The following is a 72,089-nucleotide window of genomic DNA, read 5'->3' as shown; positions in this document are numbered from 1 at the left end:
CCATTGCTAGGAGTCTTAGCTAGATTCACCTTCATAGATTCCTAGGAGTTTCCAGTGCACTAGGTTTCTAGTTTATTTTGGCAGGTTATCTGCCCACATGAGTCTTTGTTCATTCTTTGAAAATGAGAGTAATGGCCACTTGTGGTAATATTGGATGGAATTACAAAAGTCTTCTGTTGATTTTTTTTAAATGCAACAAGAATATTGTGTCATTGTGGTTTCACAATTTTATATCAGATTCTTCAACCAGAACTTACAACATTTGGACCCCCATCAGTATGTATCTTTCCAAGTCTGTTATACATAAAGGTAATATCTTTCTTTATCCATTGATGGATGTATTTTATATGACTTTCTGGAAATTATACAACATTATATCTCGTGAAGTAATTATTTCTTTCATAAATGGCTAGAGCCCAAAACAAATAACTTTACTGACTTTTTGATATAATTCTTTCTAAAAGGCTATTGTTGATTTTCTGAGAGATATCTTTCTATTCATAAAGACCAAAGAAAGAACTACAAGTTGGCTCCTGAATTCCACTCCTCCATATATCACATCAAAGATTACTTGTCTCTCTAGTATAATAAACTGTATCCAGATTTAGAAGACCAGCCAATCCTTAGTGAAAAAAGGCAGAGCAATGTACATATCTCTAAAATCTGTATTCTTCAATCTTGTCTTTCTGTCTTAGTAGACCAATTTTTGAAACCCAGCATTATTTTTCCTAAGACATCGTTGGAATCAAAGATAACTATAAAGAGCAGTGGTTCTCAAACTTCCTAATGCTGTGACCCTTTAATACAGTTCCTCATGTTGTGATGACCCCCAACCATAAAACTATTTCATTGCTACTTAATAAATGTAATTTTGTTACCATTATGAATCATAATGTAAATATTTGATATGCAGGATATCTGATGTACAATGCTAGTGAAAAGGTCATTAAAGACCCTCAAATTGGTTGTGACCCACAGGATGATATGGAGGAATAGTGCTATAAATATACATGTACTGATTATAATCTCCAGCGTGATATTTTGTGTCAGCATCTGATATGATTTCATGTCTCCCACCCTCATTTATCATGTTTTTTTTCCTTAGGAAAGAGACAATTTAACTGAAAGATTTAAGCCCATCATTGTTTCTCTGCTCTTTTGTCTGTGGTATATAAACAGCTTAATATTATAAAACTAGTTTTTTACTTGATGACTTTATTCTATCCAGAATTCTGACGGCTCAACTGACTACTGCATTTGGGAATGCTGTGATATGGCCTCCAATTGTATCCATATTTTTGAGATGAGCAGTGCATTCATGTGCATGTTATTTATCCTAAAGCAATTTCCTTATAAACAAGAGATGAATTTTGACTTATAATAAAATAAAAGATGTTTGTGGAGACAATGTATGGAAATAGCATGAGAATATAGTAACTAAGTTATAGTTTCTATAATATAATATATCAAATGTTCTTAATCTATTCTAATACTTTTCTGTTATAATTAGTAAGAATGCTACAGTTTGGCCAGTTAGCTAGTGGATTTGCACTTTTTTCTGATTAAAGAAATGTGAAATTCATAGAACTTTAGTATCAATGTCTACCTATTATATATGTTAGTCTGTCACTGAACCATGGACACTCTTATATCATGTCTCTATTTCTAGATCACTCTATTATAACAGAATGAGTTCTTCATTCACTTTAACAGCAGTAGAGAGTAACAAAATAATTTATCTAATGATAGGGAAAAGAAAACTTCAAAATAGAAGGAACACTTTTTTATTTGTTGTATTACGTAATACCCTTTGTAAATTCTGTTCAAAGAGAGGTTGATGAGTATTCCAACGTAGTATTAACCTCCGTTTTGAGGACATCAAGACAGTCCACTTATATAGAAAACATCATGCTTTAAAAGGATCAAATGAGTAGCTGAGATCCAGTAAAACACCCCTTTTACAAGGTTCATGACTATTTTCTTTATTCTGTTTTATTCACACCACTACACCATTACCTCAAAAGAAATTACCATTAAATTACCATTAAAACAACAAATTTCCTGAAAACTATGGAAACAGAATGTTCATGAATTTTTAAAGATTATATTGATATGAGCATCCAGCACTTTTCTCCATAGAATGAGTTTGTGTATGTTCTACTCTATATTCCCATTAAAAGACCATATTATATTTTAAAGAAGCAGCACAAAAGGACAGTTTGCACTTCATTTGGTAACACTGGGAGCTGCTTATTTGACAGGTACTGTGCCTATTGAAAAATATGATCTAGAAGGTAGATAAAGATGTTATGAAAATGTTCTAGAAAGTCCTAACAATAAAGTCTCATGGAAGACCTGCCGTGTTCAGAACAAAGAGATACCTTCAGTGGTAGGCAGTAACTGTCCACTTGAACTATGGCTACTAATGTGCTTGTAGCGATTGAGCACCTGACCATGGACTACTCAATAACTGTATGACCTAAGCTATTTATCAAGACCTTGTGTTGGTCTACTAAGTCCTTACAGCGAGTGTACTCAGTAGAAGACACCTTGTTATATAGAAGTGCACTTGATATAGAATTTGAATAGGTCTGCAAGTATTTCCCATATGATCACATGCCTTAAATAGCTTCACTACTACAGTCATAATACAGTTCCTAATCAGGAAATAGCAGACCTTACAAATAAATATTCTTCAGAAGATAAAGTCATCAATGTGATGGCTTTACAGTCCACTGCTATATTTTGTTTTAGAGAATTAAAGTCATGCTTTAAATATAGGCTCTTCTTATAAAATATTTGCTCATTAATACATTGTCCCATATAACATTATCTCAAAGATGTACTGTTATTAACGATATTAACGAAAAGAATCCATGGTGAAAACATGTGCCTCATCATGCAGAAACATTGTGAGGGAAGGGTAGAACAGTCAGTTGATGGTTCACATAAGGCACAAGAAAGGCTGTATAACTCTTAGATCACTTTCCTTCAGACTGTGGTGACCCCAAAGTGCTGCCTAAAAACAAGAAGGATCCAGAACAGATGGAAAGGAGCATAAATAAATGACAATTGGAATCTTATACCATCTTGGCACAGACACTGCAGTTGTTTGCTAACCTCTCATCCTCTCAGGCCTCCAGGAAATGACAAAAAGTACAGTATTGATTGTGGTCCTGTGTGTGATTGCAACGGGGTTTTCCAAATTTGAAAGTTAAGTGAGGTATTTGTTCACTCAGACAAAAACATGTATCAGTAAAAAGATTCTCATAGTGTAGAATAGTAGCAGGAATTTTGAAGGGCATGTGATGTGGTAACTCAAAGAATCTACATTGCTCAACACGAACTTTTGCTCTTTGTCCACCTCATTTTTTCCATGCCACTACTTGTCTCCTAGTTTTCTATAACCACCTTTGTTCCTGCACCTGAAACTCAAGTATCAGGCTTTAAACTCTGAGGGAATGCTGTGGGAGTGTGGCTAGGCATCATTAATTGACCGCTGAGGATGAGAGGGCATATCTTTTAGGTTTAAAAGATTCCCACTTCCTAGAGAAAACCCTAATGAATGCAAGGCTGGAGATTAGGAGTCAGGGACCTACCCAATCCCTCTCCTTTTTCACTTCTATGGGTTTCTGTGAGAGGCAGTTTCATGTGTAGATGCACTGGATAAATTACTATGTGGGAGGAAGCATTTCTTCAAAGCAGTCTAAGATTTCCCCTTGTTACTTACAGTCAAGAATGGGAAAACCCCATTGCAATAACACACAGAAACACAATCATTGGCCAGCAGAGCAACTAGTAACTTAGTGAATACCTTTCTTGTCTAAGTTCTATTTTTATTTATGTACCTTTATGCACATTGGTTGAACTTGTGCCCTGACAAATGTCATTTAATGTGATCCTTTTCTATGTCCTTGAGCATTGCTTTTACAGACTCTAGAATAAAATCACACCTCCCTAATTTCACCATGCTTAAAGAGTGACAGTACACCCAGTGTACTCTTCAACCAACTTGAAAATGCTAAGATAAATTGATTCATTGAAATAAAATAATGAAACTCATGCCAGGTGTGTTGGCGTTTGCATACTGTTTCATACTCAGAGATGAAAGGAAGTTCTGAAAACACATTTCCTTTTCTTTACCTTGAAATCAGAGTTCTGATATCAGTTTATTCTCAAGCAGCCTGAGCTTCACACATCCCTGCATAGGTTAGGAGGCTAGAGGACTGTTCCTGAAGCTCCTGAAGTGGGAAAATCATCCATTCAGCCATGGGGCTCTAAGTCTTCTGGAAAGCTCCCTCAATACTTTTCTTTCCCCTATCTAGTCCTAAGCAGTTTCCTATCTTCCTCTAGATTAAGGATCTGGTTCAGTCATTATATTCCAAAGGTCTCATAAAGACTCACACGCCTTCATATGAGATCAGATATAATGTCTTTATCCTACCTAATTAAGGAAATGAGTGTTTGTCACCTGAGTCCACCACAAAGGAGATGTGCGAGGCAGAATCTGACAGCATGTGAGGGGGTGGAGGGTGTTGAGACGTGTTATCTCCAGTTCAACTTCTTTTTCCCTAGTCTGTCTGGCCTGCAAAGCAAAAAGTGTGTACAGGTGACATCTCCTCTCTGAAGTGAGATCTTTATCACAAATATGACACCAATTAGTTCTTCGTAATTAGTGTGAAATGCCATCATGTTTTAAACATACCACTGTAAGAATCCTACATTTTCATCACTGCTGGCATGGTCAGCTCAGTGGAAAACTGCTACATGTGCCATCTGTCCTTCGATGTTATCGTGTGTGATTTGCTAATTATTTCTCCAGGTATTTAGTAATCAGGGACCACTCATGACTGGCTAGGAAACTCACTATTTGAATTCTTTTTATCCATTTTTATTGACCTATAAAACAATTTGTAAAGTTCCCTACCAGCTTTAGTACTGTTTTTAAATATATACACATCTAGTTTCTATGTTTATGTAATGATTTTATATATGTATATAAATATACACACACACACCTATTTTCTGCTTTTCTCACACAATTTCTATCATTTATTTTCCTATCTTTTTATTGAAAATAGATTCTTTTCTCATACAATACATCCCAACCACAGTTTCCCTCCCTACATTCCTTCTACCTATCCCCATCTCCCATCAAGATCCGCCACCCCACCTTCATTCCCTTTTCTGAAAAAAGCAGGCCTCCAAGGTACAACTACCAAACAGGACAAAACAAGACACAATAAGACAAGGCAAAAGCCCTTGAATCCAGGCGAGACAAGGCAACCTGACAGGAGGAAAAGAGTTTCAACAGTAGGCAAAAGACTCAGAGATATAACTACTCCCACTGTTAGGAGTCCCACAAAAATACCAAGTTAACAGCCATAACATATACACAGAGGACCTAGTGCAGATCCATGCAGGCCCTTTGCTTGCTTGTTCAGTCTCTGTGAGCCCATGTGAGCCTTGCTTAGTTGGTTCAGTGGGTCACGTTCTCCTGGTGTCCTCTATCCCCTCTGATTCCTACAGTCTTTCCTCCCCTTCCTCCTCAGGATTCCTCAATCTCCAAGGGGAGGGCCCCATGGAGACCTCCAATTTAGACTTTCTCTCTGCATAACATCTGTCTGTGGGTCTCTGTACCCACTCAAAATTGCTGCTAGAGTATTCTTAAATTTTGTATATGATTCATTCAGAGTTCATAATAAAAATTGCGGTGGTGGCGCACACCTTTAATCCCAGCACTTGGGAGGCAGAGGCAGGCGGATCTTTGTGAATTCGAGGCCAGCCTGGTCTACAGAGCGAGATCCAGGAAAGGCACAAAGCTACACAGAGAAACCCTATCTCAAAAAAACAAAGAAAAATGTTTTCTCAGATCACAGCATAGCTGTTACTATGGCAGCCATAGACCATCTATAATTTTGAATCCTCATCCTGCCTATGGATCCTGGGCTGGAGCTCTGCTCCCCTGTTCTGTAGCCTGATACGTTATACCCTAGCCTTCACACTCTTGGTGTCTTCATTTGAGTTTTCATACATTTCACCTGCCTGCCCTACAGGCATTTTTACAGTCTTCTTAGCCTGGAGCTTCTTGTTAACCTTTTCACACATCTACATCCACTTCATTCTTCAGATACACTCACATGTTCATTTCTCAGGACTACATTCTTGTTTTCCAAAGTCAGTTGCCCTTCTAGATACTGCCCATCTCACATATATTTCTTCAACCTTATCTGGTACTATAAATAAAATAATTATTTTGCAATATCGATTGGCATTTCATAAATATGAGGCTTAATATTTTCATCAATAATATCAAGCTATTTATCTTATGTAGTTATTGGTAAAAATAATTCAAAAACATTATTTAGAATAGTTTCTCCAAGCACAGCCAGGCCATGCTGAACTTATTTAACATGTTTTCCTCTCTAGCTATGCATGAGTGGTATTCTCTTTTCTTTTGATGATAAGTTTAAGGGGAATTTCTTTATTTTGGCTAAAATGGGAAGTGAACAAAACCTTCACACCGGATGATATTCCATGTTCTCAACAAACCAGAACCTAGTGTAAGGAGGAGAATATTTGGAAGAAGATTTCCAAAGAGCATTCTTGAGGATTTGATGGGAGAAAGAGGAAGACCCAACACAGAAAATCATTGTAACTAGTCACTAATGCAGAGACTAGATAAGGATAGAGTCAATATAAGAAAATATTATTCACATAGAGGTTAGTTCCAACTAAAGTTACAAGACCCGAAGGGGTCACTGAGCTCCAACAGAGATTCTAGGGCTACACATTCATGCCTGAGGATGACAGGTGTTGCCTCCACAATGGTACAGGACCTTTGAGATATGAATCAAAAGAGTCTGAACCCTCCGAAGGGTTGAGCAATTTTCTACCAGTAGAATGGAGAGTTAAAGAAAAAAAAAAAGCAATATTTCTTAAACATCTACAGGATGAGATGTATGACTACCACAACTATTTAACATCTTTTTCTCCCACTAAGTTTATGGAAGCAGAGTCAAGAGTTAGCATGACATATTCTTCCCATTCAGCAAATACTTCTGTGTCAGTAGCTACTGTGGTTCTTACCCAAAGTAAGAATTTATATACTAACTCATTCGGTGTGTTCCACACCAAATATGAGTACTTAAGAAGAAGATTTTTTTTAAATTTTGCTTTATTCTTGGGGGTGGAGAGGAATAAAAAGATTGGCTGAATATATTTAGACTCAAACATTGTTTAATTTTAAATTCTTACTTTCTTGGAATTGAATGCAAATTTTAGCATGATAGTTGGAACCAACATCGATTTACTTTGAAAACAATGTTGTAAATGTTTTACCTAATTTCACTGACTAATTCAATGCAAATATGTCTAGAAACACCTCCATAGAACTTATGGTTAGGGTAGTAAGCACAGTCAGTGAGCAATGTCTGGGGTAAGATACTATGATCATTTGTATTGAATCAACCTATGGAATGCCTCTGGTTTCTATTCCTAAATATTAGGGCTTCGGGAGGCTTTACTGCCTCTTTGTAGAATAAACCTGAATAATATACACAAATGACATGCATTGACTGAGCAGTCACAATTGTTGTCTTTCATTACCAAAATTCTAATATAAATATATAAAAAATTCTGAAAAGATATGCATATACTGGTAGATGAGGAAAATAACAGCACAAGACAGGGGGATTCAAAATAGGAATGTGAACTGTATAATCAGATAAATCACAATTAAAGTCATGAAGCAAGCATTGCAAACATATTGAATTTTCAAAATGGTGGACCTATATTATATAGCATTCTAAAGAATATCTGAGCAATGAGGAAAATCATCCACAGTCAGCAGAAGTGTAAACTGGTATAACTATTTCATATAAAAAATGAAATTCCCATTATCCTTGCTGACACAGCAACTTCTGTCTTTATTGCATATCCTAGACAAACTTTAACATGCACTGTGGGTCAGGAGACTGTCACCAAGGAGATCCTAGGGGCAGTGGCAATATTACTAAGATTCTGGCAAAGACCTTACATAGTCAGCATAGCTGGATGAGTAGATAAAGCTTCATTCCAAAGGAGACAGGAGGATCAGTGAAGTTTGCCTACTCAGATGATCATGATCTAGATTATACTTGTTGGGGATGTGAGTTTGAATATGTATACGAGACTGGCAAGCTATGTTTAGCGGGTACAAGATGAACTTACATGAATTAGGTTAATTATTCACCCAAAGTTTAAATAATAATAATCTATACACATGATGATACTTTTTGTAAGAAAAGATTCAAAACCACATAGTACGTTCATTATCTGCCCAACTAAATGAAGTTTTAAGGACTCTAAGTATCTGCCACATTCATAACCATCCAGGCTCACACATACTTAGAAATATGTATGCGTGCACACACACAAAGCACACACATGTGCCATGTACCTCTCACACACATTATTCCAGGAAATGATTTGATCAAATTTTAAATTATCTATTGTGAGCTTTAGAAAGTTTGCTACATGGTTTGTGTGTGTGCGCGCGCGCATGTGCGCGCGCGCGCGCGCACGTGCCAGTGTGCATATTAAAAAAGAGGTATAAGACATATACAGCAGTAACTATTTCAAATTTCATAGCCCTAAGAATCTAACCCTGTGAACATCTCTTGTGCATACCCTGGTACATTTATGTCTCATTTGTTTGGGGGTGGCATAGCTCTTCTCATGGGTTAGACTATATAGCAAAGATTGCATACGATTTTCAGTTCTCTGGTTTGAATTTACTCAAGGTTCAATTTTCAGTTTGTCTTTTAAAAACCTGTGGTCTTTGTTTAGACTTCGCTAAGTTTCAGGAGTGCCCTTCTAGCTTCCATACTCTCAGCAACATGCTTGCTGCCAGCTGCTCACACCAGAGGCTTGCAAGGACTCGTATCCTGCTGCGGGGCTCCTCTCCTCTTCCGTTTGCAATACATTTTCATCTCCTAACAATAACTTCTGTGTTTTACTATTGAGAAAGAATGGCCACTTGAGACTTATATCCATTTATTTTGGCAAGAAGAAATCTAAGAGATAAGCCTGTTACAGAGACGTATGGTTCGGCCTGCATGCCTGTGAAAAACTGAGTATTTTACCTGTAAATATTTTCATAATGATACTCATAGAGTAAAAGCAAGAACAGGTCAGAGTGAGCCAACAATGTTTGTTCACAAGAAAAGAAAATATAAACAATCTGAGTCAAGTCTGTGAGCTTTTAGGTACACATCTCCCCTGTGTACACAGGGTCTGGCTTAGGGTGTATTGCGAAACTGCTAGTCAGTGAGATTTGTTTGAGTGAATCAATGAATGAAGGAAGGAATAAGCGAATAAATGAACTGGCAAGTTGGAAGTGTTAAAGGAAGTGCTTTGTTCTACATCTTGACCTGATTCTGTCTATTATTAAGAAAATGTATGTGTCCTGAGGAACAATCGTAAATATACATTTCTTAGTTAAACATTTCAGTTTAGAGTCATTTTCAATTTATGTAGAATGTGAAAAAGATAGTCCAGAGTACTCTCTACACACTCAACTTCTCTGTTGTCACAGTCTTACTTTGCTATAGTATCTTTGTCACAAGAAGTGAACCAGCATTGATCATCACTATTAACTTGTGGGAGACCAGCTCCCACTATTTTATGATAGGGAACTCTTGAGGAGAGAAGGATAGAGCATTAGGTGGAAATATTTAGATTAAAGGATAGAGGGGAGATAGATAGAAACACAGGATAGCCTCTGGAGGGCCTGGATCATTATCCACTGACCCCTTCTATCTCTTCTAAATGGCTATTTATAGGAATGCCAAGGAGTGGAACAAAGACCTCTCCCTAGCTCAGCCAAGTGTAGACCCTTCCAGTCACCTAGAAACCATGCACATGGACAAGAAGTCTAATGCAGCCCTGCTAGGTAAAACAAGGTCAAATTTCACTAGGAAACCTTTGTGGGTCTCTACATTAACTAAACTCTTAATTTGCATATCCTTAGAATATAGACCAAGTGTGACAAGATCCTGCCCAGTGGCTCCTCATTTGAGTCTTCTCTCCTAGGCAGGTCACAAAAAGCTTCATTCTCTACTTTATTGTAAAGAATCACAGCTCTACCAAACGTGTGAAGAGCAATAATCTAAAACGCATTTTGGCAATCAGCACCATCCAATTACTAAATTTGGTAATAATTACAGTAGGCAATTGTAGCTAGAGTTTTCCTGCCTGGCCCACAGTCAGGACAAATCTCTCTCACCTGCCAGTCCCACAGCCACTCAGACCCGACCAAGTAAACACAGAGACTTATATTGGTTACAAACCATATGGCCGTGGCAGACTTCTTGCTAACTGTTTTTACAGCTTAAATTAATCCATTTCCATTAATCTATACCTTGCCACATGGCTCGTGGCTTACCGGCATCTTCACATGCTGTTTGTCATCATGGTGGCTGGCAGTGTCTCTCTCCGCCTCCTTCAGCAAATCCAACCGGATCATTGTCTTTTCCTAGTCTTTATATCTGAGTTAGTCTGAGAGGAGAATTAACCTTGACAACTGCCAGTAAAAAGCATTAGCGACTATAAAGGTTTCTGCCACATTCTGACAAACACAGCAAAGATTTATTTCTTTCTATACTCTAGAAGATAAGCCATTTTATTCATGCAAATAAATTTTGTAGAAAAGAGTGACTTTTCATTCTTTGTGAGAACACAATTTGGTGAACTAATCCTGTATAAAAATACATTAAATTATCTGTACTGAAAACTGTCCTTTACATGTGGCCTGTTCTTCAGGGAATACATAGTTTGTTTGGTAAAGGGATATATACTTGGCAGACAATAGTCAAGAAAAAACACAAAATTATCAATAAAAATCAAGCATGAAAATGATTGTCTGGAATGGAGACTATGCCCCAGTATTCAGCATGTGAGTCTCACATTCATTGATGTTCCTCACAGTAGCCCTCACATGGTCTTCTGAAATAATTGAAATATTCCAAGTGGTCCTCAAAGCTTCCTAATATACTACTGAAAGAAAAATGGAACAAAAATGTGTCATAAAGCTACTGAACACATTCAGCCTCTCGATTAAGAATCAGAATTTGCATTATTAAATTTTTAGAATTGAGTCATGTGGGTAGGTGTATGTGAGTACAGCATAAATGATAATGGGAATTATACACACAATAATTCTGAACTGTCATATCTATGTGAAGGACCATATTGTATATGCATATGCATAATGCATGTTTATTTAAATTACATTTGATTTAAAAAAATAAATAAATAAAAATAAATTACATTTGATGTGGCTACATGGATTGTTATCATTACTGACTGATGAACAAACACATTTCCTTCTTCAATTTTAGTGCATGAATAATTTTTTTCTGTGTCAATCAGAGAAGACAACTACTAAAATCCACAAAGGAAATACTAAGCTTCACAAATGTTTAATTAAAAATGTTTTGCTGTGAAATAAACCCAAATACAAAAAATAAATGAAAACTACATTGAGAATAATTTTTAACTTACACCTAATGTCATAAGTTTTAATTATTTTTCTAAAATAATAGATAAAATTCAAACCACCCAATTAAATGGAAAGAAGCTATGACTGAAGACACAATCAAATTAGTAATCAAGGAAGAATTTACACTAAAAATATCGAAGCTAAGCTTGGAATGATATATTTATTGAGTAGTGCTAATCTGTTCATAGTTCAGTGTATTTGCCTCTCTTTGATTATGGGAAGGGGGAGGGGCAGTGATCAGCGTCTAAGTGATACAGTATGACAGAAGAGATGGAATGATTGTGTCACAGCATATGTAGCTTCATTTTACCAGCCAACAGCCCCTAGAGACATTACTGGGTAGCTCAGCAAATTAAAAAGTCATTCTAGAAATTTTTATATGTCAGGAAACTATGGGCAGTCTGTAGTGACTAAGATGTGCTTTAATTTACAGCCAGAAATAGGTGAGGGAAATTAGCTGCATAACAACCTGTGTGAGATTGGAGAGTAATTCTTCTCCCATCAGCCCTGCAAATGAGAATGCAGTCCAGTTGAAACCCTGGTTACAGCCTTGCAGAAAAACCAGGGAAGCTGTGCTCAGAATCCATATGATGAAACTGTGGATTGATGAATTTTTGTCATCAGTATTTTAAGTTTGTATCTGTTTGTTAGACAGAAATAGACAATTAGCACTATAATTTTTATTAAAGTAAATCAATAATAGTAATGAACTTTGTAGAGGTGATTTTTAAATTAATGTTTTCCAGTTCAATAACCAAAAGCCTGTATAACTTACCTGTGTTTTGGCCTTGTATAATGGTTTGGCAACTCAGATTCACTTTCTTGGAATATCCTTCAGCAAGAGATTCGACAGCCTTTGTTTCCACTGCCAAAAGTCTTGCATTCTGGATGATATTTCTAGGCATATGGTCTTTCTGTCAACCTAACCGCCTTTTCCTTATTGCCATAGATTTCATGCCAAAACCAAGGTTCATAAAATCACCTAAATGCTTTGATTAATTTTAATTACAATAAACCTATTGATGTGAAGCTAAATACCATTCCTAACAGCAAGCATACTGCCAAGAAATCAGCAAATCTAGAGGAAGTGGCTTCCAAAACCAAGTCCATAGACAGCTTTGTCAGTCAGCCTCTGCCCCGGGTGCCTCTTCCTGTGTCATATGTCCTGTGCATTCTTTCACACCCCGGCTCTATCCATTTTATCAGACTGGTGTTGCTCCACCATTGCATGTTTTCTCCTAGCTGTCAAGTTCTTCTGAATTTTTTAAGGAAATTGAAAGAACTTAATTGTAACATTACTACTGCATCAGAAACATGCAAATAGAAATATATAGGAAGGAAAAAAAGGAGGAACCAGTTGAAGACTGGTTATTCACAAGACTATTGGTTTGGCTCTAGAATGTCATCAAGTGCTTATCATCCAAGGGGTTGTTCTCAGGTGGTGGCACTATTTAGAAGTCGTAGAAATGTTAAGATACGAGGGGCCAGATGGAGAAAGCAAGTTACTAGGGGATCTGACAGTCAATACTAGTCTTCTCTCTCTCTCTCTCTCTCTCTCTCTCTCTCTCTCTCTCTCTCTCTCTCTCTCTCTCTCTCTCTCTCTCCCTCCCTCTCTCCATATATATGGAGAGAGCGATCTGTGTATATATGTGTCCATCTCTCTTCTCTCTCTTCCCCTCTATCTCTTTCAGGTCCCATGATGTAAGCAGCCTTCCTTCATCACACCCTTGAATCAAAAAATAATGCCTTGTTTCAGGCTCAGAAGTATGAAAAGATCGAGGAGACCTTGGACTGAAACTCCTGAAAGAATGTGGTAAAATAAACATTTCCTCTTTTAAAATGATTTTCTCAAATATTTTGTGAAAGCAGTGTTAAATCTGTCACAAAGCATTGGCAGTGGCAGAATTGATATGATTATCTGGGAATAAGGTACAGAAGCATTTGAAAATAGTTCATGGGAGTAACTTCAACAAGTATTGAAAGGTGGTCAGAAGAAAACTTGGATACCGTGAGTGGAGCAGGACATGAAGTGGGCGGGACTCTGCGGGCTTGGAGGAGGATATTCACTTGCCTCATAAAGGTGATGTTCATGAGGCTTTAGCTGGAAGTTTTTAAAAAAGCGCTGTGTAGAATAAAGGTTGTTCTGCTACATTCTGACAAAGATCCTGTGTTCATTCTGTCTCTTTCTTCAAAGTGTGAGGCTGAGACAAAAGGTGAAGGGATAACTTATCTTGCAGGTGGCACATTAGGTTGTGAAGTGAGGATTTTATCCAGATAGTCAGCAAGGAAATCAGTGACAACATCTAGAGTAGGAAGACTGAGAAACTTGCAGCTTGGCCAGAGATGTATGTGACAGTTTTATTGGTGACATATGGGGTTGCTACAGAGTGCCTGTTGTCTCAACACCCAGGAAAGAGAGGAAGGAAGCTCATGAGGACCAGGCCATCTTTGTATTATTTTTCCTGAGAAGTTCATTTTTATTCACCCAGATGTAGAGGACTCTGCAAGCTGAAGAAATCATTCCGTCCAAGTCTAGCTTTTGCAATATAGTGAGTTTGTATGGGGTTTCTTTATAGGAACTTGGGAGAGATAAGGAGATACTTACAGGAACATGGGGAAATCATAATAGTTACACCACCAAACTGCACCCTCAGTCTGCTTCAATTGTTAACTCCTAGTACACCCTTGGGAAGGGAAGGGAGCCCATGAGTCCCTTCATGTGTCACCTCATGAACTCTACGCCCTTTCCATGTGGGTAGCAGGCCCAATCTTGAGAGGGTCTCCTGTGGGTAGTCATGGCTATTCTAATTTTAAAACTGCAGTCACTCCTCATGTGACACAGAGGGGATGTCATTCCACAAGTGCCTTAATAGGCTACCTTGGGAATTCAAAGCCACCCAAGGCAACATCACAAGGCCCTGTTTCAAAGAATTAATAGGATGAACAGCAAAGGGAGAAAGGACAGGACTTTGAACTGGAGTAACAGAGACTACAGTGAGAGCACCTCAGGAATTGACTCTCTGGGATTCTAGATCAACAGAATAGAAGAAAGGAAGCCTTCAGACTTGGGTTTCATGTAGCCATCAACCCAAGATTAGTTGTATCACAGTAGCAAACAGACTACTTAAAGTTGTTTAATTGCTAGTCTTTGTAGACAGGAGGGTCCCAGCAATCTGGAGCTATTATGCTTTGTTAAGTCTGTGGCCAGCTTATTCTGGTCAAAGATAGTTATGTATTTACTTAACATTAATTTATTTCCAGTACGAGGACTGCTTAACCCCTTTCAAAGGACTATTTAAGACAAGCAGAAAATAAGTAAAATTATAATATGTTGACCTATAAGCTTCATATATCACAGTCATCTTGCGATTAAAAGTTGCAGTCACTATTTTATAGATAAGCAAATGAAGCCTTGGAAAAATTATTAGGAATGCTAAGGGAGGGAAGAACATTATATCTAGGCACATTTACCACAAACACAACATTTTCCCCACTAAGCATGCTGCTGTGTTTGCTGAGTATAATTTAAATAATTTAAATTTCATTGAGGCAGGTGCATGTCTTTTTGTTTTATTGCATAAATACTAGGATTGCTGAAAGAAAGAGTGAATGAGAGAGAGAGAGAGAGAGAGAGAGAGGGGGGGGGGGGCGGGAGGTTCCAGAGGTTCATTCTTAGTTTTCTTGTGCCATTTAGTAATTATGTTTCCTCCAACAAGGGGAAAGGGTAAAGGAAAGAAGGGAGGGAGTGAGGGAGGACAGATTGCAGAGATAAGAAAATACTGATTCAGTATTTTATTTCCAGCAGAGAAAGATGTATAAATTGAGGTTGCATTGGCTCCCATTGTTCAACATTTTCACACATAGGTTTTACGTTAGACTCTTTTCCTTTCTCTAACGGGGTCTTTGGGGGAAGACTGAGGGAAGACTGGAGATTGTATTTAATTATGTTCAAAGAAAGTCACAGAATACCCAGCAGATGTCAAGCTTGCAGCTGGGAATCCTGTAACAAACGCCGCTCCACTCACTATCTTGCCTTCCATATTATTGCACCAAAGCAGGACCCAGTAAATGCCCAGGAGACACGCTGGCTGGGGCTGAGTGAGAAAAGATAACAAATCTTAAGGAAACATGTTGCCTATTACTCCTCATAATGAGGACCGCCAGAGTGTACACTGAGCAGGCCTCTGGCTGATACGGGGACACAAAGGATCTTAATACATCCCACACCAGGATGTCATTTGCAATCGTGAGCTGCAGAAAGAGATGGAAGCCTTGGAAGGTAGACCTTGCTTCTTCATACGCTAGTTTCCAGAGAGGACAAATAACAACCACACTGTTTGCTCTCCCCCAACCCCACAAGCATTCAAAGGAAACCCATTGACTGCAATTAGGATGCCCTGGCTTTTAAAAGCCTGCCCTCTCGGGAGGCAGCAGGACTCCATCATGGCTCATGTGATCTGTGCATGTTTCAGATTTACCACGGAGGCAGGCTCACTGAAGGAGATGACAAGGAGCAAAACCCTAATGACTTAAAATTCATGGCACCTTCCAGGGGGTCTCGAGTGGTGCCTCCCAGAAAGAACAGCCTGGTTTCCATTTTCTGAGAAGAAAGATGATCCCAGTTCTATCAAATTGGCCCACCTAAGAGCTTGCTTGTACATGGTTCCCTACCCTAGCTAAATTTACTTCAGCTCTTCATCTGATGAGGCTCTGTGGAGGGCCAAGGCATAAGCTGCAAAGGGTAAAGCCTGGTACTTTCTTTCAGAGCTGAAGGTAAACTGGATGAAGAACAGAGCGTGGGCAGCAAAGCTTCAGTGCATTCCTACCTGGGGGGGTGAGACACTATCTCCTGGTGTTTCCCAAGTCGACCATGACTGATGTACCACAACGGAGTTTCTCTTTCTCTATCTCCCTTCTTCTGTCCCCTCACCTGATGCCTGATATTGAGTCCCAGGTAAATTACTTCAGTCAAAAACTTCATCTCAGGCTTCACATTTTTGATATCTAGTTTAGCAAGATGGATGTCAGATTTCAGGAGGTCTTTCCATGTTCTCATTTGTACATGTTGGAGAGTTTCCCACTTTTTATCCTCCCTATTGGAATAAGTAGAAAAATCTCGGGATGATGTTTGTGATTCCTCAGACCACAGTCTTCAGAGAGCTTCCATATCAGGCACAGAATATTCTTTGTAGATGCACTTTTTAAGCTTTCTTTCTACCTAAAAACCTTCACTTAGCAAATCCATATTTTTCCTGTATTTATATAATGTTTGGTTCCACAAAGCATTTTATGGCTCCCGTAGTAGAGTGGCATTTTCCCTTGCTAAAGCACGTAATTCTTTAAATCTGCTAAAAGCATTTACAGCTCTCAGTACTAGACAGTGAGCACCATGAGTGTGAGCCTTGCCTTTAGTTACTCTGCACTTCTAAGTCCTGGGGCAGCACCACTTAATTCAGAGATGTTCAGTGCAACTGTTCTAGCTCAGTGGACAAGGAAAGAAAATAGCCGTGCTCCATTTTCAAAGACAGGTACAGAATGGTATTTCTGTTACCCCTCCCCCAGTTCAGGTAAAGGAAAATAATACGAATTCCCTTCCCACATTATCCGCCTAGCCAATAATATTTTCCGATGATATGTGAAATCATACATAATTTACTGTATGGGAGGTTTTGGTGGAACTTTGGCTTACAACATTCTTTTAAGCATATATGTTAACTATAACATATTCTGTATTTATCAATAATATGGAAAAGGAGTGGAGGCTAAGATCTGAGCTTAGAGGAGGAGAGCTCTGGAAATATCAGGAAGGTGGAAAACACTCTGTATCTAGTACCCTGCTTGTCTGTATGTCTCCGTCAAGTCACTTTCAACTCCTCCTCTGTGTTAAAAGGGGAAGTAATGAAATGTTAGGTGCAAAGGTACAGTTTATAAAATGTATAAAGTATAAACGCAAAAATAAATGTAAAATCTGTACTCATAGCTACACATGTGTCTACATATTCAAATGTACTAATGTGTAACTCTTAATGTGGAATGTTGTATGTAAAGTGAGCTTTCAGGAGCTAGAATGGACACAGCCAAGTGCAGCCTCAAGTTCTGGGATTGTCAAGGGTCTTAAAAAGAGGATTAGGAATTCGCCTTGAGAACATATCCTGTTATTAAAGAAACCTAGTGAGTAAGCACTGCTATTTCTCATTGGTGTTCATAATTTGGGAGAGAACTACAGACAAGACCTATCTAACTGTGCAATGCAGTGCACAGATATGCTTCTTTTATCTTAAATATCGGGGAAGAAACTGCTAGGATGAAGATAACACAGAGGTGTTGGTTTTGTCTTTTCAAACAAGAGTTGTTTCCAGGGCTTATACTTGATATCCTCCTCACTTTTACAGAATAATTCGAGTGGCTTCCCAGGGTGTTGCAAAATGTAATACTTCTGCTTGTGATTATTTCCAGGAAGAAGAACCATTGCTGAAGAGAATGTGCCAGCGGTACTCTTGGCATGTGGGATTGTGCAACCACGCACGCTGACCAGAGTTCAATATCTGTCTGCATATTCAGCAGTTAGGATTTATGGGGTCCTGTGTGTGATTTGTCTGCTCAAGGTCCAGTGATGAAATAGAATGAGCTAAACAGAAAATCTCCGGGAGAGCTGGATGCAGGGAAGACATCAGGCCTAGGTGGAAGTCCATTTAGTCCAACAGAACCTCAACTGGAAAGGTTCTGACACAATGGTAGTTGAAAGTATTCCTTATGAGATGGGTGTCAGTGGACATGTCTAGAGAAAGTTAGTAAGAGCATGGAAATCTAGACCAAGAGTTAGGAATCCAAGCAGCTGGAAGATATTAAAAGGGATCTGTGATTGGGTAAAACTGCCTCAGGCATTAGGCAAAGAGCCAGGTTAGGACTTTAGTTCCCATCAACTTGTCTAAGAATTACAAAGCTAGATCTCTGTTTTAGAGGACTGGGATTCCATTAAGGTTTAGCTCTGAAGTGTCCCTTTCAAAGGTTTATCTGTTAAAAACCTTGTCCCTATCTCTTGGATCCACTTACTGAGAAAACATTGATTGTGAATATGGTTTCACCAGTGGGTCAATCCAATCAGGGATTCATAATATGAATTGTTGGGAGGTAGGGATATGAATCCCAATTAGAGGAAGCAGAACATGGGAGACATGATTTTTAAGAAAGTGCTGGAAACTTGGATATTCCTTCTGCCTCACTCTCCTTCCAGGCCACCAGAAGTTGAGCATCTTTCCTCTCCTTTACCCATAATGCATGATTTTTTGGCTCACTCTGGGTCTAGAAACAATAGAGCCACCCAGTTGTCAGACTAAAAACTGAAATCATGAGCCATTTTTTCTCCTTTTAGATGTTTTTCACAGATATTTTGTTGCAAAAAAAAATATAACTATTAAATGTGAAGAAAAATTTGAACCATAGTCTGAGAAATAGGGGAGAATTGAATTCCAGGATATTGGTTCCTTTTTTTTTTTTTTTTTTTTTTTTTTTTTTTTTTTTTTTTGGTTTTTTGAGACAGGGTTTCTCTGTGTAGCTCTTGGAGGCTATTTTTTTGAACTCACTCTGTAGACCAAGCTGGTCTTGAACTCACAGAGATCTGCCTGCCTCTGCCTCCCAAGTGCTGGGATTAAAGGCATGCACCACCACTCCCCAGCTTTGTTTTTTTGAAAGGGCTACATGTTTTGTATCTTGAGCTAAAAAAAAAAAAAAAAAACCTCTAAAGGTGGTGCCCTGGGTAAATTTAGCTAGGTTGTTCTGGTTTGGACAAACAGTGGTATTCTAAAAAGTAGATAGAGTCCAACATTGTACATATTGAAATATTAAAATAATAATTGCCTATTGATGTCTAGAGAGGCACTAACTGTGTTTCATTGATCACACCTTCATAATCCCTTTTAAGACTGCAGCATCCTATATCTTCTTTTAGCAGAAGCACTTTTCCATCTCTAAAGCTTTGGGATTAGATCTATCATATTTTGTCCTGAAGGCTACAGTGATGACTTACTCAAATTTTGTGGTGGAAATTATCCTTTCCCCAATCCAACTGCAATTCAGCTGGCAATGAGCACTGGCTGTCTCTAAGCCCAAACATCTGGAAGAAGGATTGAATTGACGATTTCCTTGCCTCTTCTATCTTGAAAACTTTCTTAGATAGAAAGTTAAAAAAATTACCTTTGGCTGTACAAGATGAATATATGTATTTATTTTTTACCTACTAAATCTCTAAACAGACTAAATAATTTATAGACAACACCAAAATATTTTAGTATGAAATTTTAATTAAAGTTCTTTAGAAATTAAAATGCTAAGACTAAAGAAGGGACAGAAGCATTGTCAGCAAATTGTATTATGATCCTCTAAAGAGCAAACTGACCACTTGTTCGTGATCAAGTGTTCTTTTGCCAGTAAAAGGCTAGTTATGCGGCATAAACAATGATCTAAACAGAGCTGCTGCTGGACATTATGCAAACCCAGGTGTTGTAAAGAGGAATTAACATATCGTGTTCATATTTAATCCTCACTCTAAGGTTTTCTTTCTAGGGTTCAACAGGAAGCACAGCTGCAAGGGAACTCATAGTGTGAGTTACTAGTCTCTAATTTTTTACTCTGGGAATAGTTTTATACTTCTTGGTCTTTATTTTGCCTTTCCATCTGCAACATATGTGTAGTACTCACTGTTTATAGGTTTGCCATGAGAACTTCATTAGATAATGTATATGAAGACATGCCAAAACGGAAGCATTCCTTTCATGGATGTTACTGCTGTTATTATTTTTTGCTATCAGCTATGAAGCAGAGACCAGAGGAGCAACATACGTACCCCGGGGGCCACTGCTTAAAAAGACCTAGCTTCACAATACACAGTCTGTCATAACTGGTGAAAAGTCTCAGTAGTGGGCAACAAGAAGAATAAAGTATGCTCCACTGGATGCATCTGGTGTCTCAGCTGTGTACACATCTCATTCTCTTTCTCTCCTTTAAGGACAGCCACATAAATATAACACAAGTATAACCACATAATTATAAGACAGGTATTATGCCTTTTCCTAGTTCTCATTTGACAGCTGATCTGTGCTTACGGTTTCTGATGGAATTTCCCAAGTCTGTTTGCCTCTTTCCTGCTTTGATAGATTTGATAATATCCCTCACTATCTGAAATTCTTTGTCTTATCCCAGGTTATCTGAGAGTTGATTTTTGAAAGACTAGAAGATTAATGATAGTTTATTTCCCCTCATATTCTCATCCTCCAATTAAATTTTATGACCCAGTATGATAATTTTCTGAAAAATCAAAGCTACTAATAATGTAAATTTATATTCCTAAATAACTATGGAAGTAATTTAGCTAATAAAACATTAAACACTGATATGATAATATTCTACATCTTTATTAGTTTTTCCATATATTTCAGAAAAGGATAAAATATTGTTTCCCATAAATCCTCTGAAATTTTAAGTTCTTTGACTCATTCAAAGAATTTTTAAGAGGAAATGATGAACCTCAGGCATAGATTTGTTTCTTTCTCTTATTAAAAAAAGCCCCAATCTTGACTTCATAAATTCTATAGCCTAACAAATTAATAAAGGCTAAACAGATAAAAAATTTAACCTATTGAATTTTTTCTATGTTAGCCAGCTACTCCTGGACGTACAGCCTTCTCTGGAGTGTTGTTGAAATACCCAGTGAGATTCCATTTTAGAAAACTGATTTTTCCTTTGTCAATGGGTCTCAATTACAAATAACTCCTTTGTTGGGGTTGAGACCTTGTGTCCATTTCTCTCTCTCAATTTTGGGACCCCTTCTGGCTTGGATCTATACAGGTCCTATGAACACTGTAACAATCTCTGTGAGTTCATATGTGTACCAGTACTATTTTATCTGCAAGACAATGCTGATGACTAATGTTATTTGTTTTATTATCATGAAAGGAATGTTGCAGTGTTGTGTATGAATTGAGGTGTATGGACTAATACATATTGATATCAAATTAGCTAAGGAAAGGTTAGCTTCTTTTGGGGGCTATGGATATAAATAATTTAATACAATTTAACTTGTATTCTTATTAATTTTTTTATTTCAATTATTTAAAAATGTGTTAAAACTGTCTTTGGGAGATGCAGTCCTGTGTGTTGAAAGTACTATGATGAATTACGACTAGCTGCTCACTTAAGTCACTTCCAGACCAAAGTGTGCACTACATAGATACAAAAAGTATTCAATTAGAAAATAAAACATGAGCCAGGCAGTGGTAGTGCATTCCTTTAATCCTGGCACTCGGGAGGCAGAGGCAGGTGGATCTCTGTGAGTTTGAGGCTAGCCTGGTCTACAGAGCAAGTTCCAGGACAGGCTCCAAACCTAAACCTACAAAGATAAACCCTGTCTTGAAAAGAAAAAAGAAAAAAAGAAAACATGGTTGAATACTTTAAGAAAACAAAAAAAAAATCAGTGAAAATTTAGAGTATGGAAAAGAAGTTTTGATTAAGCCCTGGTAAATAATAACCAGAAAAATTTAACATTTTTTTTAAAAGAATTAATATTTGGAAATGTATCCTCTATTGTTAGGTTCTGGGACCTTTTATTATGATGCTTCAAAATGAAGAAATTATTGAATCAAGATTTCCCTTTGAGAACTAAGCAACAGGCCAATTCTTGTTTCTGACTACAGCAAAAACATGACAAATCGGTTCAAAATAATGAAGTAACAGATATAAACATAGAATAAGTGGATGAGAAGATAGAACCCCACTAAGGAGGACAGAAAACAGAAGTAAGCAGAAGTAACAAACAAACAGTAGAAACAAAGGGGAACCCTGAGCCTGAGCCTTTATCTAGTTTATTTTTTAATTTTTACTTCCTAATCCTCACAATAAAGCTACTTCAGAAGATCTGGAAAAGATGGTTTACCACTGTGACATTAATCTTAAGCAAAACTCTACTATAGCATATTTGTTCTCATTGGCAAGAGTATCGTGTTGGGAGCTGTACTGTTTGACCTATGAATCACCAAATGCCCTACATCTGATTCCATGTCTATGAAGCAACCTTCTGATTAAGATTTGGCTTTGCCTGCACATTTGCCTACAGGGACACAAGGGGCTGATTTTATAGACTTTGAGTATGTCAAGTTCTCATGAAACTGTGCAGTAGCTTCTCATTATGTTTTGGCATCCTGTTTATCTTGACTACATGGAGAAAGTAAAACTGCTTACATGAACTCTTTAGTTGTGTGACAATATACTCATTGTAAATTCAGATACTGTGGTTTACAGCATTAGTCTCAGGATGTTGATTTGAATTTATCCTAAGATAGAACTGTTCTTGGTTGAGGCTAACTTTAAGTACATAAACTTGAAATACTAAGATGCTGAGACACACTACCTATAGCAGAATCTATAGTTAACTCTCACAAAAATGATGCATTTCTTCTACTGTTGTTATGATGAGACATTATCTTTCTTTTGAATGTTTTTCTTTCTTCTGTAGCTACTGTTTAGTTCTGCTTACTTGGACATATTGACCAACCACAACATACTACCCAGATACTATTTCAGAGTTGATGTACTTGTTAGAGTGACATGGAACATCCTGTGACAACTTGGCTCAAACTCTGAAGGCTTAAGTAAAATGTTAAAAATCTTCCTGTCAGAAAGACATACATGAAATTAAATGGTGGGTCAACCGTGAGACAGGTTTTCTGCTCGATAACTTGATACAAGGGTTCTGGACTCCATATATTTCTATATCCATGGAAATTGGTTCTCCAATTGACATCTCCCCACTTCCATGCAAGTGGGAAGTGAATAAAGAGGAAATTTATGGTATCAGACCAATTGCTTGTGAGATATTTGCCTAAATTCATTTATTTTAGACGCAGTGCCTTCTTTAAGATAATAGTAAATATATTCACATCATAATAATTTTGTAAACATTAAAGAGTTAATACATGTACATATTTTAGCAAATGTACTTACTCATACACTAAGGGCTAATGTGTCACTATTAAACTCATTTTTCTATCTTGAGTTGATAATTATAGTAATCTTATATAGCTATGATGTGTTTCAAATCAGAGAATGAGCATGAATCTCTGAATACAAAATAACATAGATGTCAGTATGTATTGCTATGATTTTGGGCTTAGAAATTTCATAGGATCACATTTCTATCAAAAATTACACAGGGTCATGTGTGGGTGAGAATGACTATTATCCAAGTGGTCCCCACGTTTTACATTTCAATGCTTTAATACAATGACTTCACCAGGGATTATGTCTGTTTGCTCTTTTCATGATTTCCTTTCCTTCTTTCGTATTTCCAACAAGTTAATCTCTGCTTCATAGTGATTCTCTCTCTCTCTCTCTCTCTCTCTCTCTCTCTCTCTCTCTCTCTCTCTCTCTCTCTCTCTCTTTCAGACATAAATACACACAGTTGTTTGGTAATATGTGCATAAAAATCCAGGAAAACTTACACTTGGGAATGAGCTGAAGATTGCAGTGACTCTTAAGACCATGAACGTGATACACATAGTCAGAGGCATTGTTCTGGAAACTATCAAAGGTTTTGGATATTTCCAATATGTCATTTTTCAAACGGCATGTCATTTATGACTGTTTCAATACATATTTATTGAGCATTTGTTATGAGTCAAAATTTGCATTTGGCACCAGAGTAATAAACATCTGCCTATGCCTTGCTCTACTGGAGAATAGAGTTTGGTACAAATACAACCATTGCAAAAGAAATAACATATTTAAATATTAAATGGCAAGCATGAAAAAAGGCACTAAAGATATTCTACGTGGAATCTGCTCTGTATGTTTGCATATGGAAAGAAGATATCAGATACAGATCTGAGATTTGAAGACACTTTTTTCAGTTAGGAACACTGAGCAAAAATTTCAAGAGGAAATTGCTTGCTTGCTTAAAGAATGGAAGGAAGGGCTGGAGGAAAGTTCCCTCTGGCCCTGTGAACAACTCCTATGTTGTATATCCTTCCTTAGATGTTCTATGCTTATGTGCACTTCTCTGCTATATATTTAATATCATTTCTTTCATATAGGATTATTACAAAAGGACTCTTCAGGTCTCTGTCAAATTTGAAAATCTAATTTATGGCGTTGCCAAGTCTTAGAGGTCATGGAAAAATGTCTCACAGAAACAACAAAATGGTTTACAGCAAATTCACAGTTGATGATAATAAGGGCTTTATGAGTGTTGTCACCTATCTGATTATTAAACTAAAACTGTTTTCCAAAATCATCTACTATGTCCTGTCTCATAAATGTACATATTTGCTGTGGATATCGCTCTGTATAAATAAAACACTGATTGGCCAGTGTCCAGGCAGAAAGTATAGGCGGGACAAGGAGAGAGGAGAATTCTGGGAAGTGGAAGGCTGTGTGGGAGAGACCTGCCAGTCATTGCCATGACAAGCAAGATGTAAGGTACCAGTAAGCCACGAGCCACGTGGCAAGGTATAGATTTATAGAAATGGATTAATTTAAGATGTAAGAACAGTTAGCAGAAGAAGCCTGCCATGGCCATACAGTTTATAAGTAATATAAATGTCTGAGTGATTATTTTATACATGGGTTGTGGGACTGCGGGCCTTGGTGGAATCTGGAAAGAAGCTCTCTAGCTACACATATCATGACAAAAGTACCGAGAATATAAATAGATGTTTGCTAATGTAGTCGACAGCAAAGAATTAAATATGGTTCTCAGAAATATAATTACACAATTCAAACAAATTATCTATCAAAAACACATAATACCTACAAAATTAATTCTTGAATCTCTGGTGAAACTAAAGAGAAGATAAATTATCTGTGCCAGGTTGGTAAACAATAATTTGTTGAAGGCAAATTTCATATTACCTCATTCGGTATCTGCAATTCAAGAAAGTGTGTATTATTATTCATTTTAAAGAACTAGAAACTTCCATCCTTATGGGTCTAACATGGCGATATTGATTGTCAACTAGACAAGACCTAGATCAACTTAGGAGACAAACTTCTAGATATGACTGTGAAGGATTTTCTTAATTAAGTTAATTGAGGTAGAAAGACTTACTTTAAATGTAGCATATCATTTCACTACCCAGAGTCCAGGAGTGACTAAAATGTAATTAATAAGTGAATTAATTAAGTCAGCTGAGCACCAGAATTCTCTCTCTCATTTCTTTTTTTTTTTTTTTTTTTTTTTTTTTTTTTTTTTTTTTAATTTATTTTAATTTATTTTGCAATACAATTCAGTTCTACATATCAGTCACGGATTCCCTTGTTCTCCCCCCTCCCGTCCCCCTCACCTTCCCCCCAACGCCCCCCCCCCCCATTCCCATCTCCTCCAGGGTAAAGCCTTCCCCACAGACTGAGGTCAACCTGGTAGACTCAGTCCAGGTAGGTCTAGTACCCTCCTCCCAGGCCAAGCCAAACAATCCTGCATAGGCCCCAGGTTTCAAACAGCCAACTCATGCAATGAGCACAAGATCTGGTCCCACTGCCTGGATGCCTCCCAAACAGATCAAGCCAATCAACTGTCTCACCCATTCGGAGGGCCTGATCCAGTGTGGACCCCTCAGCCATTGTTTCATAGTTCATGTGTTTCCATTCATTTGGCTATTTGTCCCTGTGCTTTATCCAACCTTGGTCTCAACAATTCTCGCTCATATAAACCCTCCTCATTCTCATTGATTGGACTCCCAGAGATCCACCCAGGGCCTAGTCATGGATCTCTGCATCCAGATCCCTCAGTAGTTGGATGAGGTTTCTAGCACAACAATTAGGGTGTTTGGCCATCCCATCACCAGAGTAGGTCAGTTCGGGCTGTCTCTCGACCATTGCCAGCAGTCTGTTGTGTGGGTATCTTTGTGGATTTCTGTGGGCCTCTCTAGCACTTTGCTTCTTCCTGTTCTCATGTGGTCTTCATTTACCATGGTCTCCTATTCCTTGTTCTCCCTCTCTGTTGTTGATCCAGCTGGGATCTCCCGCTCCCCCAAGCTCTCTTTCCCTCGACCCTCGCCTTTCATTACCCCCACTCATGTCCAGGCTGTTCATGTAGATCTCATTCCATTTCTCTGTCATTGGGCGATCCCTGTGTCTTTCTTGGGGTCCTGTTTTCCGGGTAGCCTCCCTGGTGATGTGAGTAGCAGACAATTCATCCTTGTTTCATGTCTAGTATCCTGCTATGAGTGAGTACATACCATGTTTGTCTTTCTGAGTCTGGGTTACCTCACTCAGGATGATTTTTTCTAGATCCATCCATTTGTCTGCAAACCTCATGATGCCATTGTTTTTTTCTGCTGAGTAGTATTCCATTGTGTATATGTACCACATTTTGTTTATCCATTCTTCAGTTGAAGGGCATCTGGGTTGTTTCCATGTTCTGGCTATTACAAACAATGCTGATATGAACATAGCTGAACAAGTGCTCTTATGGTGTGGTTGAGCATTTCTTGGGTATATGCCCAAGAGTGGTATAGCTGGATCTTGGGGGAGATTGATTCCCAATTTTCTAAGAAAGCGCCATATTGATTTCCAAAGTGGTTGTACAAGCTTGCATTCCCACCAGCAGTGGAGGAGAGTTCCCCTAGCTCCACATCCTCTCCAGCATAAGGTGTCTTCAGTGTTTTTGATCTTAGCCATTCTGACAGGCGTAAGGTGGTATCTCAGAGTTGTTTTGATTTGCATTTCCCTGATGATTAGGGATGATGAGCAATTCCTTAAATGTCTTTCGGCCATTTGAGTTTCCTCTGTTGAGAATTCTCTGTTTAGTTCTATAGCCCATTTCTTAATTGGACTGTTGGGCATTTTGATGTCTAATTTCTTGAGTTCCTTATATATTCTGGGTATCAGTCCTCTGTCAGATGTGGGGTTGGTGAAGATCTTTTCCCATTCTGTAGGCTGTCGCTTTGCCTTGTTGACCGTATCCTTTGCTCTACAAAAGCTTCTCAGTTTCAAAAGGTCCCATTGATTGATTGTTTCTCTCAGAGTCTGTGCTACTGGTGTTCTATTTAGGAAGTAGTCTCCAATGCCAATGCGTTCAAGACTACTTCCTACTTTCTCTTCTAGCAGGTTCAGAGTAGCTGGATTTATGTTGAGGTCCTTGATCCACTTGGACTTAAGTTTTGTGCACGGTGATAGATATGGATCTATTTGCAGCCTTCTACATGTTGATATCCAGTTTTGCCAGCACCATTTGTTGAAGATGCTTTCTTTTTTCCATTGTGCACTTTTGGCTTCTTTGTCAAAAATTATATGTTCATAGGTGTGCGGATTAATGTCAGGGTCTTCAATTCGATTCCATTGGTCCACATGTCGGTTTCTATGCCAGTACCAAGCTGTTTTTATTACTGTAGCTCTATAGTAGAGCTTGAAGTCAGGGATCGTGATGCCTCCAGAAGTTGTGTTATTGTACAGGATTCCTTTGGCTATCCTGGGTTTTTTATTTTTCCATATGAATTTGAGTATTATTCTTTCCAGGTCTGTGAAGAATTGTGTTGGTATTTTGATGGGGATTGCATTGAATCTGTAGATTGCTTTTGGTAAGATTGCCATTTTTACTATGTTAGTCCTGCCTATCCATGAGCATGGGAGATCTTTCCATTTTCTGACATCTTCTTCAATTTCTTTTTTCAGGGACTTAAAGTTCTTGTCATATAGGTCCTTCACTTGCTTGGTTAGTGTTACCCCAAGGTATTTTATGTCATTTGTGGCTATAGTAAAGGGTGATGTATCTCTGATTTCCTTCTCCACTTCTTTGTCCATTGTATATAGGAGGGCTACTGATTTTTTTGAGTTGATCTTGTATCCTGCTATGTTGCTGAAGGTGTTTATAAGCTGTATCAGTTCCTTGGTGGAATCTTTGGGGTCGCTCAAGTATACTATCATGTCATCTGCAAATAGGGAAAGCTTGACTTCTTCCTTTCCAATTTGTATCCCCTTAATCTCCTTATGTTGTCTTATTGCTCTGGCTAGAACTTCAAGTACTATATTGAATAAGTATGGGGAGAGTGGACAGCCTTGCCTCGTTCCTGATTTTAGTGGAATCGCTTTGAGTTTCTCTCCATTTAATTTGATGTTGGCTGTTGGCTTGCTGTAAATTGCCTTTATTATGTTTAGGTATGTTCCCTGTATTCCTGATCGCTCTAATACCTTTATCATGAAGGGGTGTTGGATTTTGTCAAATGCCTTTTCTGCATCCAGTGAGATGATCATATGGTTTTTTTCTTTGAGTTTGTTTATATGGTGTATTATATTGACGGACTTTCGTATGTTGAACCACCCTTGCATCCCTGGAATGAATCCTACTTGATCATGGTGGATAATTGTTTTGATGTGTTCTTGGAGTCTGTTTGCCAGTATTTTATTGAGTATTTTTGCATCAATGTTCATGAGGGAGATCGGTCTGTAGTTCTCTTTCTTTGTTGTATCCTTGTTTGGTTTAGGAATTAGGGTAATTGTAGCCTCGTAGAAGGAGTTTGGTAATGTTCCTTCTGTTTCTATTGTGTGGAACAATTTAGAGAGTATTGGTATTAACTCTTCTTTGAAGATCTGGTAGAATTCTGCGCTGAAACCATCTGGTCCTGGGCTTTTTTTGGTTGGGAGACTTTTAATGACTGTTTCTATTTCGTTAGGGGTTATTGGACTATTTAAATAGTTTATCTGGTCTTGATTTAACTTAGGTATGTGGTACCTATCCAGAAAGTTATCCATTTCTTTTAGGTTTTCCAGTTTTGTCGAATAGAGGTTTTTGAAGTATGACCTGATGATTCTCTGGATTTCCTCAATGTCTGTTGTTATGTCCCCCTTTTCATTTCTGATTTTGTTGATTTGGATGCTCTCTCTCTGTCTTTTGGTTAGTTTGGATAAGGGCTTGTCTATCTTGTTGATTTTCTCAAAGAACCAACTCTTTGTTTCATTAATTTTTTGTATTGTTCTCTTTGTTTCTATTTTATTGATTTCAGCTCTCACTTTGATAATTTCCTGGCGTCTATTTTTCCTGGGAGACTGTGCTTCTTCTTGTTCTAGAGCTTTCAGGTATGCTGTTAAGTCTCTAGTGTGAGATTTCTCCAACTTATTTATGTGGGCATTTAGTGCTATGAATTTCCCTCTTAGTACTGCTTTCATAGTGTCCCATAAATTTGGATATGTGGTGTTTTCATTTTCATTGATCTCTAGGAAGTCTTTAATTTCTTTCTTTATTTCTTCCTTAACCCATTGGTGATTCAGTTGGGTATTATTCAGTTTCCATGAGATTGCAGGTTTTCTGTAGTTTTTGTTGTTGTTGAAATCCAACTTTAGACCATGGTGGTCTGATAGAACACAGGAGGTTATTCCAATTGTTTTGTATCTGTTTAGATTTGTTTTGTGGCCAAGTATGTGGTCAATTTTAGAGAAGGTTCCATGGGGTGCTGAGAAGAAGGTATATTCTTTTTTGTTAGGATGGAATGTTCTGTAGATATCGATTAAGTCCATTTGAGTCATGACATCAGTTAAGTCCTTTATTTCTCTGTTAAGTTTCAATTTGGGAGATCTGTCCAGTGGTGAAAGTGGGGTGTTGAGGTCTCCCACTATTAATGTGTGGGGTTTTATATGTGATTTAAGCTTTAGTAATGTTTCTTTTACATATGTGGGTGCCCTTGTGTTTGGGGCATAAATATTCAGAATTGAGACTTCATCTTGGTGGATCTTTCCTGTGATGAGTATGTAATGCCCTTCTTGATCTCTTTTGATTGATTTTAGTTTGAAGTCTATTTTGCTGGATATCAGGATGGCTACACCCGCTTGTTTCTTAAGACCGTTTGATTGGAAAGTCTTTTCCCAGCCTTTTATTTTTAGGTAGTGTCTATCTTCGAATTTGAGATGTGTTTCTTGTATGCAGCAGAAAGATGGGTCCTGCTTTCGTATCCATTCTGTAAGCCTATGTCTTTTTATAGGTGAATTAAGTCCATTGATATTGAGGGAAATTAATGACCAGTGATTGTTCATTCCTGTTATTTTTTGGTGGTGATGTGTGGGTACTTCTATACGTTGGGGTTTACTGCTGTGGCTTTATCTGTTGCCTGTGTTTTCGAGGGTGTATCTGACTTCCTTAGGTTGGAATTTTCCTTCTAGTGCTTTCTGTAGGGCTGGGTTTGTGGATAAGTATTGTTTAAATCTGGCTTTGTCATGGAATGTCTTGTTCACTCCATCTATGGTGATTGAAAGTTTTGCTGGGTATATCAGTCTAGGCTGACATCCATGGTCTCTTAGTGTCTGCATTACATCTGTCCAGGTTCTTCTGGCTTTCAAAGTCTCCATTGAGAAATCGGGTGTTATTCTGATGGGTTTGCCTTTATATGTCACTTGGCCTTTTTCCTTTGCTGCTCTTAATATTCTTTCTTTATTCTGTACGTTTAGTTGTTTAACTATTATGTGGCGAGGGGACTTTTTTTGGGGGTCTAGTCTGTTTGGTGTTCTATAAGCTTCTTGTATCTTCATAGGCATTTCCTTCTTTAAGTTGGGAAAGTTTTCTTCTATGATCTTGTTGAATATATTTTCTGTGCCCTTGAGTTGGTATTCTTCTCCTTCTTCGACCCCTATTATTCTTAGGTTTGGTCTTTTCATGGTGTCCCAAATTTCTTGGACATTTTGGTTCATGACTTTGTTGGCTTTAGTGTTTTCTTTGACTGATGAATGTATTTCTTCTACTGTATCTTCAACGCTAGAGATCCTCTCTTCCATCTCTTGCATTCTGTTGATTATACTTGCATCTGAAGTTCCCAATCGTTTTCTCAGATTTTCTATTTCCAGCATTCCCTCTGTTTGTGTCTTCTTCATTTTTTCTATTTCCCTTTTCAGGTCTTGGACTGTTTCCTTCATTTGTTTCATTGATTTTTCTTGATTTTCTCTCAGTATTTTATTGTTTTCTTCCAGGACTTTATTGATTTCTTCTAATTTGTTTGCCCTTTCCTCTAGTTGTTTACAGCGTTCTTCACATTTTTTTGTCTTTTCCTCTACACAAGCCTCTAGCTTCTTCAAGATGTCATTCATAAGGCTGTTTTCTTCTGCTTCTTCCAATTTCTGATGTTCAGGTCTAGGTGTTGGAGGAGGGCTAGGGCCTGGTGATGCTGTATTGCTATTCATTTTGTTGTATATGTTTCTGCCTTGACGTCTGCCCATCTCCTTGTGCTTCGTTACTGGCCTTATCCGCACACTTGGTTCAGCCAGACCAGTATTCCAAAAGGGAAATCTGGAGCAAGATGGGAGCTGGCAGCCGGCCTCTAAGTCTCAGGAAGAGGCTTGGGGCTCAGGCGGATGGGAGTGGGGGCAGGGCGTGGAGACTGCAGGGCCTGCCAGGGGTCTTGGAGAAGGGGATCCTTCCCAGTAGGGCTAGCAGGGAACTTGCCGGGTGGCTAGAACCTGGGGCCAAGTTGGTCAGGTCTTCCCTGGAGTGGCTGGTGCCCAGGGATGGGGTCCGGGGCAAGGAAGGGCACTCACCAGTTTTCCAAAAGGGAAGTCCGGAGCAAGATGGGAGCTGGGGGCCGGCCTCTAAGTCTCAGGAAGAGGCTTGGGGCTCAGGCTGATGGGCGTGGGGGCAGGGCGTGGAGACTGCAGGGCCTGCCAGGGGTCTTGGAGAAGGGGATCCTTCCCGGTGGGGCTAGCAGGGAACCTGCCCGGTGGCCAGAACCTGGGGCCAAGTTGGGCAGGTCTTCCCTGGAGTGGCTGGTGCCCAGGGATGGGGTCCGGGGCAAGGAAGGGCACTCACCAGTTTTCCAAAAGGGAAGTCCGGAGCAAGATGGGAGCTGGGGGCCGGCCTCTAAGTCTCAGGAAGAGGCTTGGGGCTCAGGCGGATGGGCGTGGGGGCAGGGCGTGGAGACTGCAGGGCCTGCCAGGGGTCTTGGAGAAGGGGATCCTTCCCGGTGGGGCTAGCAGGGAACCTGCCGGGTGGCCAGAACCTGGGGCCAAGTTGGGTAGGTCTTCCCTGGAGTGGCTGGTGCCCAGGGATGGGGTCTGGGGCAAGGAAGGGTACTCACCAGTTTTTCAAAAGGGAAGTCCGGAGCAAGATGGGAGCTGGGGGCCGGCCTCTAAGTCTCAGAAAGAGGCTTGGGGCTCAGGCGGATGGGCGTGGGGGCAGGGCGTGGAGACTGCAGGGCCTGCCAGGGGTCTTGGAGAAGGGGATCCTTCCCGGTGGGGCTAGCAGGGAACCTGCCAGGTGGCCAGAACCTGGGGCCAAGTTGGGTAGGTCTTCCCTGGAGTGGCTGGTGCCCAGGGATGGGGTCTGGGTCAAGGAAGCCTCTCTCTCATTTCTAAATGTAGATGCAGTAGCCATCTTCTAACATGGCTTCCTTATCACGGAGAACTCCCACTGTTAGCCAAAATAAACACGTCCTACCTTACATTGCTTTTGCCAGGTGGTTTTTCTCACAGCAATGAGAAAAGTACTATATGCTCCAAGGGAATTATCATACTCAGGGATTCAAACCCTCTTAAGTTTGTGAATATGTTAAATCCCATATAATTTAAATATCTTCTTCCTGCTAAATTCTTATTTGCAGTCCAAGTTTACATTCTGAAAATTCTAACTTCTTCTTATTTCAATTTTCTCCTTTTCCACTAAGGGTTTTAATGTCTTTTCATATCAAAACTGTTTTCAGAGAAGGAACAAAGGGCCATTATGAAAATCTAATGTCTATAATCAGGAGAGATGGCTGTCTTTGAACAACACCATTCCTTAAAACTTGAAATTACATTAAAATCCTAATACCATCAGTTCAGAAGACCAGAAAACTATCTGCTAGACAGGAATTCATGTTGGTGTATGTGAAACCATCTTCCTAAGACAGATGATTTCTCTAATTGGGTACTATAGTTTGAATATCAAATGCAACCCCTTCGTTCATCATCTGGCATTTGTTTTGTCCCCAGGTAGTGGCACTAGTTTTGAAAACTTCATGTGATAGTTTCTAGCTAGTAGGAGAAAGACACTTTTCTTGTCTTTGAATAGAACTGTGGCCACTTGCTTTCTCTTTCTTTGCTTCCTAACCTATAGCAATGTGAATTCAACTGTCTACTCTATTTTCCCCATCGTGGTAGACTGGGATTTCTGAGACCGTGAGCCAAATAAGTCTTCCACATGTTGCTTTCTTTTTAATTCTTAGGTTTAAATCAAAGGTTAAGTTTAAAATTAGCCAGAACTATTCAAATGAAATTTGGAGTAAGAAATGGAAAGTACTACAAATGGGTAATATGCATCTTGGCCCCTAGGGATGAAATTTGACTAAAGATTAAAATGGAATTAACAACAAATGCATGCCAAGAAGAACCAATTTGTTTATAAAGCACACCCACATGTACTTTTTGTATTTTTTCCCTTGCCAGTAAGGTCAGGCATACAATATTTCTATTTTACAAAGGAAGAACTTTTTCACATTTTCAAATATTCTTGGTTTCTTTTCCCTTTGCTGTGATAAAATATTCTGACAAAAGCAACCGAAGGGAGAAAAGGTATATTTTAGTTCTCATTTCAAGGAACAATCCATCATGATGGGAAGGCCAAGGCAAGAGGTTGCATCACATCTACAGTCATGAAACATAGAGACATGTGTATGCACTCAGCTCCCTCTTCTCTTCCATCTTGTCCAGGGCCCAGTCCATGAAATGATGTCATGCAAAATTAAGATGGGTCTTCACATGTCAATTAATATAATCAAGATATCCCCTCCATGGGCGTGCTCAAAGGCCCACTTTCTACAGTATTACAGATTCTGTTCAATTGACTATTAATGATAACTATATATGCCTAGTATACATACATTTATTTATTTGTTTATTCATCTATTCATTTACTTACTTACCAAATAATATTTTAATAATTTCCATGTTGTAGAAATTTGTGGCTATTTTTTAAATTTATTTTACTTTTATTTATGTGTATGTGTGTATGTCTATGTGTGAATATGAGTCTGTGATGGAAGGCCAGAAGAGGTTATTAGATCCTCAGGAGCTAGAAGCTGGAGTTACTGGTGTTTTTGAGTCACATGATGTAGTTTCTAAATCTCTGCAAGAACCACAAGTGTTCTTCAGTCCTCAGTTGTCTCTCCAGCCACCATTTTAGAAATTTGAATAAAGCTTTTGTAATATTTGTTTCCAAGACTTTTTGTGAGGGTTAGCTTTCAAGTTCTTGGTGGAATACATCAACGAAGACAATTTGAGGGCCACATAGTAATAGAATGGTTGGTATTGTAAAGAAACTGGCAAACTACCTTCCAATGAAGCTGTGATCTTTATTCTATTACTGCCAGCAATGAATGAGTTCCTGTATCCCACACCCTTGATGTCATCTGCTGTCAAGTGTTCTGTATTTGGGCCATTCTAGTAGGTGTATACATAGGTAGCAGATGCTGCCTTGATTTAAATGTCTTTGATCACATACAAGGTGAGCATCTCCTTGAGTGTTTGTCACTGTTAGATCTTATTTAGTGAAACATTTTTAAAAATATTTTTGTATAATTTTAATTGTTTATTTTACTATTGTTGTGTTTTACAAATTACTTGCATATTGTGGAAACACTTTCCTTCAGACATATCCATGTCATTTCCACATATTTTCTAGAAAGAAATACTGTCTTTTTGTCTTTTTTTACAGTGCTCATTCAAAAGAAAAGAAAAGCACAATAAATTGTAATAAATCCATTAACAGTTTTTTCATGGGTAAAACATTGGTTATATCTAAAAAGTAACCATCAGCCAAGAGTAACCTCTAGCAATTCTATAGTTTTGAATTTTAGAGATAGGTTCATGATCCATTTTAGTTAATGATTAAGAATGATGTGAGGACTCTAGGTTTCTTTAAATCCATGTGAATGCATACTTATTTCATCACTTTTGGGAAGATCCTTATTTTGCCATTAATTCCCTTTGGTTATGTGATAATGCTAAATAGTGTGTGTGTGTGTGTGTGTGTGTGTGTGTGTGTGTGTGTGTGTGTGTGTCTGTGTGTGTGATCTCAGAATTCTGTCTTCTGTGATTCCTTTGACTGTTCATTAATCATTGTTACACTGCTGATTACTGTAGTTTTGCATTAAGTCATGACATGAGGTAGGTTCAGTCTTCCAACTTTATTACATTGCCATATTCTGTTGGCTACTGTGATTCTTTTTGTAACCCAAAACCCTTTATAAGAATTTTGTTAATATCTGAAAAAAGCTTATAAGCCATAATTAATTCAAAACATTATCAAATGTAACGTCACTTTGTCTGGTTCTAAGATGTTTCACAGATTATAATTGATAGAGAGTTCATGCTTTAAATAAATTTATCCAAGAAAATCTGCTGCCTCAATGAAAATTTAGTAGCAGAGGTCAATGTATCTCATTATTTCAGTAAAGAAGACAGTAAAAAAAAAGTGTAACAGTCAAAATTTTTGCAGAAGATGATTGTGGAGCACTCTCTCCTTCTTGGCATGAGCAGTTGCTGATTACCTTTGTGGGATATCAAAAGCAAGATTTCATAAACCAGATCTCTTGGAGGCCCCGAATATGAGCATCATTTTGGGCATGAAACACACAAGGGAGAAATGCTCTGGCATCATGACCACATGTGGTCACAATAACATGAGTGGGTAAAGTCCAAGAGAACTTTTTTTTATTATGCAAGATAAAATTTTGCATTGAAATGTGTGGCTTTCAGAAACAATTGTCTTATTTGAAAAATAACAGAGCTTCATTTCTCTGATTTCAATGAGAAATTTTGCCTCAGCATTCTTTCATTTTGAAGACTTTTCTTGTTCCCTCATATTTCGAAAACATAAGAATACCAAAAGAGAGATTGCTTTTCACACTAAGAAATCTCAATATGATACTGTTTATTGGATCTTCTTTATGACAGAAAAATAGAAACAGACTTTTTCTCTGCTCAGATAGTCAAAGCAGTTGGAATCACCCTTGAAGAATGACTGTCAAAGTTTCTTTTTAGTGGAACAAATAGTCTAGCATTAGAAACGGAAGTAAACAAAATATATTAAGATGATGTCAAAGAACTATAAATTATGGTAGAAATAAAATAAATGCAAGTTGAACAATGAAAGCACATCTAGGTATGTTCATGTTTTCATTTTGTCTAATGAATAATCAAAACTGAGCCACAAAGCAAAGCAGCTTATAATTACCAGCTCTCTTTTTCCAGAATCATAAGTCTGGGCATTAGTTAATTGGCTTCTGGTAAAGGTCTCACCTCTGGTAAAGAGGTTATCTGGAGCTACCCTCAGCCTGAAGAATATGCTTTTTAAAGTGTTCACTTGATTAGTTCAGGGGCAGCCAGGAAAATTGACTTAGGACTAATTCATAGTCAACTGATAATGAACCTTAATTATGATATGCAGCATATAACATAGTTTTCTATGCTATCATATCTACAACTCTGATCTGAATTCAAAAGGATGGTATCATATGTAACATTGTACATCACCTTGGAATTTTGATGCCACAGTGAATAAGCACATGACCTTTGCTGGGTGGTCACAGAAGACCTCTCTGAAAAGTAATATTCTAACTGAAATTTGAAATTTAAGAACCATCTAGTCAGTCATATGATAAGTGTAGAAAAATTATTGCAACAAGAGAAATGATCTGTATAGAAATAATTTCCAGCATTAAAGTATCAAGAACTGTGGTTAAGATGAAGCTGGGTATGCAAGAGTTTCGTGATAGAGAGTCTTCTTATGGGGTATGCAGACATTACATTTTAAAATAAGCAACAGGGTTATATTATATAATTCATGGTACGTATTAGTTCCAAGTGTAGTGGTAAGAATCAGAATGGTTTAAGCAGCAACTGGTCACAATTAGATACATTTCTTCTGAAGTGAGCTCAAGGGTCATTTCATTTTACACTTCCAGATCACAATTCATCACAATTGAGGGAAGTTGAGACAGGAACTCAAGGAATGAGATTGAAGCAGAAACCACAGAGGAATACTGCTTACTTACTCATTCCCCATCAGATAGAGTTCTTACACAGTCCAGGTCCACCTGTCCAGGAATGATACAATCTACGGTGGGCTGGGCTCTCTTTAGAAACAATAAAAAACCTTTCAGGTTATTTTCAAAATTTATAGGTAGTAGTTAAAACTTATCACAAAAGATAAATGAGTAGAGAAACTATAACTTTGAACTCATTCACCAAAAACAATTTGTTGTGAACTTTGTTTTAGAGTGTAGACTACTCTTGTTTTATGCTTATGAGATGAAGATGGAAAAGAAATGAGTAATTGCACATGTAATGCTTAAAGACAAATTAAACTTTCAATACCACATTTTCTTTAGAATTTTCTAGTGACTTTCCAGGTGATTGAACTTCCTAGTAAAAGTAGTAAGAATCGAACATTGATTTATTATAATGTACAGTATCATGTGCATGCCAATTGACTCTACTATTTCTAACTTGAAAGCAAAAAGAGGAGAAATCAGATAGTTAAACTCTTTTTGTACTAATAAAATCATAATCTTGTGACATTGCATCATTAGGTGATACCAATTGCATTTAGGAAGATGTTAAATAATTTTAACAAATATGAGCTTTGTTTCCTATTTTTTTTCTGACTACTACAAAAGTTTATTTAGCAAAATGTTCCATAAGAAAATGTACATGACCTGAGTCCATACCAAACAAGACCTTGGGGGAGCTACAAGGCCTTCTCTGCTGAACAGCCATTGTTTAGATCCTTCCTGAGGCTTCTAACATGATGATGCTCTTTCCACATATGATTACCATCCTGATGTTATTCTACTGCCCACTCTACACACTCATCAACTACAAGAATCATAAAGCAGTAAAAGCCCCTCAATAGTTTTTTGTCCTTGTCGGCTGTCATTAACTTCAATGATAACTTCTTGTCCACAAGGTCACCAGGTCACTTGGCTTCCTTTCTAATTGCCATGACAATTTTATTTTATAACCTATTCTATCATACAGTTGTAAGCTAAAAAAAAAAAAAAAAAAAAAAAAAAAAAAAAAAAAAAAAGGAAGCGCTTTGGTACTTTTCTTTTGCTTCAGATTTTCCATTTTAAGAAAACATATTAATGCTTTTTATACAACATAGAAATTGAATGTTTCATAGACTAGAATCAGAAATCCAATTAGTAGACCAAAGAATATGCACTGGTTTAGTACATGTATTTAGACTTCCCACACACAATACATACTTTTCTCTTATAGAACCCATTACCTTAGCTTCTATTGATATAGTTTAACAGAAAAGGTTTAGTAGAGAGTCAAAGAAAATTACTTAGGTAAGTGGTGATGCTGAAATTTAAATTCAAATCCTTTGCACTCAAAAAAAAATCTTTATTTGCAAGTAATGTGGTCTTAGGTACATTCCTCTGAACCTCAAAGTTCTTAATTTTAGGATAACAAGTATCAAGGCAATTGTGCTAAAATGGACTAATCAAAAACAGTTGTAGAATGCTCTGGAAAAATAGATCTTTTCTTGTATTTTGGTGTTCTACTTGGACTTTTCGTCACTATAATAAATACATAAGAGAAATTGTACAAAGTAGGGAGATTCATTTTGACTTACTGGTTGAGAACTCTCAGTCTATGGCCATCTGGCTTGTTGCTTTGGCTATGAAACAGCAGAAAACATTGTGCAGTAGAAGTGATGGAACAGAGCTGTTTCTCTCATGAGTCAAAAAACAGAGACCGAGAGAAAGGGAACAGAGAAATATATGCTCTTCATTTCCAGCCCCACAAGTGTTCCTCTTCTTCCTCCATCCTGGCCACACTTTCTAGTTCCCAGCACCTCCCAATAACAACATCAAAATGTGGATGATGGATTGTGTCTTCACTACATTGCCTGTTGCTTTTATGAAATAATCTTAACTAATACAGCTTAAGGAAAGAAGTATTTGTTGGGCTTAAAGTTCAAGGGTACAGTGCATCATGGTGGGGAAATCAAAGTGGCAAGAGCTTGAAGCCATTGATCGTACTGTGTCTCTGATCAAGAAGACAACGTAAACAGTGAGTACTGATGCTCAGCTACCTTTCTTCTTTTTAAGCTGTAGATAAAGGCCCGGGGAATGGTACTGCCCACTTTTTAGGGTTAGTCTTCCCACTTGAGTTAAACAAAATTATCAGACATGGTCAGATCATAACCTAAACAAAGTAATTGCTTACATGTGTGCTATAAAGACTTGTCTCACAGATGATTCAAGACTTTGTCAAATTGATAATCAGCGTTAAGGATAAAAACTGAATTAGTATGTTTAGTAAGTCAGATCTCTGATGATCCACCAGCCTCTCCAGAAGACTACCAGGGAACCAAGTCTTGAAGAAATGAACCTTTTAGGTGACACTTCATATTTAAGTCATAACAGTTTATACTAAAGAATGTTGGGGTAGGGAATAGTTACGGAAGACTAGCCCAGGACATGTGGCTTGAGCTCACGATTGAAGCATAGGATGAAGTCAACTATGCAATGGAGGAAACATAGACCAGTCTCCCTTGGGAGTTCTCACTAGAAGATACTGAGTGTAGATATTGATGACCAGGGGAATCATGTCCTTTGTTTGTGTTTTGTTTGTTTTCTTTTGCATTTAAAGACTTTTTACTTAAAAATAAACCTTCACCATCAACTTTCTCCACATCTTTTCTTTTTTAAAAAAATTAAGAAAAAAATAAAGGTATAGATTCTAGTTCCCAGCACCTCCCAATAAAAACATCAAAATGTGGATGATGGATGGTGTCTTTGCTACATTGCCTGTTGCTGTGATGAAATAATCTTAACATTAATGGATGTCACGTCACAACAAAAGGGGAGAGTCCGTGGCAAAATTCAACTAAACACATGTGACTGCTCTGTGGTTTAAAGGTAAGTGCGGCCAAGCAGCAGAAAGTGCTATGTCTCTATGAAGGTTTTTTTTGGAAGTTTTGATGGTTTTATATTTTAAAGACCATAGCATTTCCCCCAAACTATTCCTAAAGTCTTACTATAAAATTGTCTTTCATAGGAAGAAATTAGGGTCTAGATGAACTTCTGTTTCCACATGGTTGGAGCTGGAGATGATTCTCTAAAAGGTCTGTTTAACTCCTGGATATAAACAGGCTCCATACAGCATTAGTTAGGCAGCCCTGGCCCTATGTAATGAAACTACTCCCAGACTGAAAATTGCATCCTTTTCATTATTCCTGTTTGGAATTTTCCAAACATGTGTATATACTGGCTGAAGATAAAAGCCAAAGAATCTCATATTTAATTAAATATGGGAAAGCAGAGGTGAATTGTATCCCTGATACATAAGGCCGGTGGGTGGAGCCTGTAATGGGTTTCTGGTGGTGTGGATGCCCTTAAGAGTCCTGCAGTTGTACAGTGGATGGGGAGCAAGAGAAACCCAGAGAGAAAAACAGGGAGAGACAGAGAAAGAGGTAGAGTTTGATAGGGGGGATAGGAGAGGAATTGGAGGGTACTGAATGGAACTGGATTTGATCAAATTGTATCATATTCATGTATATATAAATATATAATGAAATATTTTTTTCAGTCCTATAGCAAAACAGAACAAATTTCAACATTGGATTCCTGTCCACCTTTTTCCTGGGTTAGATTTCTCATTGTGTCTCACTATACTTTCCCACCAAGGAGGTTGACAAGTCTTAAGGTCTACTTCCATCCATAGCAAAATTTCCTTTCTATCTGTACAGATAAGAATAATAGAAACATAAATTGAGGTTCCAAATCGATGAAGAATAGCTATGAAGACACTGTCCTGTGGTGGTTGAAGGTTTGCTGTTGTTATAAAGAGGGGTGATTCTTGTCAGCCAGACAAGAATGAACTGGGATAAGCAGCATAGACTCTTGTGGTACCCAACAGTGGAAAACAGAGCACATGGGGTGACACACGGCTCACTTGTCACTAGATGGGGCATTCATTGAATATTTAGAATCTCAAGTTCCAGATGTGTAAGATGTGTAACAACAAAGTTCTGCTTGAGTCATAAAATAAATTTGCTTTCTTCATCATTTATTTCGGAATTGAGATGGGAATCAAACTGCAGCTTAAGTGATAATAAACATGATAAGCAAGGCTTGTCTTTTGTACTTAAAATGCAAGCCCTGCCCCAAAGTCCTTGTACTGCTGATGCTGTCAGAAGCTACATATTTCCCGAGGATGAGAATTAAAAATGCAGAGACAAAAATAAAGTAACGCAAAGCCACAAAATTGCAGGGAAAAAGTTACAAACTTGGATCTAGAACCCTGCCAGTAATAAACAGTGACCTATAATCTCTGGTCCTTGATCTCTCTGAGACTATTTTCTTACGTGAAAAATAGTCTGCTCTCAAAAGGACAATTTAAAGATACTTATTAGTATCTTTATTAGGTGTTTTTTAAAGCTTTTGCCCTGTAGTTCCTTTTCACACTACCTTTCTAATGGGATTAGGAAAAGCAAAGCCTGTAGCCTAGATATGGAGGAAGAATGCTTAACCCAGGGCCCAGTGCTATAATACAACAGTATAAAAAAAGGCATTAAATTGGATTCACTACAGAATGAGAAAGTATTTAGTCAGTCTATTTGAAAGGAAGGTAGAGACACCATGGAGGAGTGTTTGTTTTGTGAGTGCTTGGGAAGAGTTTGAGTGAGGTACAACAGGGCTGACTCCTGGTGAGTGTGGACAGACACTCTGACACATCTCTACATATCTGCTTCTGTTTTTCCATCAGCTCCTCCATCCCCTATGTCTACTCTCTATTTTACCTCATTATATAGGTCCACAACCCTTTCCATTTATTTCAGTGTATTTACGTGTCTTTCCTTACCTTATGTTATTGCTGTTTCTAAGGTTTGTAAGCACCCACAGACACCATTGACCTAGTCAGTGCAGTGGATAAAAATGGAAAGGCTATTGTCAAGGTCACGGATGCTCGAATTAATTGAGAAGGTGCAATGGTAATGGTGGAATTGAGAATCACAGAACTATATCTGTGAATCTGATAAATTTACATTCCAGTTATGTATCAGAGTAGACCATCATTCATTTTCACATCAGTGCATTAACTTGCTGTATTGGTGAAATTATTGAAGTCACTCCACATAGTTAAAAGGAAGATTTATTTAGTGGGTAACTTACAAATGAAAGGATAGGTAGGTGGCGGGTTCTGGAAAAGATGCAGCGCAGTCCCGCCGGCGGTGTTCTCTGGAGAACTCCCCTTGATCTACCTCTATCGTCCAGGTACAACAAACAAAAGAGCATGGCACTTCCCAATCTAGGGTCTTCAGGGCCCTCCCTTGGCCCCGCCTTGTAGGCGTGATAGTTACCAAAGCCTCAATGGGGGTTAAAACTTCCAGACCAAAGCTAAAATAACTACCCACTACATTGCTCATTCATTCTACAAATACTAAGGATTATTTGCAATGTAATAAATAATGTACTGGGAGCTTTAAGATGGAACTTCAAGGGGAAATGAGGGGAGCTCAGACAGGATAAGTATTGCTTACATGCACCACTTCTTCTCCTCATGATTGTGTTGGCTTTCATGACTTGCTTACACTGCCCCTGATCTAAGTAACCATCTCAGTTTAATGTAACGATTTCCAGGTTTTAGACTTGGCGTGAGTCATGAGCCCTTCTGTCTAGTGTCACTACAAAAGTATGTGTGAGCATATTGCTATGTTTCTGCACTGCATTTGGCATCCATTAGACACCAGGTTTCTGCTATATAGATGGGCATATTAAGAAAGGATAACTTCTGGTATCAACATTAGACACTGCGCTTTCAGCCGAATCTGACTCTGGTACCATTTCTGACAAATCTTGTGATCTTCAAATTGAGATGTGTGTGTGTGTGTGTGTGTGTGTGTGTGTGTGTGTGTGTGTGTGTGTGTGTGTTTATGATTTTGAGAAGAGGTGGATGGTTATGAATGATTCCTTATGGGAAAAATAAAATGTCTTTTCATTCTGCATTTTATTTTAAATGAGAATTAATGGAGCTCACCTTGTATTAACCATTCTATTGGGCACTATGCTTTGGAGCAAGGAGGAATCCATTTTACTTCAGTCTACCAGATGAAATCTATATGAAACATACATGAATCACAATAAGCAACAATAGAAGACTTCATAGAATTTCAGGGGAACCCAGAGGGAATCCTGATCAGTTTACCTACAAACACACACAGAAAAAAAGATATTTAGAACAAAGAACATGGAAGGAGGCTTGTATTTCTGAGAGAAGGTGGGTGCAATAGACTTAGAGGATGAAAAACACATTCGCAGAATAGGAAGTTCAGCAATGCTGAATGCGTTGAGATTTGAAAGGATAAAACAAGGCTGCTAAAGCTTGGAGCTGGGTCATTAAAACACTTGAGTGTCAGGGTCTTGGTAGCTCTAAGTGAATGAACAAATAATCTTTCTGACTTGTTTATTGACAGTATTTCCATATTGTGTGCATTCTAGGCTAGGTAAACATCTACAAACAAAGGGGCTATTGTAGCCTGTCATTCAATGAGACAGCTCATTAACAAGGCTAGTCTTTCATGACATTCCAGAGGAAAAAAAGAAAAAAAAGAGAGAGAAAAATGGAGAAAGGGATGGAGGAAGTGACAGAAGATGGGAATGTGGTAGAGAAAGATATAGTTGAAGGATAAAAAGGAGAGAAAGTAAATGGGAAAATACAAACTAAGAAATCATTTGCATCTACTGCCAAGAAGAGTTAGGAAACCTGATTTTCTAAGATAAACTGAAGTAGAAGAAAATATACTCCATATGTTGAAACTATATACTTAGTCTCAGATAAACAAAAACATGTTTGTTGAATAGCTTCCATAATTAAAAAGAAATTAAAATAAGAAAGGAAAACCATATGGGGATAGATGCACATTTAAATACACATACATGTACACTCTTGCATGGACACACATGCACCATTTACAAAAAAGATTGTGAAGCTTGAACTTTTTAAAATCTACATTAAAAACTCACTGATTGCTAAAGAAAATTGCAATAGGCTTTGCTGAAAACATCTCACACTTTGGCTCCTTGCTGCAGCTACACAGGCTACTTGGAGTTGTTCAGAAACAAAGACCTTTCCAAACTCTCTCCATGGCTGCTACTTTATTCATGGCTACAAATATATCATCTCCCCCTACCTTCTGATGACACACACCAGCCCCCCTGTCCCTCAGCACTCAACTCAAATTTTCACGTGCTCCTAGACTCTCAGACAGCTAATAGGGGCTTCTTTCTCTTAAACATTGCATACGTGCACTGGTTATTTAAAGATGCCCAAACACAATAGCACAGAGTGGATGATCTCAAACAATAAAAGCTTGTCTCTTCCCATTCAGATAAAGTTATACTAGAGTAGCATGCTCTCAGCCATGCTTCCAACACGACTAAGACTTCACACAAAGATGTTCATCTAAGGACAGAGAGACACAAGAACATGGACGTGTGGAAATGGACAAAAAGATAAGAGCAATACATTGAGAATAAAAGAAGCTAGGAGATGGCACATATCTTTCTGTCTATATTCCAGAAGCAAGATGGCACGTATTTATCTGTCTATATACATAGCTAATATTATCTGGATTTAAAACTGAGAACAGTAAGTTTTGTGTGGTTAATGTTTTTGACAGATTTAATTGCTAATGACTTATAGAAATTGTAGACAGAGCTTTAAATTCTGAAGATTGCTAAGAGGCTCAATTTATCTCTGGACTAACTTTGAGTGTGTTGCCAAACAAGCATCTCTTCCCTTGTAGAGGAAACTGAGGCAAAAGATGACTTCTGTTGGAATAACTGAAACTAAACATCATTGGAAAATTGGAGGACCAGGTTTGTATGGAATTGTCTGTCTGCCTTTCTGTCTTTCAGTATGTCTTTTACAGATGAGAATTTGAGATGTTAGAGAAAAAGTAAAATCAGAGCAAAACAAACATCTCTTCAAGAAGAATATTGTCAAAAGTTAAAATTTATGCAATATCCATGTGAGTCTTTCAGGATCAAGTGAGGGGTGTGAGCCTAGAGTCCCGCTGGTCAACTTCCCTTGAGAAGTTCCCCAGCACAAGATCCTAAAAAATTTTGGAAACATGGATGTGACATTACTTGGCCAGAAGAAAGTTTTTCCTTAGTGTAGTCACATAGATAGGATGTTTCTTCTTCCATTCTACAACTGGTAAATATTTCAGGTCACACATCTACACAGTATTTATTTGTATTTACTAACACACCCTATGCAACTCCAGATGTTTGGCGCGCTTAGGCATATAATGCATGTTTGAGGAATTAAGGAATAAATGATGGAACACTTGAATGTGATTAACTAAGTTTTTGATATCCCTAATAAATTTTCATCTACTCAATTAAAACTGTATGCCCATCTACCTGGTGATGTGAAATATAAAAGTGGGATACAAACACATGATATGTCCAATATTCTAAAATCAATGACCAAAACCCAATCATTTCTACATTTGCTACACTGAGGTGGAATCTTGGTTTTTCGTCCTGTCTATTGTCCACTGCTGTGTTAGACTAATGTTTTTGTCTATTAATATTGATCTTGATCTTACTAATGTATTTTGACTATGGGGAACACATTCTATGTTTTCTTTAGAACTAGTATAGTCCAATAGATTCTGACATAATCATATAAGTGGAGGATTATGGTGGGTTCACATCCTGGGAAAGCTCAGATTTGATACCTGTGACAGGCAGGCAGGCCCAATCTCAGAGCCTTAACTTAAATAAAATATCTTATCTTTTTTTTTTATTAATTTCCAGAAGAAGCTGTTGGAAAAGAAATCCATGTTCTGTGTCCCACACAGTAAACCTTTCATTCAATGTGTACATTGCAACTAAGTTGAAATGTCCTTCCTGCAGGGGAACTGCGCCAGGACATTTTCAAGGTAAAGAGAAATTAAGTGAAACAAAACAACATAATAAAACCCAAAGTATTAGTCTGTCAATCATGAATTTCCCAAACAAATACAACCTTGAGAATTTTCATGTAAATTTCTCTCTAGAGAAACTGTTTAGAGATTTTTTTCATCTGTGAGAATAAAATAATCTATGACCTTTTAATAATTATGAGCCTGTTTTTTTCTTTAAATTGTCTTTGTATTTAGTGTGCCTAACATAGGAACTCAAATCCTTTATTTACTTGACACATTTTCATTGAAAACTTTCTCTGTACTACACACTAAGAATGAGTATTTTGACCAAATATAACATAGCTTAAACCTGAGGCTAAGTGGGAGAACATGAAAGTGGTGGCCTGTCCAATCCAATGAGTATGGAATATCCATTGGATTATATGAAACTTGCTCTTAGAAAAAACATACAAAGAATGCGGATGTGAGATGGAGCATCCATATCCCTGAGGAGAGAATGGATAGGCCATGTTCAAGGAACATAACAGTGGTCAATATGCTCAGACCAGACTGGCAGGCCAGGAGACAAGGTTGCAGAGAAGCAGACCAGGCCACACATAGTGTAGGTCATGGCTGGAATTTGAGATACTGTGCCACCAAAATGGCAACTCTTGGTGCTCAACAAATATTTGTATTTTACAAAGCAATAACATTATATATATATATTATATATATATGGTGGTGATATTTTATTTATGCTTTGATAAATAAAGCTTGCTTGGGAAAGGCCAGCCATTTTAAGTAAACAAAGTCAGGCAGCACATGCCCTTAATCTGATCACTTAGCAGTCAGGGTCTCTGTGTGTTTCACTCCATACTAGGGAACAGAGCCAAGCTTGGTGACACATGCCTTTAATCCCAGTATGAACCATAGAGACCTGGAGGTCTGTACAGACAGACAGTGACAAGGAAGTGAGGTAGCTGGGTTAAGAGCCAATGAGAAGGCAGACAAGCAAGGCATATAAAGGCATGGGTAGACAGGAAGTAGCTTGCATTTGGAAGCTGCAGAGTTGGTGAGGTAAGGTTGGCTGGTGGCTTTCCCTATTTCCCTAATCTCACTAAGGCTTTCACTCCTATATTTGGCCCCATGTTTTTTATTTAATAAGACCATTTATAAATTCATCTACAATATACGATATATAAATAAGTAACAATAACATGAGGATCAGAGAATCTTACATTAATAAATATTTTTCATGGTCTATGATTTCCCAGTGTTTTGCTATTAATATTTTGACATGAATAATTAGTTACAGGAGACTGCCTTATGGTCTGTAAGATGTTTAGGATCATCTCTGTTCTGTACACTCTACATCTCTGTAGCATATCTTCTCTAAGTGTAGCAATCAGAAATGTCTCAGTGTCAAAAGTCCAATAGTTCTTCTTTAGAACTGAAGACCTAGTCTAATCTTTTTTTATATAGATTCAGTAGTGGCATTTAGTGATGTCAGATCAATTTAAGGCCAAAACCAATTCTACAACTAGAAGTGGTCATCATACATTTGTAGAGGAGCATATTGCTATGGAATAATCCCTTTGTACATTGTAAAGATATGTGTATTGCTGAGATTGGTTTAATAAACAAGCTGACTGGCCAATAGCTGAACAGGATAAAGTTAGATGGGAGAGGCAGACTAGGAGAATGCTGGGAGGAAGAAGGGTCAAGTTAGGAGTGGTCAGCCAGACATGGAGGGGACAGGAGATGAACCTGCCATGCTAACAAAGGTACCACAATGTGGCAGAATGTAAATAAGGAACATGGGTTAATTTAAAATGTAAGAGCTAGTTAGTAACAAACCTGAGCTACTGGCCAAGCATTTACAATTAATATAAGCCTCTGTGTGATAATTTTGAAGCAGCTTCCAGGAAAATTCCAACTCCAGCATATACCACATTAACATATATATATATATATATATATATATATATATATATATATATATATATATATATATTCGTGTGTGTGTGTGTGTGTGTGTGTGTGTGTGTGTGTGTGTGTGTGTGTATGAGGGATGCTTTCTGGGACATAAACACTTCACCTAAGAGTTTCTTTTGAAGCAATTACTTTCATTCTCCTACACAGATGAAAAGCTTGATCTTCAGAAGGGTAATGTGATTTTAAGTCAGCTTATAAGTCAAACTCAGACTTTTATATTTGAATGTTACTAAAATTTAGGAAAGTCAGATATGCAAATACATTTGTACTAAGATGTCATTCTAGGACACATTTAAAATGACAATGACTTGGGTAGACCATCAACCCAGAAATTTACCTAAGCTCGCTAGCACAATGCTTTTAGTACCATTGCAATCCAGAGGCAAGGCACCTTGGTGTTCTGATTCCACTCTCATTCCAAGGAGGAAATAGCTGGGCAGTGGTGGTGCAAGCCTTTAGTCCCAGCACTCAGGAGATAGAGCCAGGTTGATCTCTGTGAGTTCGAGGCCAGCCTGGTCTACAGAGTGAGATCCAAGACAGGCACTAAAACTACACAGAGAAACCCTGTCTCGAAAAAACAAAACAAAACAAAAACAAAACAAAAAAAAAAAAGAGGAAATAACAGAGTTGAACATTGAAGTGAATTTTCTAATCTATCCATTTTCATAAACCATAATATAAATTGCCTTGACTGTTGATTAGGACACCCAAGTGGGCTTACAGTTTTCTAAAAAAAAAAAAAACCAAAAAACCCTTTTTATTGGTTCTTTGTGGATTTCACGTCATGCATCCTGATCCCATTCATCTCCCAGTCCCTTCATATTGGCCTTCTGCCCTTTCAATACACCCCAAAATAAAACAAAATAAAATTTAAAAGGAAAGAAAAAAATCTCATCATGGAAGCTGTAGTATGGTACACACAATGAGTCACACAGTGTGCCCTTCGGTCAATTCATCTTTACTTGTAAGTGTTCATTGCAAGGAATCATTTATCAGTTCAAGGCCTCTGGCCCTTGCTGAGCCCTTATGGGATTTCTCTTGGATATCCTGTTGTTACCCTGTGTCATGGAGATCCTGCAGCTTTGGATCTACAGCACTTGCCCCTTCAGGTGCTCCAGCAGATTATAGATGGGGTAGATGTTGGGGTGGGCCATCTCATAGCCCTGGTTCTGGGGCTGGGTGACAGTTGGGTTGGTCATCCTACTCATTCTTCCTCATCCTCATTATCAGGGTTAGCTCTCCATCGCTGCTTCAGCTAGCTCACCCAATGCAGCAAGCAGCAAGCCTGTTCTCCTGTTTTCACACCCTTAGGGGCTAGCTCATCTACAACCATGCCATCTGGGCCAACTCTACTGTGTTGCCCAGGTGAGATGCAGTGACTGCTCTCCCCAGTGCTACAGCTGGTGAAGGGCAGGGACAGCTCTTCTGCTCTCATGCCTCTGAGGACAGCTCTCCAGCATGCTTCAGTTGGATGAGGGAGAGAGGGCATCTTTCCCTTGCCCATACCATCACCTTGCAGATGAGGCAGGGTGGGGTCAGGTCTTTGATCTCATGCCCTCAAGGCTGGCTTACTAGCACTGCAGAAAACAAGGTCAGCTCTACTGTGCTGTCCAGGAGAAGTGCTGGGTCTGTGCTGTGTGTATTGCTCGATGTGCTGTGAATGTGCTGCTCTGATAGGTTAATAAATAAAGTGCTGATTGGTCAGTAGCCAGGCAGGAAGTATAGGCGGGACAAAGAGAGAGGAGAATTGTGGGAACAGGGAGGCTGAGTCAGGGGATGTTGCCAGCCGCACCCATGAAAAGTAAGATGTGAAGGAACAACTGGGAAAAGGTACCAAGTCATGTGGTTAAACATAAATAAGAATTATGGGTTAATTTCAGATGTAAGATCTAGCTAGCAAGAAGCCTGAGCCATTAGGCCATACAGTTTTATTAATATTAGCCTCTGTGATTTTACTTGGGTCTAAGTGGCTGCAGGGCCATGGGAGCTGGGCAGGACCAGGAAAACTTCAGCTCAGGTCTGTTCTCTATATTGCTACAGCTGGTCGCTTACCAACACTGTGGGCAACAGGGTCTGCTCTACTGTGCTGCCCAGGAGAGGTGCTGAGTCTGCTCCCTAGAGTGCTACAACTGATGAGGGGCAGGACCAGCTCTCTTGCCTGATGCAGGTGGTGGAGGTGGGGAGGCGGGGCTTACAGGTTTTAATCAGATTTTTTTTTAAAATAGGATTCTCACAGAATGTCATTGAAAATTAGTTCAGGGTTTCTAGTATCAGATCTTTTATTGTTTTTACCTAACCAGCTACTTTATTATTTTAATACTCATCATATATTTGAATTAGCTTGAAATAGGAAATGCATGTAACACATGCATATAAAATGAGTAAAATTATGATAAAAGAATAATGGAATAATTTCAAATTGCTATTTTTTTCACTCAAGAAAACACTTGTTTTTGTTTTTTTATGTAGAAAAGCCAAGGTAAGTGATAAAGTACCCCCTATTTGGTATTGCTGATCCTTGTTTGTACTTCCTGGATATTCTAATTAATATTTTCTTGACATGGCTCACATTATCAATACTACTTTTAACTCCATGAATAATTTGTAGATTACTCTTGATGGTCAACACATCACAAAGATAAAATTAAATAAACATGAGAAATGAAGCAGAATAAGGTCAATGGGTGATGCTGATGATCAGCTTGAAAATTTATGTTTGCTTCGTGAGGCCATGATCCTGATGAGCTAAGAATAATGAATATGAATGCAGTGAAATGTGAAAGAAGTGAAAGCTGGCATTAGAATTGGGAAAAATGCATTCATCTCCCTAAGACCTTATCTGGGGCAAATTGTAATACTCAGATTATTAAAGACATAGTAAGTGTTATGTATAGAAATATATTTGCATGTACTAGTAGCATTTGTTCATTATGAAGACAGTTAATTTTTTCAAGATTTTCATTTTTTGTAGTGTAGACATTGTTTGCAGTGGTTTATATGTATTAGTGTTCTTTTTATCAAGGAGTTACACTAACCTGTGATATATTTTGATACTATTAATTATCTGGTACTAGAAAGAAGGACCCAGAAAGACAATAGGGAGAACTGGAGAAGAAAGCCAGTAAGAACAAGTATGTACTAAGTTCCATAACAAAATTCATTGTTTTCCATGGCAATTAAAAAAAACCCTAAAACTAATTAAATAAATATACAGTCCTGCTTCTGTGAATATATTGGTGGATTTAGCTAGTTTCATGAATAGAGTATGAACAAAGAATAGCTTGTTCACTGAACAGAAAATGCTCATAATGATGCCAAGGAGCAATAGGATGGAGTTGAAAAGCAAAATAATAATAATAATAATAATAATAATAATAATAATAATAACTAATGAAAAAAACAGTGATAGACAATTCTAAAAGAACACTGCCTATATAAGGAGGAACTCAGAAAGAAGCCCAAGGAATAGACAAGGTTCAACCAGCTCTCTATTATTTCCACTGAGTTTAAACATTCAAATTTAATTAAAATATAATTATATAATTCTTCTCATTCCCCTCCTTCTTACCTCTCCCTTGTCCAACACCCCTTCCCTCCCAAATTCCAGGTCTCTTCTTCTTTAACCATTGTTGTTACAAATATATATAAATGAATCAACATATAGATACGACCTGTTGATTCCATTCTGTCTGGAATGCAAGTATATGTTTCTAGAACTGATCACTCAGTAGTGGATAACAAATTAGGGGGCTCATCTATGGGAAAGACTAATTCTACCTCTTTCATCTATTTTAAATTTAATTATAATCCTAATTCTTGAATTGAGGAAACAAAAAGCTAGTGAAGTTAAATTGCTTGTAAATAATTTCAGCAAATAAATGAACATATTTCATACAATGATACAATTAGAGTCATGTTATCTAAGAATGAATAGATCTTATTTAACTTTGTGTGTATGTTCACATGAACATGCCTCTTTATGTGTTTATGCACGTTGGGGTGTACATGCACATACATACAGAGAACAGCCTAGAATGTAATTCTTCACATGCCATCCACCTTGTTTTCTTGGGACAGGGTCTCCCACTGGCCTGGAACTTTCAAAGTAAGCTAGACTGGCAGACCAAACAACCCTATGGATCCACCTATCTATCCCTCTCCAGCAATGGGATTACAAATACAGGCCACCAAACTTACAAATTTTCACATGAATTTAGAAGATAGAACTCAATGCAAGGCAAGCATTTTGCTGACTGAGCTATCAACTTTGTCCAGCAATTCTCAAACTGTTGTTTGTGACCCCCTTGGAAAACCTTTATCTCCAAAAATATTTACATTATGATTCATAACAGTAGCAAAATTCCAATGAAACAGCAATAAAATAGTTTTTTAAAATATTTTTATTTTATAATTAATTTAATTTCACATATTAGCCATGGAATCCCCTGTCCTCCCTCCTCCCACCCCCCAGCCTTCCCCCCCAATCTACCCCCCATTCCAACCTCCTCCAAAGCAAGGTCTCCCCTGGGGAGTCAGCCCAGCCTGGTACACTCAGCTGAGTCAGGTCCAGTCCCCTCCTCCCTACACCAAGGCTGAGCAAAGTGTCCCAACATAGGCCCCAGGCTCCAAAAAGCCAGCCCATGCACCAAGGACAGGTCCCGACCCCACTGCCTGGGTGCCTCCCAAACAGTTCAAGCTAATCAACTGTCCCACTTATCCAGAGGGCCAGGTCCAGTTCCATGGGGGCTCCTCAGCCATAGGTTCACAGTTCATGCATTTCCACTAGTTTGGTTATTTGTCCCTTTGCTTTTTCCAATCATGATCTCAGTATCTCTCGCTCATACAATACCTCCTCTCTCGTGCCAATTGGACTCCTGGAGCTCCACCTGGGGTTTGGCCATGGATCTTTGCATCTGCTTCTACCAGACACTGGATGAGAGTTCTATCATGACAGACAGCCAGGGTGTTTGGCCATCCGATCACCAGAGCAGGTCAGCTCAGGCACTCTCTTGTCCATCGCCAGTAGTCTACAGTGGAGGTATCTTTGTGAATTTCTGGGGACCTCTCTAGCACTCTGCTTCTTCCTATTCCCCTGGGGTCTTCATTCATCATGCCCCCCCCAGTTCTCCCACTCTGCTCCTGATCCAGCTGGGACCTCCCTTTCCCCTAAGCTCTCTTTCCCCTGACCCTTGCCCTCCGTTACCCCCGCCCCCACTCCCAGTTTGCTCATGTAGATCTCATCCATTTCTCTGTCATTGGGTGATCCCTAGATGTAAAGCAAAGGATAACCAGACTACAACTCACAACTCCAGGGAGGCTACCTAGTAAGAAAGACACAGGGATTGCCAAAAGTAATTTTTATGGTTTGGGATTAGCAGAACATGAGGAATCATATTAAAGGCTCACAGCATTAGTAAGGTTGAGAACCACTGCCTTAGTCCCATTAATAGATCTTCTATATAAGGCTAATCTTTGAATACTTTATTAATGTTGTGTTGAACTCAGAATGTTGATTTGATAGTCAACATACAATGGATGTGCAAAGATAATTCAAGGGAACTTCTAAGCATCAAAGATCTAAAATACATTTTCAGAACAATAAGGATGCCAGCATAGAATGAGAATTACAGCTAGGGGTGGAGGGAAGGGAGATACAAGAGATAATACCAGAGAGGCAACAGAGAGCTGGTCTGTGAAGTTTCTTATGGATTTTCATAGGGATGCTAAAATTCTATTTTGTTTGAGATTTAAGAAGTCCTTGAATGAAGTGAAGCAGAGAAATGGCATGATCTGTCATACTTTAATCAATTTGACCTTCTAAGAATTCAGTGTGTGGTAGACCTTCTGAGAGTCACAACAGTTGAGGTATAAAGAGACATTTGTATTCTGGTTATATGTTGACGGTAAAGTCAATTGTATTGTATTGGATGTGAATTTCACACATACACACACACACCTCTACAGACAGTCCTGAGCAACTAATATCAATGAATGCAAATATGTAAAACTGGAACATGTGACTGGAAGAACAGGAGACCTTTTATGGAAATGATGCTCTTGAGATGTTCATTAGGTTCACACTTATCCTTTTGATGTATGCCTAGAAGTCAGCAAATAGGGTGGAATTCACACATAAATTCATAGCCAGCATCAGAGACAGTATTAAATCCACACTAGAGAATGCTGCATAAGGAACCAAGTCCAAATAAGGCAGAGATTCAAAAGTTGAATTGTGGAAAATGTAGATGATTAAGTATGGGGAGGAGCCAATAACAAACTGGTGGGAAGTACAGATATGCAAGGTAAGGCAGTACCAATTGAAATGGATCTCTGTACCCAAGCATGGAAAGAACTTAGGGGAGAGTATTTTCTGTACTACAAGATTGCAGGCTATATGCAGATCAATACCTCTACAACTTTTAAAATACTCTACAGAGTGTTGATCCTGTGATGGCTACTGAACACTGATGACCAAAATATTTTATGATGAACTATAAATACAACATTTACAATGTTCTTTAGTTAGCCCTTATATATGAGTGCTAAAAGTTTGTATTTTATGGAGTACATCATCATCTTTCTACTAATTCCAAGAAATTTCTGTTTTGTGAGCAAGTAAATTTTATGCATGCAAAATGAGAATATCATGTTGTGTCATGGTCCTGGCTAAGGCAGATTTGATAGGTCTTCTAAGCACAGATCTCATATTTAAGATAGTTCCTATAACTTAGGGTGATAAAGTAAGAAAACACTGAACATGTACAATGTCTTGGAGATCAGGTCTCCTTGATCTTGTCACCTTGAATGTCACTTTCCCCAGGTGGCTCACTTTAAGACTAAAAGGTAGAGTGATAGATATGTGATATTATTTTTTGTCACTATTGGGAGAACTCTTCAAAGGAATCCAAATGCTTACACTGACTGATATTTCTACATATGGTGTATGCTTTGTTAAAAAATATAATTCGGTATAAAGGTCAACCAAGAATTCACTGAGAATTCTATAAGTTGGCCAAGTTTTAGTTCAAGTTTGAACATGGCCTCTGCCTTTGCTTCAGTTATGTTGGCATGCACAAGCAGAGATTCCTCAACCTTTGTTTGCATAAGAAGGTGAATTTTGCCAAGCTAAAGAAGGACAGGGTTAACTGTTTGCTTGTTTCAGAACAGAAAATCACAGTGGAGATAGGGAAGAAAATTCATGGATACGTGTTGTATGAGAGGCAGGGAGATACAGGGACCTTCTGTGTTTGTAAGGTCATGGTGTAGACGTGGAACTGTGTGGATGCTAAAAGAACACAACCAGCCAGTCACTTACCTCATAGCACCCAGTGGTGCAAAGGAGCCTTTTGACTGTTGTTCGAGATGTGCTCCCTCAGGGTTATGAAAAAAAAAAAGCAGGAGAAAATGAAGACAAGACATTAATGATTAGTTTTCTTTTCCAGAAACATTGAACTGTTGGTACACCTGAAGAAACAGGTGTGTCCTATACTAAAAAAAAAAAAAAAATCATCATACAAATATCTAAGTCTTCAGAGCACTTGAGAATGATTTGTTTTATGAAATGACTCATGACAGCTGAGTCATTAAATAATCATTGGGGGAAAAGTCAAACAATGCTCATAGTTTGACAGGGACATTTCCTAAGAATTCCTTACTTATCAAAACAAAGTAAAAATGAGATAAGATTATATCCCTTTGGCATATAGAATAATCAACTAAATATTCAACTGGGTAAAGTACTATACTTTGTAGAGAGACTGTATGTTTAGTAGAAAATAAAAAAGAAATTACTTATAAAGAAGAAATTCTGGAAAAAGAATCAGTAACCCTGGTGTTTATGATTCTGTAATGTGAAACAGTCGTTCAGAATGGCATTCCTAAGCTTTTCTTTGCCTTTCCCCACTTTCCTGTTCTCGTGTCTGATTTATCCATCAGCGAAAATGCCAATATAAAACTATAAGCCCCTCTTCCCCATCTCTGAAAGAGTCATTTGAGCTGTTCCTCAGTTAAGACACGTATGCTAGAGAGTGGTAAAATACCATGAACTATCTTTCTAAGTTCGACATGCTGTCTCTCGCACCAGAGTATCTCTAATTCCCTTCTCTATTAAAAGGATGCCTGTGAATCCAACCGAATTAACCTTATTATCAGCTTTGTCCACATTGAGTAGTCTTGAAGTGTAGCAGCACATTGCTAAAAAATAGTGAATCTTCATTCTTCCTCCTTGGAATTCTACACATAGGTATGGTATATATCCACTCTCTCTTCTTTAAAACAGGTGATCAAATGTGACTAAAGCTGTCATTTCTTTTTCTAATCTCAGAACTCAAAATAGCGTTTTCCTAATAGTTCCTATCTTAAAGACCTGCTCTTTATCTTTTATTATACTGTGCATATGTTTACTATATTTATGTTTTTTCATCTCCATCAAAAAGTAAGTTCTTATAGGGCAAGAATTTTGCTATTATGTACAGCCTACTTCTCTGTTCTCATCATGATGCCTACCCCAGCCCTAGAACAGGTAGTGTGGATAGGCACTAACTCAGATAAAGTGTTAATGAATGAAGTCATGCTTGTTGTCCACTGGCTAATGAAGGAATAGTAGTGGAGTCCCAGCTCCTGGGACTCCAACTAAGCCTTTATTGACTTGTCATACTGCATTATTTAAAGAGCACTTTTCTTCTGTGAACACTGTTCAATGACACAAATCATCTCATTTGTTTTTTAAGAAAAAATATGCTTTGGATGCTTGGTTCCACATCTCTTCTTAATTAGTATCTTAACTGATAAAGTTACCATTGTATTGAATCCATACATTGTTAGAAACTTGTGGTATTTTTTTGTTTTTGTTGCTCCTTTTTTTTAATATTGGGTTTGGGAATTACAAAAAAAGTTGATGAAACACATTCCATAATTATTTTGGAAATCCCTGAATTTTCCATAGGGAAACAAAACACACAAAAAAATTAATTCTATTGTATTGGGCTCCAATAACTACTTGGTAAGTTCAGTGTCTGTAGAAAAAATTCAAAGCTAAGCAATTGGACGTTGGGTTGAGTTGAGAGATAAGCTGTTCAGAACTTCCATCACAATCACTATTTGCTAAACCTTACATACATGATTCAAAGTATGGTATTCTGATTTATAAAACTTAACAAAGTCAATACATTTTATCATAAATATCCTCAAGTGTCTAAGCCTAAATGGCAGTTCTTCCTAACCTATGAGGTAATTATTTTGTTGAACAATTATCAGTTAACAATAGTCTTTTTTCTTTCTGCTTATATCTTTAAAGTGTCTTCTGAGGTGGCCCCAACAAAGATTGAATATGAGTCAGTTGCTTTAAAAAGAGATGAACAGCATTTCTCTACAGTTGTCTAGTTTTCTGGAATCAATGATCCCACCTCCCACATATACTTGAAACCACGAGACTCTTATGCTAGCCATGATACTAACAATAAAGCATTTCTCATGAAGGAACAAACACACATTTTCACATAGCCATGTTTTCTCTTGCTTTGCCATAAAGGCTTGTGGGGGCCCACAGAGACTCCCTATTAAGGCCTTACTCAAGGTCAGAAAGTTTGAACTTGCTTTGCCCAGCAGGGCTGCATAATAGGATGATTTGGCCAAAGGTGTGGTTAACAGGTATTTTGAAGGGTCTACACTTGTGGGTACTTTATACCTCAACCTTGGAAGCAAGGAGGGGTCTTTTGCCCCTCCCCTTTCTGATGTATAAAATGCCCATCATGAATAAAGTCAAGGCGGCTAGGTATTGACCCAGGGCCTTCCCTAAGCTATCCTGTGTCTCTGTCTTTCTCATCCTCTAGGCCTATATTTCTATCTAAAATTTCTTCATTCCTCTCTCCTTCCCCCAAGAACCCTTCAACAAGTTGGAGCTGGTCTTCTACAAAGGCTGCCATGTGATTTCAAGCTGACCTTCTTCATCTTGAAAATGCTAATCTACACTGTGACTGTCTCTTGTCTTCTGAGAGCTATTTGTTAGGTTGAAAAGTAAAATTGATTATTATTTTTTAATTCAAACTGAAACTTTTAAACACATTTATGGTAATATTTGACTTCTTACAAATGTCTGTGGTAGATGGAGGTTTGTCAATGACAATGTGAAATATTAACCTTGAAAACTAACTCAATAACCTCTTATTTCAAAAAGGTAAATTTGTATGTATTTATGTGGCTTTAAATATTGAAATTTCCAAGAATTTATTTGATAAGCATGTTAGTAACTTAGTTATTAATATGTTGGAACTAATGGCTTGAGAAGATGAGGTTGAGATATAATTAAGCACATTTTTAAACTCCAGTTTGCACAATTTAAAATTTAATTACCGGTTATTAATAGTAACTCAATTTGTTACTGTTTGTAGATGGTTCGAATCAAAACAAGTTATATCTTTTTGTACCTAATTATTATTCTAAACTTGTAATTATTTATGAATTTGTGAATAATTGCAGGTGGATTTTACTAAAGTCTAGAAAATAATATTGTGAGCTGAGTTTATATGCATAAGAATTTAAATGTAGAATTTTAAGATGCTGTGTATTTTTCCCTAAATTAAAATTATTTAATATATAATTGTGGATAAAATGGAGCCTTTTGAAAATCAATTACTTCACTTCAGGAGTAAATAAATATGTTGTTCATGGTTTCTATGTTAACAATTTATAGAATTTATAAAAGCTAATATTACAGACCAATTTTTCCCAGCCTACTTTAATTATGACAAGGATAAGGATTTACTTATGATAAGGTCTTCACTAAATACCTCATATTTTTGCCATTTTGCATCATAGATATATAGCATATTAACTACATTCTACTTTGAGGTGGCCATCATCTGTGAGATTGAAATGACTAAGTGGGAGGCCTCTGACCTATTTGTGCCATAATGCTTACTTCTGTCACAGACAGTGGGCTGTAACTGAGTATTGCTGTAATCTGAGCTGCTTTAACTAAAATGTCCATCTCAACAAAGACAAAACAGTTTCCAAGCTGATGATAAAATGAACACGTCTAATATTCTTGCCCACTATACATGAGGAATGGTAACAGCAAACAGGGTCATATAGAAGTCAATTAAGCTTATTTATGAGTGTACATCTTTTGCTGATTAACTATACACTTAAATCTATTCCGGAGCACACTGACCAATTTCACTTTAATTCACTGAATTTTTACTCCCCAAAGTTCAGATGACATATCTGTGATAAAATTAAATGTCAACAAAGACCAATGTGAGCTTACTTAAGTTACAGTATAACTTAAGAGATATGATAGTTTTCAGAGAGGGTTAATGGGAACATTGTGCATAGACTATGACACATGACTGAGTACCACAGTCAGGGAGAGCTTCCTGGAATTTATACAAACTTTAACATATAAACAAATACATGTTAGACCAAGAGTTTATAGGCATATATAGATTAACACGCACGCGCGCACACACGCACACGCACAGACACGCACGCACTCATACACTGCCTCTATTAGTCACAAGGAAATACTCCAGTGATAATCTGAAACAATTGATAAGTCTGAATGGTTTTTTTTTTCTAATTCATGCATACACTTATAATTAAGTGTGGTTTCAGTTGGAAACAGTAAGATTTTAGCAACTAATAGAACTATACTGTATATTTTTCCCTTTAAAGATATCTTAATTTCTTAATATTTCAGTAATATTCTTGAGTTCTGCTTTACTATAAGTAAATAAAGCCATGGAAAACAAACTTGAAATTAAGGGGGAAACTATTGAATTTGTGCATATACATATGTGTATATATGTCTATGTGTGAGCATATATACATACATGCACACATATGTGAACATATAAATATATGAACATCTTCACAATATGCTCTGTATAAAGGGAAAGAACTACCACTATTCATCAGTTGAGAAAAATGATACAAACATCCCTGCCTTCTTAAAGTTCTCTGTATTAAATTGTTATCAAATGTTTATTAAGAAAAACAGAAGAATTCGGTGCACTATTCTGAAGGATCAGGTAACATTAATAGCTAATAACACAGTTAGCATGTCATGCATATAATGTTCTTGAAACTCCATGTTTGACATGAATAGGACTGGAAGAGGAAATGTCGAAACTGGATGATTTCTTTTTCTTTGATGAAGTTTGTTTTCAGAGGGGCAACAATGCATTCTGAGTTTCCTTTGACTTGCTTGACTGTAAACAGCTCTTGAAGTTAAGTCTCTGGGCCAACAAAATTTAGAGAACCTGGATATACAATCCAGTCCTCCAAGCCTTATCTGACATTTGCATCCATTCATCTTTTCAAAGTCACTCATGGGGAAGTGGACACGGAGCTCTCCTTCTCAAAAGCCTACTGTTTACTCATAAACACAGGAAGTTCATGCCTCTCAGAGTTAAGCCTGATGCCTGTCTTTGTGAATTGAATTCCACAGGTTCAGAAGAAACCCAGGTGACAAATACTTGAAAGAACCTGCTCATGAAAGTTTTACTGACTCAAGTCCTACTAGCTTACAATCTGGAGCCACTCAGACAGTATGTGTAAAATACAGTATTTTATCTGCTTAGAGAGAAAAACCTACTAAGCAGATTCACAGTGAGAGCTTCCAAGAGACACCTGCCATTCAAGAAATGTCCCTTTGTAGAATCTCATTTAAAGTGCTGTGTTAAATTGTTGTTAATTTATCTGTTTTAGCATAATTGTCATCACTTCTGAAGTGCCTACTATCTGCAAGTGATCAGGACACTTCTAGCGGGGGTTGGAGGGGGAACAGTGCAAGCATTTCCTACCCCATCTCTAAATCTTTGTATAACACCACCCATCAAATCTCACCCCACACTCTGTAAATGGAAACTTGAGGGGCTGACTGGAAGGGCAGTTGCTGTATGCAATTCATTCCTTCCCTATCAGGATCCTAAGAAACAAAGCTTTGTTTTTTCTGTTTTTTATTTTATTTTATTTTTCATTTATGGTCAGACTTGTGCAGTTAATCTCCAGGTTGAGATGAAAAACCCTTTTTGAAAGATAAACAGACATGAATGCAAGATCTATTGGTATGGTGTTATATGTGTTACTTTATTTATAATTCTTCCACAAATCTAAAAAATGTGCTTGACTATTTGCAGTAAATGTATTAACATCCCGAGGCTCCAAAGATTATGAAAATAATTCAATGTTGAGCAGCTAAGTAAGTAATGAATCATAAATCACCTTCTTGGATTTTGACACTATTGTTAACCTATTAAGCATTGCAAGGGGAGAACCTTGAACACAGGATTTTAGCTAGCATATGTGTGCACATAAGTGCAATTGACCTCTGGACAGGGAACTTTGTCTTCTTTACATTGAGGTCTTTGAAAGCTGGTACATACTGTCACACATAGTATAGCTCAAGAGATCGGGATGAAATGAGTGTGTTTGGGATTATAGGAACTAATCTGTAAGATAAGCATCAGTTTTTTGCTTTTTTTTTCAGATATGGTATGGAGACAGTGGCTATATTAACAATGTCTATTTAAATCAAATAGAAGAATAGTCTGGTGATGCAGACCTACAATCCTATTTAGGAAGCTGAGTCAGGAAGATTTCAAACTTAAGTTTCCCTTGAGCTACAAAGTGAGATCAACGCCGGCCTGGATAATTTAGTGAGATTCTGTCTCAAGCTAAGAAATTAAGAATGGACTGGGGTGCACAAACCAGTGAGAGAACTCTTGCTCGTATGTGTGAGGCCTTTGTGCAATTGCCACTGACACAAACAAGACACAATTGAAAACGCTGCTAATAACCTGTGAATTAAACAGATGTTCTTCAAGGATCGCTTGGACATGGTAGGCAGAATTCTGGAAGTTGCTTTCAAACCTGAACACTCTAATTCTGGGAGCTTGGAAGTATACTGCGTTCCTTCTGGTGTCACATTATTTATTCCATGTGACCTACATGTCATGGGAGTTAACTCTTCAGGAAGAAGATTTTCTTTGTTGAGCTGTAGAGTCACTCAGAAGGATTCAAAGCTGGAGTACTCCATCCTCTGTCAGATTGAGAGCCCTAGCTGCATTGAAAGGAGTTCTGTGAACAAACAAAATATGCCTGGAGGGGACAAGAATGCAGTAAGCCAAGGACTTGACTTCAGTCTTGCAATAGAAAACCCAGGCACACTGTGCCAGGCTTTCTCAACTGCACACTTGTGAGCCGATCACTGAGTATGTGATAATTTGCTCCATAATGATAGAAGACGGACACACTGGGGGTAAACCTAATGAAGACTAATTCTAAAACAAATGACATTCAATACCCTGTAAAAAAATAAAAGTGTGCTGAAACCATTAGAAAGAAGCTTGGAAAACCATCCCCATGGGTTTTGAGGAGTGCAGCAGGGAATAGCTTTGTTACTCAATCATAAGTTTGCATTATGCAGCTATAGCTGTTTCCAGGACACGAGAGTGGATATGTGTGCACAGGATTTAATGTATTCTATGGGCTTTCATCCATATTAAAGAGGCAAATGCTTTTATTTTGGGGGAAAGGGCATTTTAACGATCTATGCAAGATGCCAAGGCCTTTTTTGTGGCCTTATTCAACTTCCCCCAGAGCTTGACTCTAACCCTGTCGCACTGTGAAAAATATATATGACTTTTCCTTTATTCTTTCATGTGTTTTGAGTTTAATAACATATGCTGTTTATAATCGGTTTCTATAGCACTCCTCTTTGTCTTGTAAACAGTTGCAAGGATTTACCTAGAGCTGTGGGGGTTTTCTCTTTCTTTATCCACTCCCACCCTCCCTGCCTTGAAAAGTCTGAGTAGTTCCAGGGATTAGCAGTGGATTAACTTCAGTTTTGTTTTCTGAGAGATAATGTAGTTATTGTTTGATTTGGGCTCTTTGAGATGGTATGAAATTAACCAGTTGTCTTATTCTTCCTGGAGTTGGCTCACAGTTCCCGTCTTAACAGTCATGCCTGCTTGTGATTCATTGATTTGTCAGAAATTCCTGTAAATGAATCTTCCATGGGCAATGAGGCACTGAGGTCAAGTTATTCTTATTCCAAAGGAGTTAGATTCTTCTTGAAAAGATAATTGGCTCCTGTCTCTTAAGGACTTAATGTAAGGCAGCTATTTAACTACTCAATAGCATATACTATTTTGTGGTGTTACTATTCTCATATTTCAGATGGAGGAGCTGAAAGATCTATGCGCATAGACACTAAGCACAAGATCAGCATGTCACCTGATCCAAGGTGAGTACCTATGGCTGACATGTAGGGGAGTCTCATAAATTGCCACACTATCATCTACATTTTTTTTGTCTCCTAGGAAATGTTTTTTCTCTTGACTCTAACACTTTGAAATTTATTACAGTAGAACATGCGTGATAGTTTCTTTCAACTACACATCAAAAATGTCAACAATAAAATGACATGCCCACCTGTCACTTTTTATTTCTAACCTTTCATATTCTAGATCATTACTAGTCAATGAGCCTTTTTTTATTTCTAAGATGCTTAAGCTTTTCTGGGCATTGTGGTTTGCAACTGTAATTTTAGCACTTTGAAGGCTGAGGCAGGAAAATTTAGGTTGACCTAAAAAAATTCAGGTCAGCCTAAAAACTATAGTCAGTCTAGGCCACACTGGACTACAGGGTAGGGCCCTGTCTTTGTTACATATTAAATTCATCCACTCACTCATACTAATCACTAATGATTCAACAGCCACATGAGACCAGTATGCCTTATTTGCCAAAGCAGACCTAGAGAACCATCTCTGCATCACAATAGGCTATATCAGCTAGCACTGCCACAGAGCCGCAAAAACTCTAGCTAAGAACTGAGTTATGCCTCAGCTACATATGCTTTGGAAATGTGAGATGGAGTCCAGTATGTCCCAATGAGCCTAAGGAATCAAAGTTTAGATTTCCCTCATGCGACTAAAATCAGTTGATGTCAAGTGTTGTTCTTTTAATTAGTCTATCTTTCACTTTTCTTTTCATATAACTAACTTTTAAAAATGAAAGAATACAAAGAAATACGCATCTGTCATTGTCAAGGAAGCAGATTTTTTGAACGTTAAGTCCAATGCCCTTGGCTATACCTATTTTCAGCCCATGGTGAAGCAAATGTCATGGTGCCATGTGCATGTCATGTGACAGAGTCTTTGACTTCATTGTGCCTAGGAAATGGAGAAAGAGAGCAGAGGGATCAGAAACAACCTTCAATGATCTACTTCAGCTAGGACCCATATCTTAAAATTTCCACCACCTTCCAAAATAACACTGAATAGGATGGAACATTCAATGCATATGCCTGTGGGGGATAATTCATAAGTGAACCATCACATAGCTTAGAGTCATAGACTTTTGAATGTCAACATTAGTGGTGCTCATTGTTATTAAATAGTATCAGTTACTGCAAACTTAAGGGCATCAAGCACTTCATTGGCAATGTTTGAAATACCAAGATTAATTTGGTAGTGTCCCCAAATCAAACTTTACTTTTATAAAAAATAATGAGGTAGCTCTGTTATGAAAAGCCATCTGGCCATCTTTTTAAATAGCATACTGGCTGAAGGTCACGTTGGTCAGAATGTGCAAAGCCACTTTTGCTGGATGCTGACTTGTGTGCTCCCACTCTTAGTTGTGTACAAACATGCTGTGGGATGGTCTGTATGTCAAATGTGTTGCTGATTGGTCAATAGATAAATCACTGATTGGCCAGTGGCCAGGCAGGAAGTATAGGCAGGACTAACAGAGAAGAGAATTGAGAGAACAGGAAGCTGGGTGAGGGAGACACTGCCAGCCGCCACGATGACAAACAGCATGTGAAGATGCCGGTAAGCCACGAGCCATGTGGGCAAGGTATAGATTTATGGAAATGAATTAATTTAAGCTATAAGAACAGTTAGCAAGAAGCCTGCCACGGCCATACAGTTTGTAAGCAATATAAGTCTCTGTGTTTACTTGGTTGGGCCTGAGCAGCTGTGGGACTGGCGGGTGAGAGAGATTTGTCCTGACTGTGGGCCAGGCAGGAAAACTCTAGCTACACAAACATGTCACCAGATATGTGTGTAAGGAGACCATATGCAGTGCTGAAGATGCATAATCCAGTTAAATACTTGAAAGATTCCACGACTCACCTGCTCTCTCATACTAATCACTGCTGTCTAATGAATCACTAATCACTAATGAATAACATAGTCCTTCTCTGCGACTCAGTAAAAATACTGGTCTTCTAGGAGGTCACACTTGATTCACTAACAGTGAGGATGACACCATGCTCTAGGAATCCCTTCTGATTGACACTCATTCTACTGCAGTAATCAATGTAATTTGTTATCAGTTCCACTATCAGCAGAAAGCTTTTTCTCTCTCCACTTTAACAGTGAGCCTTTCAGAAACTCTATTGTCTTATTCAACTCTGGATAACCGACATTTTTTAAAAGTAATATTTTTACTTATTCTTTGAAAGAGTCTTACACATATACAGTAGTCAGATATACCACCACTATCCACATCCAATTCCTACCCTCCAGGACCTCCAACATACCTATCCTCAAACTTTATGTCTATTATTATTATTATTATTATTATTATTATTATTATTATTATTCCATGATTCCAATTAGAGCTGATCATACATGCATGTGAGGAGTTTGGGTCACATTCCACAAGAAAAGAGTCTCCCCTTCCCTTAGCAGCTATCAACAGCCAGTAGCTTCTCTGCTATGGGTGGGCCTTGGAGCTCTTCCCTTTCACAGCTTGGTCTTGTGCAGTCTTGTGTAGACAGCCACAGACGCTGTGAGTGCCTATATGTAAGAGTCATGGCATATTGAGAAGACAACCTTTCACAGCACTTTTCCCCATTCTCTAGTTCTTTTTTTTTGTCTTTTCAGAGTTACAGAGGGTTTTATTAGAAGGGAAAGTGGGGGAGAGAGCAGAGTGGAGCAGAGAGCAAAGAGAGAGGGTGGGGTCTGCATCCAGCTTTTTTTAAGGCGCAGGTTGTGTGACCATCTAGTCACCAGTGCCGGCTGATGACATGATACACAAGACCCTGAGCTGAGCATGTGCGGGAGTGAGGGCAGGATCCTAACAAACCTCTCATCCCCACCTTTCTCATCAACCTTATGATTTTCCACAAACAGTTAATGGATGACTGGGAAAAACAGACCAAAGTTTTAACAATATTTAATTGTATATTTTTAATTTAATTTAATTTTTTTTTTCTGAATGCCGTTTATTGAAGGAGAGAGGAGGTCTTAAATACAGGCTTACAGCACAATGGGAGAACCCCAGAGGGCAGAAGTTCCTACCTATGTTTTACAATCTTGCATCTAAGCTGTTAATGCCCATTGTGCAGGATACACAGACAAGGAACTTCCCTTAAGCATTCAGGAGGGTGGAACACAGGAGAGAATTAGCATAGGGAGGATATCAAGGTCAAGGTCAAGATGAATAAAAAATAAAAATAAAAACAAACCAAACAAAAGACCAAAACAAAACAAAAAGAAAGTCAATTCTTTTCTCCCACAGTATATCCTGGTTAGGCTCCCCATTTCCTCAGCTCCTCCCACTTCTTCCCTGTCAGGGACAAGGACAGAATCTCTAGTTAGTGGAAAAATACAGACACCCCCCCCCCCCCCATAAGACAGGGAACTAGATCATCTTACAGTCAGGTTGCCTAGAAACAGGACATTGAGTCAGAGCCCTTGACCCTTTCACCCTGTAAACATCCTATACAAACATCCTGTTAGCTTGCCCCACGTTATGTAGATGACAGCGTCTTGCTTCCCCCACCCTGCAGGAACTATATAAACCCTCTTGGAGAAAAATAAAGTGGCACCTTGATCAGAATCTAGACTTGGTGTATTTCCTTTGTATCTCCTGTCTCTACATTCCATCCTTAGGGTGGTCTAGAACCCCTTGTAGCCCTGCAGGCGGGGCACTTCCCCATCTCCTCCCCAACAGATCCACTTCCTTTCTGTCTCTCATTAGAAAATAATGGGCTTCTATGAGGTAATAATAAAATATAACAAAATGAAAACTTCAGTAAGGGATTAAAGCGAACAGATAGACCTCCCTAGAAAAGGGAAATAGAATAGATAGTTCTGGGTAGATGGGGGAGGGGCTTGAACTAGGAGGATCAAGTGGAGAAGGGGAAGGAAGAGGAAAATGGGGGGAATATAGGGAGAGATAGCTAAAACTAAGGAGCATATGAAGGGTAGTTTGGAAACAAATACAGTAGAAGCTTCCCAAAATATGTACATATACGAAGATGATCTAGAAGAAATCACCAAATAATATGGAAGACAGAGTCCCACCTGGCATCTCTTGTCACCAAATGAGACTTCCAATACCAGGAATAGGTTACATCTAATTGAGTTGTTGGTCAAAGAGGCTCCATAGGAATCCCCAAACAACCCAGGCTGTTCCCAAGACAATATGTTGTTCTCCACAAATTGTGGGTGGGCATGGTCCCATTGCTGAAAGCAACACCTACATAGCACATTGAACATGAAGAAGATGAGCTGGTGCCTATGTAGAAGCTTTACCCTTACATTCTAATATCTATGGTAAAGGAAGGTAATTTGCAAGATACCAGAGGAGAAATGTAAACATCAACCCAGTCACAAACCTTTTGATCTACAATGTTGTCCTGCCTATAAGATATGCTAGGGCAATGGTGGCACAAAGCTTGTGGGAGTAACCAACCAATAACTGATTTGACTTCACAAGATGAAATACATACTGGCATTGCTTTGGTGACCAAAGACCATAGACTGGGTAGCTCAGGGACCTAGGGTAAAACCAAATACTAGAGCCAAATACTTTAAAAAAAATAAAACCACAGTGATAAAATGATTCCTAATGTTATTCTGCTGTACTCATAGATCAGTGTTTTTTTTTGTTTTTTCAGACATCAAAGAAGCTTCCTCCTGAATATCTAACTTTTGGGACAGTGTCTGACACTTGGTACTGATCTGGTTTTTGTTGGCAAATATATTTCCTTTTTGTTTTGAGAGTATAAGTAAGAGTTGGGCTGATTGGAGACACTGTTACTGACATAATATATTCTGTGCCATATCTATCCCTCACTATATTATCTTTGATAACAAAGGAAACTGCTGAGGTTAACCTGAGACAGGCCCTATAAGTTATCCATATCTTTAATGCAAATGAAATATAACCCTGAGATATCCTCCCCAGAGAATTTAAATCAGAGTGTAATAATATGAAAAATACCAGAACCAGGAACAGAGAAAACAATTTAATATTCTTTCTTACTAGCCATTTTTTATCTTGATCTCCAGGGCCCTCATTTACAAAATAGGTATGAATGTGTCTATCACACAGGCATTCCAAAGAATTGAATTAAATAATACATGAGGGTCAGAGACATGGTAGAAAGCTAACTGAAGATTTGCATAAATATAAATGCCTTTTGTTTTTCCTTCATAATAATTATCTCTGTGAATGATTGGTGGTAGTGATGATCTTCCTTCTCCTTCTCATGCTCATTACCTCTTTCCTCTCCTTTTTTATGTTTGATTTCTTCCAATGACTCTATTATTTAATCTTATTTATACCTTTTCTGTTAGTACATTCATATCTGATATCCTCCCATAGTGTTCTACTTGATGACACACAGAATGTAATTATACATTGAGCAAATGAGCATCTGCCTTGCACATTTAGGGCATGATATTGCCTATAATTCTTCTAGCTCATAATTCTAATTTATATTTGAAATGTGTATATAATGTTAGGTCAATGGGTTAAAATTGTAATATTATTTTGGCAGATAGTATGTTTTCCAAAGACCTCTTCTCTGGGTGCATATTAAATAGTTTCATCATATAGACTTGAGCGCCCTTGACCACACAAATTAGAAGCTGACTTAGTTGGCAAAAATTTGTCTACTTTTTGGAAGAAATTTAAAACTCTACATTTCATTTGTATTGTGCTTTTATTGTGTCATGAATATTTCTGACATGCTTGCTTGTTCTCTCTCTTTCTGTCTTTCTTTATTCTCTCTTCCTCCTCCTCCTCCTCTTCTTCTTCTTCTTTCTCTCTCTCTCTCTCTCTCTCTCTCTCTCTCTCTCTCTCTCTCCCTGCAAATCAAAGTAGATGAATCCTTCATACCTGTTACTGACACAATGATTATGTGCTCTTTTCTAATGTACATGCTGGTCGATAAAATGGGTCCCAACATGTGGCTGCATCTGGCCTTTGAATTTGTTGACTATATAACCTGCCCAAGAGGATTTTGCAGATATTTTAAGAAGCTTGAGATGGAGAGCTTGTCCTAGATTGTATGGCTCGACCTTGTACAAGTAAAGCAGACTTATCAGAATTTCAGATGAAGCAAGGAAAATGATTGAGGAGAATGATACAGGGGCAATAACTGGAGACCAAAAGTTGAAGAAGCACCAGAAATGCCTTTGTCCTAATTGCATAAAACTCATTTGAGATTGGAAGACTGTAAAGTGGTTGTGGACTCCTAAGTAATACATGTAAAGCATCAAGAACTTTATTGGTGAAATTATTATGTCCACTCCACATAGTTAAAAGGGAGATTTATTAGTGGCATAACTTACAAATGAAGGGATAGGTAGGTCGCAGGGTCTGGGGAAGATGTGTCGCAGTCCAGTGGTGTTCTCTGGAGAACTCTGCTTGGTCAACCTCCACCATCCCAGGGTCCAGGAATAGAGAGAGCGTGGTGCATCTGGATCTCAGGTCTTCAGGGCCCTCTCTTGGCCCCGCCTTGTAGGTGTGACAGTTATCGAAGCTTCAGTGGGGGTTGGAACTTCCAGACCAAAGCTGGAATGACTACCCACTACAGAACTTTTGTCATTTATTACAGAAGAAATAGGAAGTTAACACGATGAATTAAAATGAGATGGTTTATTATTGATTTTGTGCTTGGATTTTATTTTCTTGTTGGGTTTGATGGCACATGCCTACAACCCAGCACTTAGGAGGTAGAGGAAAGAAAATTGTGGGATCTGGGCCAGCCTAGGTTACATAGTATAATCCTGTCTCAATAATAATAACAAAAATAATAACATAATTAAAAAGAAAAGTTTTATTCTTAATTTCCAAACTAGAATACCAAATGATGTACAATTTAACACCAGAAGTATGCTCTTGGGATTGGAAAAATGCTCAGCAGTTAAGAACCTTGGCTGTTTTCTTGAGTACCCAGCTTCAATTCCCAGCTCCCATGTGATGGCTCTCAATCATCTGTAACTCTGGTTACAGAGTATCTGAGGGCCCTGTCTGGCCTCCATGTGCAGCACGCATACACATGATACACAGAAATGCATTCTGGCAAAACACATATACATAATAGAACAGTGGACTCCTCAAGTCTTTAAATCTACTTTTTCTTGCCAGAGAGCTTCCCTGGAGGTTGTGAGCTGGATGAAACTTTTGATTTTATAAAGGAATGAAAATTTGACATAAATTTGTATAATCATCTAAGAATTAATATACTAAATATACACATGTGTGTAGCTTGAGTTTTCCTGCCTGGCCCACAGTCAGGACAAATCTCTCTCACCTGCCAGTCCCACAGCCACTCAGACCTGGCCAAGTAAACACAGAGACTTATATTGGTTACAAACTGTATGGCTGTGGCAGGCTTCTTGCTAACTGTTCTTATATCTTAAATTAATTCATTTCTATAAATCTATACCTTGCCACATGGCTCGTGGCTTACTGGCATCTTCACATGCTGTTTCTCATCATGGCGGCTGCCAGTGTCTCTCTGACTCAGCCTTCCACTTCCCAGCTTTATTCTCCTCCTTGTCCCACCTATACTTCCTGCCTAGCCAATGGCCAATCAGTGTTTTATTTATTGACCAATCAGCAACACATTTGCCATGCAGAACATCCCACAGCACATGTGTTTACTTTTAATTGATCCTGAGCTACTATACAAAGTTTACCTTTATACCTTGATTCAAAGAATAAGTCACTGTTAGGCTTAGGAGATCTTAATAGATCGATATGTTGAGTGATGTCTGTTTGAGAGCCACAGACATGCTAAACTTGAGGGGACAAGAAAGACAATTGTATCATTTCAAGCAGTTAAAGAACCCTAGACCACAGTTGAAGTCTACTTTTGGAGGATAGAATTATTTTCTTCTTTCTTATCCTATTTAATAGCTTTACATGGTTCCAAGTCAATTTAATCAAACAACACACAGTAGAGGCTTAGTCTGGGTTGGCCTCAGCATCTATGTGAATGTATTTGGATTTTCACACACCATGGAAGGGTTCATTGTCTTCCCATTGTTGCTGGTTTGCTTGGGCTTATGAGTTCAACCTCTCTGAATCTGGGTTCATTCCAACAGTAAGTCCAGTAGTTTTCTTCTGTCCCTGTGTTCTTATTTCATTCAAAATGTCTCCACCACTGCATTCTTGCTGGACTCTAAGACTCTGATAACACAAACCAAGCAAATGTGTGTCTGACATTCACCTTCAAGCATGCAATGTGCACCCCCTCCTGCCATGTTTGTTGACCATGACTCTTCTCCCTCTGTTCCTTTAAGATGCATTAATGACTCTAAATAAGAATATGGGTAACTCTTTATGGGTCTGTCATATGTCTCCTCCAAGTTAATGAAATACTCTAAGATTAGAATATTTGCATAAGCATTAATTGGTTATAGTAAAAGA

At 38.1% G+C, this 72,089-nt stretch overlaps 1 pseudogene; it reads right to left on the bottom strand.

The window, feature by feature from the left end:
- Positions 1–38,260: 38,260 nt before the first annotated feature.
- On the bottom strand, positions 38,261–49,842 carry LOC128117211 (small nuclear ribonucleoprotein G-like; annotated as a pseudogene).
- Between the last annotated feature and the right edge of the window lie 22,247 nt (positions 49,843–72,089).

The sequence above is a fragment of the Peromyscus californicus genome, unplaced genomic scaffold, assembly GCF_007827085.1.
Source record: "Peromyscus californicus insignis strain IS unplaced genomic scaffold, ASM782708v3 Scaffold_20__1_contigs__length_68692818, whole genome shotgun sequence".
In the NCBI taxonomy this organism is placed as follows: Eukaryota; Metazoa; Chordata; class Mammalia; order Rodentia; family Cricetidae; genus Peromyscus; species Peromyscus californicus.
Note: the sequence above shows the minus strand (reverse complement) of the source record. Positions and strands in the feature narration are given on the sequence as shown.